Genomic DNA, 72089 nt, shown 5'->3' with positions numbered 1-72089 from the left:
CCCCCTCAGATCCCTGTTACACGACCTATTGATTTTACTTTTCAGGTTCCTCAGTTCGTACCTCCAGCGAGGCCTGGAGAGGGCTCTTCAGCCCATCCTTTTGGGCACGTACCGATGTCTATTCCCTTCATGCCCCAGATGTCATCTGTTCCACCCTCTACTTCACCATTTCTTGTGGCACCATTCGACCCCACCAGTGAGCCCTTGCTTTGGCCGACGCCATCAGCCATGCCACCTACTGACCCATACCATTCGTTTCATGTTGGACACACTATAGAGGACGTTTTGATGTCCTTCGTCCATCAGCATGAGTCGCACACGCAGCGTCTCCAGGAGCTCGAGAGAGCTCAGCTGCCACCATGTTCATGCCATGGTCAGATACACTCCCCTCTTCAGCCAGGATGATCATTACCCCCAGATTTTGCTACTCGTCTCTTTACACTAGAGCAGCAGGTTGCTTCTGTTATCCGCACTCAGCAGGCTATGGAGGAGGATTGGCTTCTGTTATGCCGCTTGCTTTACCCTCACTTTCCCCCTCCTCCCCCGCCATCCGCTTAGAGCTCATCAGTGCTATATAGGTAGACGTTGGTGAGACGACAGCGATTGTGATTGCGCAGCATTTTGGAGACCAGCTGATGATACTGACTTTTGTTGACACTTATTTGATGTACTTGATGTATTTGACACTGACATGATATAGTTTTTGGACAGGGGTGATGTAGCCCCTAATTGATTGATGATTGTATGACCCAGTGATGTACTGATACACTTACTACATTGTGGTCTCGATATATATGGCAATCGCAGTATTCTCACCATATCTGATTCACTTGATTGCTTATTTATATTTTTGTGACATGGGATGTTGGGACATGGGATGTTGTGTATATAATACTTGTGACATGGGATGTTGGGACATGGGATGTTGTGTATATAATACTTGTGACATGGGATGTTGGGACATGGGATGTTGTGTATATAATACTTGTGACATGGGATGTTGGGACATGGGATGTTGTGTGTATAATGATCGTAACATGGGATGTTGTGTGTGATATATCGATAACATGAGATGTTATGTGCTATTACTATTACTATATACGTATGCTTACTATGGCCTGACCGACGTATACATCTTTAGAAGATGCCGCCAAGACGTCAACCTCAGCCAATGCCTACAACTCAGGACGAACTACAGCAAGTCATTGCTGCTGCTATTGCTCAATATGCTGCCTCTCAAGGAGGAATGAGTGGAAGCAACTCTGGCAACACGGGCAACAACAACAATCCACCGCATGGGTGCACCTACAAACAGTTCTTGGACTACAAGCCCGTAAACTTCGATGGCACAGGTGGTGCTGTTGCTTTCGTCCGCTGGGCTGAGAAAACCGAATCCGTACTTCGCATGAGCAAATGCGCGCTAGATCAACAAGTCACTTACATCTCAGGGCTATTTTTGGATGGAGCCCTATCATGGTGGAATCTTCAAGTCCAAACACTGGGCGAAGCTGCTGCTTACGCACTGACATGGACCGAGCTGAAAGAACTCATGCGCAAAAAGTACTGTTCCCGCGCTGAAATTCAGAGATTGGAGACCGAGTTTTGGCATCTAAAAATGGAAGGTTCTAAGATAGCAGAGTATGTTCAGAGGTTCCACGACTTGTCGCATGTGGTACCATACATGGTTACGCCTGAGTTCAAGAGAATTGAACGCTTCATTTGGGGACTGGATCCTCAAATAATCAGCATGGTGACCTCCTCCAAACCTGCAACTATCACAGAAGCCATTGATTTGAGTGTGGCTCTCACCGAAGAGGCAATTCGGTTGAACAAGTTTGATGAAACTGAGCCCAAGAAGAAGGAGACTCATGTGGAGTCGTCAGGTGGGAATAAACGGAAGTTTTCAAATTTCAAGCAGGGCACCGGGATGGTGGTTAAGAAAGGGGAATCGAATGCGCCAGCTCAAGATACAGCTGGTGGGAGAAAGAAAAGTAAGGGATATATGGGTGCACAACCCAAGTGCAACTCATGCCAACAACATCACTCTGGTCGTTGTGGGTTAAAGGTTTGTGAAGCATGTGGGAAGGCTGGCCATCTGAAGGAGACTTGTTGGGCCACTGCTGGCCGGGGAGGCCAAGGAGGATATGGGAATAGGAACAACCGTGGTGATGCTGGGAACCGCCCACAAGGAAACCAGGGAGGTGATGGAAACCGTGCCAATCATGCTAACCAAGCGGGCGCCATGAATCGAAATCAGGGAAACAACCAAGCGGGAAACAATGGTGGGAACGGGCAGAGGCCCGGATGTTTTAACTGCGGTGATGTTGGGCATTACAAAAGGAATTGCCCAGAATTAAACCAAGCACGCGGAAGAGTTTTCAACATAGAAGCAAGGGAAGCGCGCCAGGATCCCAATGTTGTCACTGGTACGTTCCCTGTAAACCAACGCTATGCATCCGTTTTGTTTGATACTGGTGCCGATTACAGCTTCGTATCGCTAGAATTTAAGAATATGCTTGGTTTAGCCGCTAGTAAATTAGATATTCCATACTCGATCGAATTAGCGAATGGGAAGTTAGTAGAGGCTAACGAGGTGATTCGAGGTTGCGTAATCGAATTGGGAGAGCGTGAGTTCGCTCTGGATCTACTACCAGTCCAGTTGGGAAGCTTCGACGTGGTAGTAGGGATGGATTGGTTATCGAGTAACAAGGCCGAGATAGTTTGTCACGAGAAGATTATTCGTATCCCGACCGATGATGGTGAGACCATTGTTGTTCATGGGGAGAAGCGTGAGACGCCGTTAAGGATGATTAGCTGCCTGAAAGCGAGAAAGTGTTTGCAGAAAGGATGTGTTGCTTTTCTGGCACACATTGTAGATAAAAAGGCTGCTGAGCCGAAGATCGAAGACATCCCAGTCGTAAGGGAATATCCAGAAGTCTTTCCTGAAGACTTGCCTGGATTGGCGCCTCAGAGGCAAGTGGAGTTTCGCATTGACTTAGTTCCAGGCGCCGCGCCTGTGGCTAAGGCACCCTACAGACTTGCTCCGTCTGAGATGCAAGAACTGTCGACACAACTTCAAGAGTTGTTAGACAAGGGATTTATCCGACCAAGCTTCTCGCCTTGGGGAGCTCCAGTTTTGTTTGTGAAGAAGAAGGACGGTAGTTTCCGTATGTGCATTGACTATAGGGAGTTGAACAAGCTGACGATCAAGAATAGGTATCCCCTGCCAAGAATCGATGATCTGTTTGACCAACTACTAGGTTCAAGCTTCTATTCAAAGATCGATCTTCGATCTGGATACCATCAGTTACGGATACAGGAGGAGAGTATCCCAAAGACAGCCTTCAGAACTCGATATGGACACTACGAGTTTCTCGTTATGCCGTTTGGTTTGACAAACGCACCTGCAGTGTTCATGGATTTGATGAATCGAGTTTGCAAGCCGTACTTGGATAAGTTCGTGATTGTATTCATCGATGATATTTTGATTTATTCAAAGACGAAGGCTGAGCACGAGCAGCATCTTAGAGCCATTCTGGAGCTGCTAAAGAAAGAACAGTTGTACGCCAAATTCTCTAAGTGCGAGTTTTGGCTAAGGGAAGTGCAATTCCTTGGGCACATGGTGAACGGAGATGGAATCCACGTGGATCCCACCAAGATCGAGGCGATCAAAGATTGGGAAACGCCAAAGACGCCAACCGAGATTCGGCAATTCTTGGGTTTGGCTGGCTATTATCGAAGGTTCATCGAGAACTTTTCAAAGATCGCTCAACCATTGACGCTCCTCACGCAGAAGGATAAGAAGTTTGATTGGGGAATCAAACAGGATGAAGCATTTCAGATATTGAAAGATAAGCTTTGCAACGCGCCAATTTTAGCTCTACCAGAAGGTACTGATGATTTCGTGGTATACTGCGACGCTTCGCGTCAAGGATTGGGTTGTGTGTTGATGCAACGCCAAAAGGTTATTGCCTACGCGTCACGCCAACTGAAAGTGCACGAAAAGAATTATACCACGCACGATTTGGAGCTTGGCGCAGTGGTTTTCGCTTTGAAGATCTGGAGACACTACCTTTATGGTACGAAGTGTACGATCTTCACAGATCACAAGAGCCTCCAGCATATATTCAACCAGAAGGAGTTGAACATGAGGCAAAGACGATGGGTCGAGCTGTTGAATGACTACGACCGCGAGATTAAGTATCACCCAGGGAAGGCGAATGTGGTCGCCGATGCCCTAAGTCGTAAGGAGAGGATCAAACCCATAAGGGTTAGAGCTTTGGAGATGATCATTCAGACCGATCTTTCCTCGCGCGTTCGTGCAGCGCAACAAGAAGCTCTCAAGGAAAGAAACCTTGAAGAAGAGTATCTCCGTGGGATGGAGAAGTTATTGGTACCAAACAAGGAAGGAACTTTGTGTTTTGAGAACAGGATTTGGGTTCCTTTGTTTGGTGGTTTAAGGAAGGTTATTTGCGATGAAGCTCACAAATCGCGGTACTCTATCCACCCTGGAGCGGATAAGATGTACCAAGATCTTAAAGATTACTATTGGTGGCCTAGGATGAAAGGCGATGTTCACTACTAGAAAATAGACCTATTGCAACTTTTTAGAAGCAACCTTTTTCAAATGAGTTGCATTTGATTCTAAAGCAACTTCGTTGAATATAAAGGTTGCATTAAAAGATCTAATGCAACATTTTTTATAAAGAGTTGCAAATTTATAAATACTTTGCAACCTTTGTTTTTAAAAGTTGTGAATTTAACTAAAAATTGCAACCTTTTTCTTGAAAGGTTGCAAATTTTATTGAAATTTGCAACTTTTGTAAAAAAGGTTGCATTGTAAAGTTTTAAAAGATGTATTGTTAAAAGTTATATGAAACAATTTTTTTTAAAGATTGCATCCAAATGTGCGTGGTGTTGTGACATAACCACAATGACTTATTTGGCCACAAATTCACCCAACCAAAAAGTTTTAGATTTAGAAATTCAATAAAAACGGAAAAATAAAGTATAGGGAAGTCTTCATTTGCAATAGTGATTTTTTATATTAAATAATACTTTATTTTTATTAAATCACATTGTCATTGATTCTTGAAGAAAAAGAGTTGAGAGACTATAAAGTCTGATATGGTCACTATGGTCTTCATTTTGAAATATACAAATTATAATTAGATATACGAAATAAAACATATGAGAAAATAAAATATTTTATTTTCAAAATTGTTAAATAATAGTATTGTTAGCATTAGCTAAATAAAAAACTACGTACTAAAACTTTTAATAGTTATAACTAAAAATGTAAGAATGATCATTCTAACATAACGTTTTATGGTATATTATTATAAACTGAATAATCATTTTTATTTTAAATTCCCGCCTATGTTTGTTCCCCCAAAATTTTGATTTGCCTCTCATTCTCAATTTTAGAATTGGATGCCATCTCCCATCACCCACCCCAATCGGAATTCTCTCCCTCAACCTCTATCGATCGTTTCCTTCGCTCGATCCCAATCCCCCATACCCCAAACGGAAGGTCGTCTCCTCCCATCGATTTCTACCATTTTACCACTAATGAACCGCGGCTGAGTGACCGACGAACCACCACTACACCATCAGATAATCTATCATAACTGCTCGGTTCCTTGTTGCTCGACTCCTCATCGCTTCAATCATAACTTCATCCCTGAGCAAGTACTTTTTCTCTTCCATCAACCTTGCTTCAATCAAGTTTAGGGTTCTAATTAAAATGTTGATTTTCGTTGTAATTTTTGGGGCAAATGTGTGTTTTGGGGGGTTATATCATGTTACTAGATTTCAAATTGTTTTAACATAAGAAACACTTGTAATACAGCCATCGACCTCATGTTCCGATCTTTATCTAATGTAAGTGTGTAAAAGTAAAAGGTCTAAAGATGCCACCAACTGCTCGATGAAATGCTTTAACCAAATTGACTTCTATTTCACATACTTTTTTTACTAGATAATGCATCATTGTTAATCTAAATTTGTTGAAACTTTAGAAGTCATGAATCTCTGTTATTGGTGGTGATAAAATCCTTCCCCGCTTCCTTTGCCGCATCGACCCCGGACACCCTTATGTTTTCACCCTAGTAAGATTATTAATGGAATAGAAAAACTCGGAAATCGGAATGTCTTTCAGAGATTGTAGTTCATTCTTTTCACCCATGAACAAAATATTATCATGACTGATTTGATGCATTACATCATGTGTACATATTTGGTTTGCTATTTTGCTCTAATCTTGTTCCTATGTTTTTGTTGTTTTTGCTAGAATGTGAAACATCATTTTCTGGAACAGGCATTGGTACATTGCTAGACAAGTGAAAATCCAAAGCCACGTGGTTGCATTTTTTAAAGGAGATGATTGTTGTGTTTTAGTTATAATGTAAATGTCACAACTCCCAGACGTATGATGAACCCAAATAGGTAAATGAAATCCAAATACTTCAAATAAGTAACTGACATTTACATACCTAAAAATTTGATGCAGGTCAAAATGTCTAAGCAAAACATCTTTTGTTGTGCTCAACAGTTAATATTAAAGAGACCAGATCATATGTTAGTTGACTCATATAGATTATTTATTGAGCGCGACCGTGTTCAAGTTCCTGTTGTTGGTGACTCAGGTAATAACATGTTGTACGCTTCTTTGATATTCATGTTAAATACTCAAAATAAATGCCTTATGGCTCATATGTTAAGGTTCTTAAGTTGCTATGTTTGTTGAATAAGCTCCATACATTTTATCATTTTATTGGAGACGTTTGTTATTAGGGGGGTGGGGGTGGTCACTAGTGATAGAATTCCATCACTCACAAGCACCCAATCAAGTTCCGCCATGTCATCAACCATTTTTCCATCACTCACAACCTTTTTTAGTGGCATTGCCTATCACTCACAACACCCAAAAATAAACCCCCATGTTCCCTTACAACACCCATTTTCCACGGCGTGATAAAATCCACGCGTGGAATATTGCACGCGTTATAAACTTGAGTGGCGGTGGTGTTCTAAGGTCTACCACGCGTGATAAATGGCTATCACAGAAAAATAACGTGCCACCCCCACCGCTCTTAGCCAGTCTTGTTTTTGTTTGCGAAATGCCATTCGATAAGTCTTTAAGAAAATTTTACCTAGATATGGAGGCAGCTTGTTATACTTAGTGAAGCATATAATTGCAAAAGAATTCCCATGAAGCACAACGTTTTTCTTACATGAGCTTTATTTTTTATGTGCTAAACACTAAACTTAAATAATTCACTCAAAGATAACCCTTGATTTTTTTACCTTTCACATGTTACGTTTGTTGAAGTGATCTAGATTTATATTGTTTAATCTTTTATGTCACATAATAGGCTCATCTATTTCTTTTATTAGAGGTAGTTTTGACACTTTGGCCCATTTACTTATATGTTGATTTTAGGATCTTTACCTCTTTTAACCGGTTAAACTTATAAAATATGGAAAAATATACACATTTTTATTATTTATATTAGAGGTGCGTCTTATTGTGAATTGATATATTTACAAGTTTAATCAGCCCCTTATTCGGGTACGCCAACTAGAAGATTTCTGCTACACAATAGATGATACATACTTCAAAGACGAGGGGTGTGTGTTCTTGGTTTACAATAGTTGTTATTCCAGGGTGATTAGTGTTTGTTTGACTAATAAGTTTGACTTGTGCAGGTTTTGCAAATGGAATCTTCAATTCTGAATTTCTTGAAGTTTGAATTGACAACACCACCTGTTAGATGTTTCTTGAGAAGATTTGTGTGTGTTGTTCATGTGGTAAGGTATAAAAACAATTTTTTTTGCTTTTAATTGGGTCAATTTCTATGAGGTGTAAAAACAAATCCTTGGTTCCCCACAGATACATGATTCCGGAAGGGCATATGATATCATTTAAATTAAACATTGAACATGAGAAAAACCAGTTGCTAGAAATGAGCAATGAGATTGTAGAGGATCATGAAACTAAAACAAGCCGAGCTCGAAGCTATGCAAAATATATATATTGAGAGCCAACAACAAAACTTGGAAGCTATGATGCATTATGTTACATAAAGTGCTAGTTAGAGATCGAGAAGCGTAGAATGTTCCATTTCTCTTTAATCTACATCTTGTGTTGACTATATTGTTACTTGAGTTTGGATAACCATGTAAAGTACACCATTTTACTATTAATGATATGTGTTTTACTATTTTTTTTTTTGGTGTAATTACGATTGAATGCATATTAATTAATAGCAATTGAATTTATATTATAAAGTTGCATATGCGTGTAAAAAAGGTTGCATATGTTGTAATTAATATTCGTAAAAATGTTGCATTTAGTGTAAAAAAAGTTGCATTTGAGTATTAAAAAAAGTTGCATTAGAATGTAAAAAGGTTGCATACTAAAAAAGTTGCATTTGAATAGTAAATGCAACACTTTAAATAAAGGTTGCATTAGACCTTTAAAAGGTTACATTAGGTCTAATGCAACTGCTTCTAATGCAGCCCCCAATAAAAAGTTGCATTAGACCTAATGCAACCTTTTCAAGGCCTAATGCAACATTTTACCAGGGTTACCTTAGCTTTATTTTCTTGTAGTGGTTGCTGTTTATGTGAGCAAGTGCTTAACATGCGCCAAGGTTAAGGCGGAATACCAGAAGCCTTCGGGACTTCTGCAACAACCAGAGATTCCCAAGTGGAAGTGGGAACAAATCTCCATGGATTTTGTTACAAAATTGCCAAGAACGCCAAGAGGCCATGACACTATCTGGGTAATAGTGGACCGTTTAACAAAGTCAGCACACTTCCTACCTATCCGAGAGAAGGATAATACGAGTAAACTGGCCGAAATTTACATGAGAGAGATTGTTACACGCCATGGAGTACCTCTCTCGATTATCTCTGATAGAGACGGAAGGTTCGTATCGAGGATATGGCAATCCTTCCAGGAAGCTTTTGGCTCCAAGTTGAATCTGAGCACTGCGTTTCACCCACAGACCGACGGTCAAAGCGAGCGGACGATTCAGACGTTAGAAGACATGCTGAGAGCATGTGTGATGGAGTTGGGCGGTAGCTGGGATAAGCATTTACCCCTGGTTGAGTTTTCATACAACAACAGCTACCACACCAGTATTGGTGCCGCGCCATTCGAAGCTTTATATGGGCGCAAGTGCAGATCGCCGCTTTGTTGGGCTGACGCAGGTGATAGACAATTGGTTGGTCCTGAAATGGTACAGGAAACCATAGATAAGATCGCGCAAATCCGAGACCGTATCAGCGCGGCTCGTGACAGGCAGAAAGCCTACGCGGATCGAAGCAGGAAACCTCTAGAGTTTGAGGTTGGTGAGATGGTTTTGTTGAAGGTATCACCCTGGAAGGGTGTGGCACGCTTTGGGAAACGTGGAGAGTTGAACCCGAGGTATATTGGACCATTCAAGATCTTGGAGAGAATCGGGTTAGTAGCATACAAGTTGGACCTACCTGCCGAACTAAATGGTGTTCACGATACATTTCATGTATCCAATCTGAAAAGAAGTCCAACACAAGATAACGTTGCGATTACTACCGACGAAATTCATGTTGATGACACGCTCCACTTCGTTGAAGAACCTGTTGAGGTCACGGATTGGAAAGTTAACAAGACCCGCCGGAGCAGTGTCAAGCTCGTTAAAGTTCGTTGGAATGCTAGACATGGTCCTGAATTCACCTGGGAGCGTGAGGACCGAATGAAAGAGAAATACCCCCACTTATTTCCTGAGAACCCTGCTTCTACAAGCAGAACTTAAAATTTCGGGACGAAATTTTTCTAACGGGGGGAGAATGTGACAACCCTCACTAAACCAGGTATCCGTACGACTTAATTAACTATTAATTGTTGCTTAATTACTGTGCTTAACTGAGATTCCTGATGAACTGCTACTTGACTGTTGATACTTGTACATATCTGCATCATACTTTGATTTCCGTCACTACATTATTTACTTACTGAACTCTAGTGACAAACATGATGCACAAAAGCACAGTAGCATTTGAACGGATAACCTATTGAACATGCTGATATAGCCAGCATCAGGCAGACACTGCCTCTAAAGGCCTATATGAGCCAGAAATATTTTACTACACCCATAGTGTGTGTAGGGATACAAGGGTTGTATAACTGCGTCTCTAGGAATAAGATGTAATGATTGGATGTGCCTAAAACGTACTCTAAGCACGAAACACAGCACTTTTATTAACATACCAGCTTCTAGCTAACTAATAAAGTGCCAAAACATGAGGAAATATTCCTGACACTTTTGGAAATAAATTGTGTCACTAAAAATATTATTTACGACGCTTAAAAGAATACTTAAGCACTTTAACGGATTACTATCCAACCGAACAACCGGACTACACCCGGAACATGAAAATATTGCCAAAAATATTGTTAGTCTTTTTCTGAGCCAGTTAGGGTCCCTGATTACCCTAACACCCGCTTTATAACGCATCATACAACTAACGGAGTTAAACCCTAAAGTTAACCTACTTAACGTAACTAAGTCCTAACTACACCATTGGAATCGAACCATAGGACCCCCCCCCCCTTGGGCCGGTTCTATCTCCTTGTAACTAGGAGAGTACAATTGTGATTATTTTATTTGATTGTGTCTAGAATCAAGAGGACATAAAAACCAAAGGATTATGGCACATGATTTGTCTATAAATACATGGCTTAACACATAAGACTTCTCACACTTCACAACTCACCAACACTCTTTCTCTCTTGCTCTCCCCACTCTCGGCCGAAGACCCCCCACCCCCATCCATCATTTGTCGGCTCTTGTTCACCCATTCCAAGTATATACAAGCTTCACGGGTCACGTATCGGGAGTCTTGGAGCAAACGGAAGCGGAAGGACCTTTCTACTTAGCTTTTATCCACCTCATTTTCGCCTAGAATCTTCCCTAGCCCCGAGCTAGAGGTATAATGTTTAAAACTCACTCTCGATCATATCTAAAGTGGTTAATATGATTTATAACGGTTAAAATGCGGAAACCCATCTTTTGAATCTTTAAAGTTCACTAAAACTTGAATTTTGTTGGATAAAAGATCATAACTTGTGTAAAGGTTGTAGTGTTTGAATATGTTGATTACTTAGGCCCGATCTACGTTGTGGTGGCTCTGATCATCGTTTAACCCGACTTTGTTAAGATCATAGATCTTGACATAAGCTTGTTTCTATCGGTACAAGGGTTAAAAGGTGAAACTCTACCACACGAAAGACATGAACTTGTGTAAAAGTATTTTGACTTGTAAAATAGTATTTAAAACTAGCGGATCTACGGATCTGCAAGTGGTATATTCGTAGAACCAAGTGTCGAGAAAATCATGTTTTATAAAAGTCGGATGACACACTAACAAATATGATTTTTACAAACTACAAGTGTATAAACACTTGTGAAACGAAAGATCCGACAAAGTAACAATTTTTATAAAAGTTGTCGGGAAGTTGTAAAGAATGATTTATTCTAAAAACGGGGTTTTTACAAGATTAAACTATTTTACACATAGATCCACCAAATATAAGGAGATCTACACTATAGTTTTCGGAAAAACTACAAGTTCATGTAATAATGCGATTTACATACTAGTCGGCAAGTTTGGTGTGTTGAAATTAGTTTGATGTGTCGGAAATTGTTTGATTGAATCAAGAAATTGTTGAAGTGATTTTGTAAAAGAAAATGATACGCTTGAAAGCGTGGCCACCTCCAGTTACAGGGGAAACTCTGGCGAAATTTTTCTAAAATCTAACACTTAGAATTATTTACAAGTGTTAAACTATTTTTGAGATGTTTTCAAAATATATTTCGCCATGACTTTATTTAGTAAATAATCGGAGGTGGGATTTTCACAAAAACTAAACGTGATAAATATTTATTCGATAAATATATTTTTCACCACACTGTTTATGATTATTTTGTGAAAATATATAAATATTATTTTTATATTAAAAATAATATTTACAAACGTTGACGAACCCAAAATAATACAAACGCTTACACAACGAACATATAAGTTACAAAGGTAATTATTATTACCACTTAATCGTTAAAACGTAACTTACGCTTTATACGGAAATACTCATGAACGCGTATTTTGTCAACGTATTATTTTGGAAAGTATTAAGTAAAGAGAAAATATAATATTTTTGAGAAAAATATTTATATTTTGGAATGAGAAGTTAAAATATATTAAGTGGGACTTAATGATATAATACGAATACACATGTATTAAATCCCCCATCCTTGGGAAGGAAATTAATTACCAAGTATATACAAGGAACGGTTGTCTAACTGTTTCCCAAAACTTAAACTATAAAGCTAAGGCACGGCCATCCGTCTAATAGAATTAGCACATGTAGGTCGTTGCACAGCTGCCTGACATTCGGAGTACTTGGTATAGCGACGCACTGACTGTGAGTTCATGTCCCCCTTTTCTCTTAACTGTTTTCAGTTTTCTAATCTGCGGGGGTGAAATACATGTTACAGTGGTTATGATTACTTTATACATGGTATGGTTAGCGTAAGGAGGGTTACTTTTAGATCATGTGAATGGGTAGGCGGAAACTTGAGGTCATTAATCCTCAGGGTAGGACCGAGGGGCAGGAGCGGTAGATCTATTTGGGTGTAGCGAGCCCAGTCCCAGGTCCAGCATAACGGACCTTGGGATGACTTTGTTCCCGACGCATAAATTTGCTAGGTTTGAGCCTTCCTACTTGCATTTCACACATATCAATGGCCTTGCAAACCATTGGTGATCTCTTTTTCCTTATTTGCTACATACCAGGGTTTTTTGATAAATACAAAGGTTTATTTACTCACTTTCGCATGAACTCGCTCAACATTATTGTTGATTTTTCAACTTACATGTATTTCAGGGAATTAAAGATCTGGCACGGTATGGCATGTTTTCCGCTGCATTAGTCACCGAGGTCATCCAGGGTTTGGGGAATGTGACTCTTTCCTGGACAAGTCACAGTCCTCGAATCATGTTATGTTATGTTATGTTTAGGATTGTAATGTTTGTGGGACAAGTTTGTGGTTGATAGGGTGTTAACCCGTTAAGACAATGTTTTGATATTTTATTTTAATGGATGATCTTGCATATTTTTAATTCATATAGCTTGTTATGATTAAGCTATGGTATTAAGAAGTCACACCAAATTAACCACGCTTCCGCAAAGCCAGGGTGTGACAGTAGGTATATGATGTTCGAGAGACAACCGGTTTTATGAAGAGAAGAAGGAAACATGGGCATCAAGCGACAAAAATCAGGTGCATGTGTTTCCTTTTTACCTTGATTCGTAGTTTAGTAATAAGTGGAGTGTATTTTTTTATTTTATTTCCGGGGTGAAAATTTGGGGGAATTAGCCGTGTCACATCCCTTGTGCATCTAATACTCTAGTTTTCACACATTGAGGACAATATGTACTTCAAGTGTGGGGATGGGGGAGTAGTAAAAATTTTTGTTTTTGACCCGTTCATTTAAACACTACACATTGAGGACAATGTTTACCTCAAGTGTGGGGATGGGGGAAAATTTCAAAAAAAAATTTCAAAATATCTTGTCTAAACAAGCGATCTTAAAAGCACAAGTAACTAAGTCAACGAGGGATGTCACAAACCATTTGGTCTTTTGTCATGGTCAAGTTCAAGTTAATAGCATGACGGGTATTTAGTGGGTGGTTATTTGGGAATAATCCGCCTAAGAAACTAGTAGTTTATGCATGTCACATACCATACCCTTCTAGATATGTGAGAATTTGAGCCACTTTTATATCATAGATTACATGTTTGTGTTTCTTTGTTTGAGTGGACCATTAGTCGTATATTGTAGAACTTGCAACTTTTGATACGTTTGAGACTATAGACCGAATACAAGCACGAGAATGATTAAGGCATTAGGTAAACCTTTTCTCTTAAAACCAGTTATCTATCCTTACCCAAATAAATCCCCTAGTTGCCCAATTTGAGCCTAAACCTTTCGTTTGACCACCTATAGCCCATAACCGCTAAACCTTTTCTTTTAAGCCTGTGTGATGAAAATTCGATTATAGGAATTACATTTGTATAGCTGTTTTGATTGTTAAAAAAAATCAAAATTAGAAAATGTTATGAAAAAGAGTTGAAAAGGCATTGAGAAAAATACAAAAAGATGTGTTATTAGTCGTCGAATAAAAGGCGAAAGTTGTTGCCTTATAGTTGATAGTTGTATTTAGTTTTGTCTAGGTTCGTGGTTTGTAATAAAAATCGAATTTTCATCGCCTTAGCCACTTTAAAAATATCCTAATTCCTACCCTTACCCTAGCCCCGTTACAACCCTTACAAGACCTTATGACTTGTGCTTAGTGTTCGTGATCAATAGTGGAGAATGATTGAGTTGCAAGCTTATGCGGGTATATGTTCTAATCGGTTTGAGTGCATATTCTTTGAAGTGCTAATACATTATAAATATTAGCCAATTTATAAGCCGAGTGGAGAGAACATTGTGAGGGATGTGCATGAACTGTTGGTTTCACGGGCGGGTTAATCTTGGGTAACCATTTGTGCAAATAAAATCACGTTACCGTTAAATACGTTGAATACTGTAAAGAGTTTGAACCTTAGCATGACATTGGACCTTAACCTTCGTCTCGGGAATGGGGAGTGTATTCATTGTTCGACCCACATGAAAGTGAAAAACAGATTTGCTTGAGGACAAGCAAAAGACAAGTGTGGGGATGTGATACGTGGTTGAAAACCGGTGCTTGTAATTGTTTAATTTGATGTTTTTACACAAGTTTTAGTTTCGAATTGCCTACTCTTGATTAGATATGTGTTTTGTAGGTCTAACGGAGTTTCGGGAGCTTTTCAGGAGCTTTTCGAGTCACCGGAGCGAAAACAGAACCACCAGGATGCGAAACGGGTCAACCGGACTCAAGAAATGGACGAAACAGAAAAGCAGATATCCAGGCACCGTTGCCGACGCCCATATGGGCCGTCGCCGACGGTTGGTACAAGTTCCCGTCGCCAGAATCGTCCGTAGGCAGCGAGTTAACACGTCGGCTAACTTTTGAGTTCCACACACCGTCGGCGATGGACCCTTAGGCCGTCGGCGACGGTTCTTAAAAATGACCAACGCAAATTTGTTATGATTTGTTGTGGGGACGAGTTAAAGACATATCTCACCAACCAAAAACGGGAGTTACACTTCTTCTTGAGTTTGAAAACCATTCTTGGAGCCATTATCACCCATCGATCACCTACCATTCCATCTACCATCCTTCCAACAACCCGAATCAAGGAGATTTCACAATCATCTTCTTGAATCAAAACCCTAGCTCCATCAATTCCCCAATCCACCAATCCACGCATCCATTCACCATCATCATTCAATTAAAACCCTAACCTTCATCCGTCATTCCATCTTCACGCTTCACGATGATCCAAGTCAAGCTTTCAATATCCGGTGATGAAGTTTATTCGATCATGCTCGGCTAATTCCTCGGAGGTTTCACCCCAGTGTAGACTTTTGTAAGGTTTAGGGTTTATTATGTTTTGTTAATTGTTTTGTGACAACTTGAATTGCATTTGAATCTTAGACAATTGTCCTACGTTGGTATTGAATTTGCAAACTGTCGAGTGAATGATTAAATTTGACTTTGTGAAATGAATACACGTATTTACGCCTTGTCTTTTGATAGGATTTGCTAGTCCAAAGTAACGAAGTGTATCATGGTCCGTTGTTTACGACGTTGATAGCGATTGACACCTAAGCTTTGTGATTGCGACCCGTTAATGAACTATTTCAAGTAAAGCTAATTAAAATACATAGTAACCCTAAGTCTTGCATTAGTTGAAACCGGGTGTGAACCTTGTTTTCTTATTATTGTTCAAACAATCATTTTCAATTCTCGCATTTAGTAATCTCTAGTAGTTAATCTAATTAATCATTTAAGTAATTCTATTTCACATCTCCCAATCAAACAAAAACACAAAAATATATCTTAGCAATCTTCATAATTGTGACAACTTCATAATTCAATCAAATCCGTACACAAACCACATACTCTTCGTGGTTCGACCCCTCACTACCACTAGCTATTTGTTAAGGGTAATTAGGGTATATAAATATTATATTTGACCGGAGCGCGACACTCCGATCAGGGGGGAGGATGTAACACCTCGTAAAATCACAACCACTATAATAAAGACACGTGTCATGGAAGGTAAACGTGTTATAAACCCGGATCAAATTAAAATATGTATGGTAGGACTAAAAGTGTCAACATGTTAATTAATACCTCTGAGTGACCTAATTATTAATCCCAAACCTTAATATGTTTTATAAACATCTGATATATACTCAAGTCCGGTTATTCCTAGTGGTAATTAATTCAAATTGTAAAAGAATGGATCCTATGTGTCTTTACGACAAAACTTCATTCAAAAACCTTCATCCATAAAGTCCAAGAATATATGAGTGCATGGCAACACTTTCAAGAGCATGCAAGTCTGTTTACATGGTCCCCTCTACTGGAAAAAGACATAAGATTCGAAGTTGTGAAGAATGCATGGTCAAAACCTAAAACTTTACAAGATTTTGTCTTCTGACAAGGCTTACGGACTGCAAGGTGTATGCCTTACGGACCGTAAGGCAGCACAACTGGGCGATAAATTCTGAAAAGCGGATACGGACCGCAAAGCCAAAAGCTTACGGTCCGTAAGACCTGTAACTGGGCAGATTTTTGGACAGTTGCCTGTTACAGCAGGTTACACCGCCTTAGAAGGATGGTTTTCGAAATTCAGGAGCTTGGCCACTGGTTTTTCATGCATAGGGACACCTGGGATCATCATGGAACATTTGTAGACTTTGTTGTAATGATCTTATGCAATTTAAAGTCCTATATAATGAGTTCTTTGTTGCAACATTGAACTTACTCACTTGGAAATTATTCTAAGCACTCTCTCTGGAGTTCCTGGAGCTCAAGCTACTTCTATTAAGTTCCAAAATCGTGCTTAGGACCATTGTAAGTGTCCTTAACCTCCTAATTACAGTTTTAATTAGTTTAATGACCAAAAGTCAAACTTATTGTAATTAAGGTTTGACTTAGTGATTAATCACTAATGGTCCAGTCATTAGTCAAATTAAAAGTAGCTATAAGTTGGTAATTATGTCGGTAATAAACCCCTAAGAAGGCACCTACTGATTATCACCCTAACTTGGTCAAATGTCGGTTCAAACTTAAATATAAAAAGTCAAACAAAAAGCTATTTTTCAAATAAACATATAATTAACAATATAGGAGCCATGAAACCTGTTTTAACACTAAAATAACTTGGTAATTAATGTAAGAACATGTCTAAGCATGTTCAACCTGACAATTTCAAGTTTAGGCTCGGTTCGGAACCGAAAGTCGCAAAATTTGACTTTTGCTTTGACTTTCGATTCTGACCCAATGTAACATATTTTAGAAATGCCTTAGAGCTCTATTAGGACCAGATTATAGGTTAGTATAACCCTCTGAGGTTATACAACTTGGTTCCTTAGTTATCCGATTCATTTGCATGTTTCCGTTATATGCCTAAATGTTGACCATTTTGCCCTTTTTTACCTTAATACAAGATTTTCGAAAATGTGAAAGGACAAAACCTTTACTACTGATTTATAAACTTGTCCTAAAAATATGACATCAGTTTGAGGTCTAGATTAAGAGTTATGCTCAATATCGTAATTAGAAAGCTTTTTATTAATTAAACGGCATTACTAGCATAACGCCTATCTAAACCCAAATTTTGACACCAAAATTTTTACCCACTGATGTAATATAATATTTTGGGATTTTTGAAGATTTTTAATTATTTTTAAACTGAGCATAACATAGGATTCTAGCTTTGATTCGGTAATTGTCGGTTATACCCTTTTCATGCATAAAATGAGTTTTACATAATATTTTGAAACCAAACTTTTTACTACTGATTTTATATGATAAATAAATTATTTTGAACTTTATAAACTGATCAAAAACTCAGATTTCCTATTTTAACCCAAAAATCGCTTAAAACCCACTTTTACGCGTTTTAAGCGCATAGTATGAGTTAAAACTATTTTTGGCATATAAAACTTAATACCTACTGATATTTTAAGTAAAATTTTCTACTTTATCAGACCACCCGTAGTGGGACGGTATTTAAAAAAAATTCAAAAAAAAGCTCAAAAACGCCCCCCCCCCATTACGGTAGGCGTTATTTGGCATCATTTTTGAAAAAAAAAAATTGAACTTGGCGTTTTAAATAAAATGCTGAAAATTGCATAGGGACAAGAGATGACCGTTGCCAATGGTCAATTTGTTTAATATTTTTATTTTTTTAATTCCAAAATTTACCCACTATATAAATAATACCCACTTCTTCCTATTTTTTATAAAAAAAAATCACACTTTCTCTCCTACTTCTTCTATATTTTATACAAATATGCATCCATTCCGACCCCCCTTTGGTGTCCACGCAAGACCCATGAACCCGAACACAACCCAATCGCAACACCCGTATAACCTTCAAGACATGGACCCGAGCGTTTTAACGTACGCGGCTTACTTGAGTGGCGCCACTCCGTTCATGCCTCCTACCTTCGGCTATGGTCAAGCCGGCGGGTCGCAACCTTCACAACAACAAGCCGAACCCGATGTCGATGTCGATGTCGTGCCGGAGACGCAACCCGAACCGGTGCCAGAGAAATCGAAACGCGGCAGAAGGTCGCATAAGAAGAAGGGAAAGGACGAACCTCGATGTACAAAAACTTACCTTAAATGGACGAAGGAGGAAGAATTCACGTTGACTCGGGCGTGGCTCGACGTTTCGGAGGACCACGAAACTGGTAACTTTTATATTTTATTTTTTACTTTTATTTTTAACACACAACTTATATTTTTACTTTTATTTTTTCAATTTGTAGCAAACTTTCAAAAGGGCCCCGTTTTTTGGGATAGGGTTCTTGCACTCTTTTATAGCACGTGGGGTCAAGGCGAACATCAGGAAAAATATTCCATTTCTAGCAAATGGACCGACATTAACAACAAGTGTCATGCCTTCCAAGAAGTGTACCAATGTAACTACGATAATCGCCCGAGCGGTGAAGGTGACGTCGGGGTTTTAACGAAGACTTTGGACGAGTTCGAGAAAACGAAATGCCCTTTCCCGTACTATAAGTGTTGGGATCTACTACGAAAAAGTCCAAAGTGGGCGCTAGTAGGTACCATGACGTCTAGTAGTAGACGTCGAGCTAAACGGTCAAAAACATCATCCTCCGTTGACCCTGAAACACCGACATCGGATGCCCGCAATGTCGATCTAAATGAGGTGGTGGACGTTGACGAGGAACTTGAAGAAGAGTTGACCCGACCGCCCGGCAGAAGAAAGGATAAGCGAACCGGGAAAAAAAGGGTGGAGTCGTTTTCCGATCTCGAGTTGAGGGAAGACTTCGAGGAGATGAACCGTCGTCTCCAAGACATTCGCGACCTCGGCCACCAACGTTATGAGATTATGAAAAAACGAGTGGCCGAAAAAAAAAAGTTTAACGAGATGCAAGAGGCGAGGCAAATGAAAAAGGACATTGAGTTTTTGTCCAAACCGATCGACCACCTCCAAGGCAACGCGTTGATCCTTGCGCAAATGCATCGCCAAAAAATTCGAGAAAAATATGGACTCTAGATCATCTCCTTTTTTTAACTTTATTTTTTTTTTGAGTTAATTGCTCGGATGGTCCCTGTGGTTTCAACTTTTTTCACGTTTAGTCCCCACCTTTTGAAAGTAGCAGGTATGCTCCCTATGGTTTGTCATTTTGTTACTTGGATAGTCCCTGAGTAGATGTCAGTTAGTTTGAAAATAGCAGGTATGCTCCCTATGGTTTGTCATTTTGTTACTCGGATAGTCCCCAGAGTAAATGTTGGGGGACTATCCGAGTAACAAAATGAGAAACCATAGGGAGCATACATGCTATTTTCAAAATGTGGGGACTAAACGTGAAAAAACATGAAACCGCAGGGACCATCCGAGCAATAAGTTAAGAGTATTTACCTGAGCTAGCTCCTGTCTTAAAATAGCAAGAATAATAACTCAGCCGTATTCACTTAAGTAAGCGTAGGTACAATTTACCGGAAGGCTCTAGTCTGGAACGATGGTATAAATAACCAATTAGAATGCTAACGGGTCTTTAATTAAGCCTAAGCTTAGACCGGTTAGTCTTAAAGAATTGTTACGGTTTAATCGCGTGAAAGGCGAAAACCGTGAATGGAGTGTGATTTTGACCCAACAAGTTTGAAGACTTGTTTCATATGGGTATAACAATCATACTCTGGATTTTGGGGTTAAAACAATATAGTTTGACCCGTTTCGGCTAAATTATGTAAACTAGTTACATAAGCCGAACCGTGCGCGCAATAGGCGCAACGGGTAACCGTGAGAGTCCTACGTTTGTTTCCTAATTCAATATGCCTTAAAGAGGTTGTGGTATCAGTAGGATACCTTCTGTGATGCCCGAAACGAGTTTAAGTTGGTGATACGCCCCGTAGGGGTTTTTCGGTCATTTTAAAGATTTTTAAAGGGTTTTTCGAGTTCTACAGGAAATCTGAGTTTCCCGAACAGTTTATAAAATCCAAAATACTTTATTTATTATTTAAAATTAGTAGCAACTGGAATCGGGTCAAAAGACCTTATAGAACTCGATTTATGGCCGAAAAGGGCATATTCGGTATTTACCGAATCGTAGCCATAACCGCAGGTTATGAGCAAGGTAAAAATAATTAAAAATCTTTAAAAATCCCAAAATATTATTTTACATCAGTGAGTAAAAGGTTTGGTGTCGAAATCCGGGTTTAGATAGGCGTTATGCTAATTGCGCTATTTAATTACTAAAGTTTCGCAAATTGCGCTAACTGGCATAACTCTTATTCTGGACCGCGGATTGACATGAAATTTTAGGGACATGCTTAGAATTCAGTAACCAAGGTCATGATCCGTTCACATGTCCGAAAATCTCGTTTAAATTTATAAAGGGCGTTACGGTCAACTTTTAAGTAATTAACGGAAATGCGTAAAAGACTCGGACAATTAACGAACCGGTCACAGAGGCTTATACCATCATGTAACCTGGTCCTAAGAGTGTCCTAAGGCATATCTATACCTCACTAAAACGGGTCAGAACTGAAGTCAAAGCAAAAGTCAAACTTTTGCGACATTCGGCTCCGAACCGGGTCAATATAGCAAATGGTCGAATCAAACAAGTTTAGACAAGTTTATATACTTAATATCATGTTTTACGAACATCAAAACAAGTTACATATCAGCTACATTACAGATTATGCCAGAAATCGCAAAATGACTTTCTGTTGACTTTTTAAGTGCACGTTTGACTCGACATTCGACATAGTTAGAGCGGTGATCGGAGGGAACCCCTTTAGGGGTTTATTACCCACATAAATACCAACTCATAACTACTTTTGATCCGACAATTCACTGGACCATTTGTGAATTATCGCTATGACAACCGTTCATTACGACGGTTTGGTTTATAAGCTAAAACCATTGAAAAACGAGACCACAAAAGGTTAGGCAACTTACAGAAGTTTAATGCAAGACTTAGGAATATAGAAGGAAGCTTGAGAGCTCCAAGAATGATCAGAAGTAGTGTTGTGAGGTGTGTTCTAAGTTGGGAACTATGTATGCCTATTTATAGTAAAGTTTCACCACAACTTTTGACACACAAGTCCCCCAACTAACCACAACCTTCCAACATGTGTTCCAAATGCTTAGGGGTTGTTTAGGGGTCAATTGGAAAGATTTAAATGCATCTCATGGCGTTTAGAAGGCTGAACAGCCAATTTAAGCATGTTTCTGCATCTGGGCGCCTGACGCGGCCCGCATGGAGGAACCATACACATATTACGCGGGCCGCCTGAAGTTTAAAAATCAGGCGCGTTCAATCATAGGCTCGCGGCCCACCTCAACTTAACCCGAACCCTTACGCGGCCCGCGTTAGGTTTATTTTTCAAGATTTTTGAATCTTTTGTAATCATGACTAAATCTTTGTAATAAATAACAAAATCTTTAGTAATTATTAATGAAATCTTTAGTAATCATTAACTTGACCTTTCGGGTTTTGAAGGGGTAACTTTGCGATTTGGCCCTTGATTATTTACTGCTAAGGGCCTCGTGTTATTTACTTGCTTAGTTAAGTCCCTGGTTAGTTTATTTAATTATTCTGAAAGCCTTAACTTTCATTATTGACGCTTTTAACCCTTCTCATACGAATTCGATCGTATCTTTCTCGTTTTAAAGCGGAACTTCGCGGAATTTATACAGTATATTCTAGTGAGTGTATAATACTGTTACAAAGCCTCGGGAGCGTTAAAGGGTCACTCAGAGGTATAATTAAACATGTTGACACGGTTAACCCCTGTAGCTTGTAATCTCTCACTTTCTTCCGCGTTTCGCTTCCGTACGATCCATGATTTATTCGTTTGAAGGTACAAGCATCGTTTAGGGTTACTATACCGTATATTTACCCTTCGTTGACATTTATAACCCTCGAGTTTACATACTTTCAAGGTTTGTCAACTTTAGTCCTTTATTTAATATCTAATGCCACGTGTAAACTTATGACACGTGTTAACACATTATTGGACCCAAAATTTCGAGGTGTTACACTTCTGATCAAGCTTTCTTTTTGTTTTTGTTCGTAGAAAATCACACAATTCTATATAATTCGCAGGAATACAGTTTGGTGCATAACCTCCACCTCCGACAAAAACATAAAAATACCGCTTGACGAACCCGGGCACTTTTTAAGAAAACGCCTTAAAGCCAAAAACCAACAAAAAGCCTCGATCCAAAACCCCCCATGGCGGATCAACGCACTCTCATGGATTACTACCTACAGCCTACGGTACGTAATCTTGGAGCCGCTATTAACCCTCCTAACGTCGATGCTAACAACTTTGAGCTTCGAGCACACCTTATCCAAATGCTTCAAAATTCTGCCACTTTCCATGGCCTAGCTGATTAAGATCCCCATTCACATATTACCAACTTCTTGGAAATATATGACACCTTCCGGATCAATGGAGCCTCTAGCGATGCCGTTAGACTCCGTATGTTCCCTTTTTCCTTCAAAGGCCGAGCGAAAGCTTGGTTAAACACCCTCCCAAGTGGGTCCGTACACACTTGGGATGAACTTGCCCAAAAATATCTCTACAAATATTTCCCTCCCGCTAAAACCGCCAAACTCATGAGCGAGATCAACACCTACTCTCAAGAAGACGGGGAATCCTTATACGAGACATGGGAAAGGTTCAAGGAGCTATTAAGGAAGTGCCCGCATCACGGTCTTGAATGTTGGTAACAAGTGTCCACCTTCTACAACGGAATCTTGCCGCACACAAGGCAAATCCTTGATTCCGGCTCCGGGGACTCCTTGGGAATCGGCAGCCCGAGGAAATTTATAATCAAATTGAAGAACTCGCTCAAAACAGTTTTCAATGGCACACTCCTAGGGGCTCAAAATCTATAGCCTCGGACGCCCACAAAGTGGATGAAACCACTTCTTTGCAAGCCCAAATCGAAGCCTTAACTAATAAAATAAAGAAACTTGATTTGAACAAAACGGCTTTGGTTATGGCTTGCGAAGGATACGACGGCCCCCATGAAAACTAGAGTTGTATGAAAGATCTAGAAAATCAAACGGAAGTGGTAAATTACCTAAATAACCGGCCGCGAGCACTGGGAGTTCAAAGTAATACTTTCACTCCCGAGTGGTGTAATCATCCCAACTTTAGTTGGAGAGAATCGGGGGGGTAATAACCAACAAAATCAAAATCAACGATCTAACTTTCAACAACAAAATGGACAACAAGGTTTTCAATCACAACAAGGAGGAAGAGAAAGGCTTGAGGATATCATCACTCGCCTCTTCTCCGAATCCGATAAAAGATACTTGGAAAGGTTCTCACAAACCGAAACAGAAATTAGAAACCAACGGGCTAGTATTCAACATTTGGAAAAACAATTTAGTCAACTAGCCCAACATTTCGCCGAAAGACCACAAGAAGCCTTACCATTGTCACACCCCGATATTTTAACCACAAACCGGTGGGCTCGGTGGGGAGTATCGTGACGTAGTTGATATCATCATAGTCAAATATACACAGTTTATAGCACAGCGGAAGGCTTGGTAGAAATTACTATTACAAACCGAAAGTTCAAAGTACGATAAAAGAATATATATACGGTTGTAAAGAAAGGATCCACAGGCGGATCTAAATATAATACAAAAACATGTTCAACAGACTTAAGGTATTACGAACTTGCAAGATTCTCTAATTAACGCTCAGAAGCTCCCAGCCTAGTAGTACCTGTCACTTAGCCTTTTGAAAATACGTCAATTTACACTGGTAAATACAATTAACCGACTCTTTTGAAAAACATTTATGAAAATTGATTTAGATGCACAAGGCACAAATATTCTTTTATAACTTGGGATAATTATATGTAAATAATCTTGTATACAGATTTACATGTTTGTCATACATTTAGGGCCCAGTATAGAAGCTGAGACATGATTAACCGACACACCACTAATATAAACCCACAAGGAGTTATCCCCAACAATGTGGGTATATCTTTTTACATACGCAACTGTCAGGTGTATACCTACACCCCGTGCTTAAGTCGTGGCCATTTGCAATTAAATGAGCCAAGGATATCCAGGACACGGTTGCATTAACCCCCAACGTTTATGTTATCAAACAATACAGATTAAAACGAGTTATGTAATTTATTAATCACAATCCAATTAAATGATTCCATACCCAACCAAGCGGTAATGTTTTACTGTATCCCAAGCCTGTATAAGGGAAAATAAGTTAAAAGTATTTACCTGAGCTTTTAAATGCGAGATCTATCTACTCGGCCGTATAATCTAATTAAACTTGTGAAGGTAGCTTTTACCGGGGCTTCCTAATCTGGAACGAAGGTTTTGTTAACCTATTAGATTACTAACGGGTCTTATTTAAGTTGTGGACTTAGACCGGTTAGTTTAAAGTAGGATTTACGGTATAAAACGCTAGATTAAGCGATTACCGGAATGGAATGTAATTTAGACCCGACAAGTATGGAGACTTGTATTATATGGGTAAACTAAATACATTCTGGATTTTGAAGTTAAAATGATAAGGTTAAACCCGCTTCGGCTAATTTATGCAAACTAGTTACATAAACCGCACTGAATGCGTATAAGCATAAACGGGTAACCGGATGAGTCGTATACATGTTCCATAAGTTATTATGCTTAAAATATGTTATGACATCAGTAGGATATCAACAAATGTGCCCAAAAAGATTTTAAAACCGAATTAAGCCTCATAAGGGCATTTTGGTCATTTTATGATTTATAAAAGCGGTTTACATGCAAACGGAGGTTCTAGTCATAACCTTATGTAAAATTATTTAATTTATGTTGTATTAGCAGTAGGATATCATATATATGTGTGGTTTACCATTTATGGCCAAACTATGCCCCGAAAGGGCATTTTGGTCATTTCACACATAGTTTTAAGGGCTTATTTGGGATTCTAAGTTCATGACTGTAAAAATATTAGAAATGGTTTATGAAATCAGTAGGTAAAAAGTTTTGGGTGCTAAGTATGGTTTAAAACCATACCATGTACCTTAATGTCGTAAAAATCGATAAATGACGATTATTTCGGTGTTTAGGAAATTCTGAGGTTATGACCAGCTTTGAATGGTCAAAATAATTTCTTTATCATATTATATCAGTAACAAAAGGTTCTTGCAGGTTAATCTTATTTAAAACCCATTTTATGTGTGAAAATGGCATAATCGTCATTTATTAATATAATACGAAACTTATGCATAAACTCAGTAAGTAATCTGACTTGGAATCCCAATTAGTCCTAAATATGATATCATAACAGTGAGTAATGAATTTTTATGTCAAAATTATGTTTAAACTTTATTTCTATGCAAAAAGGGTATTTTAGTCCTATTAAAGCACGTTTTATGATTTATTATATCATATCAGTTTGTGACCAGAAAATAAATGTCAAAATATGTTAAATAACATTACTAATCAGAATGTAATTCATTTGCATGGTTGTTTATGTTAAAAATCTCATTTTTGACAAAAAGGGCATTTTAGTCAACATTAAGCATAATAACGGAATCAAGTAAATAAACTCGGATTACTAAGGGACCATGTAATATGACCTCAGAGGGTTATACTACAATATAACATGGTCACAAAAGAACCTTAATGCATAAAGAAATTAAGCTAGTTCGGGTCAGAACTGAAAGTCAAAGCAAAAGTCAAGCTTTTGCGACTTTCGATTGCGAACCGAGTCTAAACTTAGAATTGTCGGGTTGAACATGTTTAGACATGTTCTAATAATATTTAACAAGTTATTAAAGTGATAAAACATATTTTATAACCTCTACATTATCAGATTTGACTTTATATAAAAACTGACCCGTTTGACTTTTTATGTTAATTACTTTGACCTGACAATTAACTAAGTAAACGTGGTAATTAGGAGGTGCCCTTTTGAGGGTTTAACACCTACCTAATTACGATCACGTAGCCATATTCTCCTCAAACAATGGCTGGACTGTTTAGGTCTAAACCGAAAGTCAAAGCCGAATTGCGGCAACTTTGACTTTCGGCTTTTAAATTCATAAAACCGAACTAAGGAGGCTAGGGACACTTACAAAGGGTCCTAGCTCGAAACTTGAACTATGGAGAGCTTCATTTTGATCAGGAACCTCAGAGAACCAAGCTTAGAGAGAGAAGAGATGATAATTTTTGAAATGAGCAAGTTGCAAATGAGGGTAAGGGACCTATTTATAGTGCAAAAGGAGTTGCAACCAGGTGTCCAGGGGTGTTGTGAGAGCTTAACAAGTGTCCATAGACGTGTCCCAAAGCAGCTAAGAGCCCCTGGTGTCGAGTTATGTGTGTAGAAGGTGACAAACCTGCAGCTGTCTAAAACTGTTGCCCAGATACAGTCTTTACGGACTGTAAGCCTGAACCTTTACGTTCCGTAACCGCTTTTGAATTATATCGCCCAGATACAGTCCTTACGGACCGTAAGCCTGAACCTTTACGGTCCATAAGCGATTGATCAGAGGACAAATTTTTAAACTTTTTATATTTGACCCTTCAACTTTTATTTTCAATATTAATCATTCCCGAGAGCATGTTTTAACATTATAAAGTCCTGGGTTTGATAAAAGGTCACTCAGAGGCAAAAATTTGCATGTTGACACTTTTAACCCTTCAAAGTCAACTTATTACCCGTCTAGGGTTTAGGACACGTGTCTTCACATTATTGGGTATGATTTTGCAAGGTGTTACAACCAAGTAATACCAAAATAAACCCAAAAGCTCAAGTAAATGTAATCAATCTAAGAAGCCAGAAGGTAGGACCCGAGAGTGAGTCAACCCGACAACAAACCGACCCGATCCAAGCTAAAACACCCACCCACGATAACCAAGAAAATACTCAACCACAAAACACCGACACTGACACAACCAAACCACCTCCGGCACCTTACCCCGGTCGTTTACTTCGGCAAAAGACAGACAAACAATTTACTAAGTTCGTGAGCTTGCTTAAACAACTCCACATCAATATTCCTTTTGTAGAAGTCCTTACTCAAATGCTAAAATATTCCAAATTTATGAGAGACTTCCTCACTTACAAAAGAAAGATTGAAGTCATCCAACAAGTCACTCTTAGTGAAGAATGCTCGGCGGCACTCCTCAACAAGCTCCCCCAAAAGAAGATTGATCCCGGAAGTTTCACCATTCCTTGCTCTATTGGTGGATCACCGATAAGCAATGCACTAGCCGACTTGAGGGCTAGCATTAATTTAATGTCGGCCTCTATGTTCAACCGACTAGGATTGGGTAAACCACATCCTACAAAAATGAGCATTCAACTTGCGGACCGGTCGGTAAAATACCCTCAAGGTGTCATAGGAAATTTATTGATAAAGGTAGGAGAATTTGTTTTTCCTACCGACTTTGTTATTTTAGACATGGAAGAAGACACCGAAATTCCGCTCATACTAGGACGACCCTTCCTTTCCACTGCACGAGCTATGGTAGACATGAGCGAAGGACAACTAACATTGAAGGTTGGTGAAAAGGAGATCAAATTTGAAGTTGGGCAACGAGCGGAGGATGATCCGGTGAAATACCTCAACGCGATTGACTTAAGCTTAAACGATGCACTACAACGCTACAACTCGGGATGTGAGTCATCCCGCGCGGGTAACATTTGACCGACTTTGGGTCTAGCCAAGGACCCTTATAAACGTGGCGCACCATGGAGGCATTCCATGGACTATCCATTAGTTTAGTAGTTTAATCGTAGTTTAATATCTAGTTCAATGTTTTCTTTTGAGTATTTAGCTTTATAGGAGTAAGACACACTCAACAGAGGAAGATGGATGATGGACTGGAACCCATGCACATAAAACAGAAGACTCCCGACTCATTTTCTGCAGAACAGTGGCTACAGCACGGGGCCGTGCTCACCCAGCACGCCCCCGTGCCCGTCTTACTGTTATCAAACATTATCTGTCCAGAAGGTGGCACGGGTCGTGCACACCCAGCACGCCCCCGTGGCCACCCCACTGTAAGTCTTCTTATTTCTTTTGTTACTGGCACTTTGGACACGGGGGCGTGTCCCCAAAGCACGGGGCCGTGCTGCAAGTGCCAGTAACAAAATTTTTTTGTTATTTTCATACTTTTTACACATTTTTCCAAGATAAATCCTTTTTGGGACACATTGGTGACAATGTGTAATTTAAGTGTGGGGGGGGGGGCGATAATAAAAACCTTGAATGGTTTGTCCTAAATCAAGCCTTACACAAAACTCGCTTTGGAACTGCTAAACACCCCAAACTTTTTCAAAAAATTTTCTTTTCATTTTTTTTACTTATCTTAAGTTTAGTTGGGTAAACAAATTCTAAAAATTATGTTTTTACAAATTTACAACCGATAGCGTCGTGATAAAAAGAACCAATTTAGAACATTACGAAAATGGGCATGATAAATCTTTGTAAAATTTGATTATATATACATTTTTACACTATAACCCTTTTCCCACAAAAGTGAGTTTTGAGCCATTACCGTGCATAGAAATATACATCCTTACTAATTGCTCAATTTTCGTTTCTTGTGTGAATAGCCCGTTTGGTTCTCACGTATCTAGAACTTGACAACCCGATGCATTCCAAGTCTTTACCGACAAAAATTCAAGTAAGTAAATGATAGAGGCATTAGGACAAACCCTTTTTCAAAACAAAACCTTGATTTTCTTTGATTTATCCAAAAACAAACCCCCTAGTTAAACCCTTTGAACCTTTAAACTTTTTTTTTTTTCAAACAAAAAAACCCTACCCTTTTCATTTTTCACCTTTCATTTTTGTAAACATATCGGTTATGAAGTTATGATTTCGGCTCAGTTTCAACTTTGGCAACAAAAAAAAATCAGAAAAATTTGAAAAATATGCCAAAGTATTTTTTGCTAAGCCAAAAAGCAATAGAAAAACAAATGGTTTACGATTTTCACCCTTTTTCCGAATAAAACCTACCAAACCCGAACCACCACCTACCCTTCAAAGTCCTCTTGATACTTATAAGGATTTAATGCCAAAAGAAGGAGGTTTGATCGATTATCAAGCCTATGGTAGGAGTGAGTTCCAAATCGGGCACGAGTGTTTCATTTAATATTGGCCGAATGTTGAGTGAAAACTTGTGAGGTGTGTACATTTGTATATAACTAAATAGAATTTTATAAAGGCATATTATGCCCAAAGTAAATAACTTTTCGTAAATTGAGTTTTAAATAAATCATGCCGAATAGGATTGTAAATAAAATAAAATCAAAATAAACTTAAAACTTGGATACCCGACACTCTAAAGATAAGACCCAAAAACCTTCTCTTCTACCTATTCCGTTTGGGTGTATAAGTCACGTAATAGAGTTTTGCTTGAGGACAAGCAAAGATTCAAGTGTGGGGGTATTTGATGTGATTAAAATACAACATATAAATTATGCCAAATACGGCGTAAAAGCAACCCTTTTTAGTACTAATGTTGGAAAAAGCTCGTGTTTTCGTTTCTTTTAGATTTTTAGGGATAAAAGAGCTTAAATTTGCAAAAGGAGCAAAAAGACAGTAAAATCCAACATAAATGTAAAGAAAAAGGAATTACCGCAGCTCGTCAAGCCCCAATTCACATCCAAACCTCAAATAACAAGACCAGAAGGCTGACACGGGGCTGTGTTCACCTGACACGGGCCGTGTCCGAAGATTGATACTGGGCAGGAGAAAAAGACAACTGCAAAAGATAAAAATGGCAACCAACACGGGGTGTGGTCAACTCAAAGACTTTCAGAATATGCGATAGTACAACAAGTACTTTGGCAACGGGCCGTGCCGTTGACACACGGGGCCGTGTTAGTACAACATCTGACAAGCAGTTAATGAGGAAGAGAGAGAGAGATGGGCACGGGCCGTGCCAGCCGGGCACGGGCCATGCTAAAGCTTCTGAGGACAGCTATAAATTGGAGTGCTTGGTTCCACTTCAACTCATCCCTTGGCAAACCACTTCTCTCTCACTTGCCACCACTCCACCACCACTACAACACCATCATCCACCACCATTATCCATTTTTTCATCTTTAGAGTGTGTATGTAGTCTCGGGATCCGAGATTGATCGTAAGAATATTTGTTAAACAAAGGTCATGCTTGGCTAAATTCTTATATCACTTGGTGAAGACATATCTTTTATGTATTTCTTTTATGGTTTCCAAACTTGGGCTACTTTTTAATTGGGTTAGTATTAATGACTTTAATAATTAGTTTTTTTATATTGAAAGCGAATTTATTCACCCATTCTTCATATGTTCGTTTATTCAAACATTACAAAACATGTGTCAATATTTTCTTGGTCATATATCTTATGGTTGCTATACTAACCAAACCAATATCAACTGAATGCCCCATTGCAACGCATGGAAATTCCCCTAGTTTACATTAGAAATCACAAACCAAACAATCCTAAAATTAGCAAAAATCTTCAACAAGACCCCCAAAATAGCTAAATGGCTTTAAACATAAAACAAGCATAACTTTTAACCACAAGGAACTAAAAAGAGAAAACTCATATACTTCCACTTTATCTTCTCATCATTTCTCCACCGTCAACCGACTTTCAACTTTCGGCACCGGCGAACGATGGTACCGGACTCCGAACTCACCGATCGGCTACAACAAATCCTGACCACCGCCGATTTAACCACCACCACAACCGCCAGCATCCGTCGGCAACTAGAACACGAATTCGGAATCGATTTAACTGACAAAAAGGCGTTTATTCGCGAACAAATCGATGTCTATATTCAAAATCAGCAACCGAACGAGAACGAAGACGATAACGAAGAGGAAGAACCAGAGGAAGTTGAAGAAGATGAGGTTGAAGAAGACAGCAATGGCAAGAGCGGCAGTAGCAGAAAGTTAGGGTTTGATGTTTTTTATTATTATTTTAGTGATTTTGAATGCTGTGTTGATTTGATTGTGTTTAAATTTGAGGAATGTATGCTCTGTTTTTAGGTTTGTTCCCTTAGGGTTTCTATCTCTAACTGATGCATAGGGCTTTTTAAAAAGCCTGTGGCTCAAGGCTTGCTCGAAAAGAGTTCGGAAAAAGCTTGGTTCGAAGTCAGCTCAGTTTTTTAAACGAGCTGCTCGGCTCGGTTTATAAACTGTACTAGCTTTGACCTTTAAACAGTACAATCTACAATGCAGTTCATTTAGTTTAGGCTTTGGTTATTTGGGCACCCGCTTTAAATAGTACAATCGACAATGCAGTCCATTTACCTGCACGGCCTTGGGAAATGGTGACCCCGTACTCTATAGTCTATACACCACGTATAGCGCTACATGTGGCGTATAGAGCCCTCATTTAGTGCATTTGTAACCCTATAGGCCACGTATAGCGCTATACGTGGCGTACAGGGAGGGTCCAAATATCATCACCCTTAGTTTATTCTTTTGGTACTTTGACGTTAATTTATTGATTGTAGGAAACTTTAGAGAATTTTGTGTCTTTTGTTACTGTAGACAAGCTGTTAATTAGCATTAGGATAATGTAGGTCATTTAGTTTATTTTCTTGGTAACTTGTCATAGTTTGTTGATTGTTGGAAACCGAAACTATAGGAAATTTGTGTCTTATGTTACTGTATACAAGCGGTTGATTAGGATTAGGATGATGCAGTTCATTTAGTTTATTATCTTGGTACCTTGGCATTAATTTGTGAATGTTGGAAAGTATAAGAAATTTGTGTCTTATATTACTGTATAAAAGCTGTTAATTAGCATTAGGATTAGATTTATTTTTTTTCAAATGATATGAAGTTATGAATGTGTTTGTGTATTTAGGTCAAAAAAAGGGAACAAAGAGGTGAAGAAAAAAGGGGGTGGTTTTACCAAGTTATGTACTCTTTCTCCCCAACTTCAAAAGTTTACAGGGGTGCCTGAATTAGCTAGAACAGAGGTACTGGTAGCATTATGCAAGGTTTCTTGTTTTGGTTTCGAAAAGTGCGCACTTGAGGCACGAGGTTATCTGGAAAACACCTCAGGGATTTTTTTTTATGTTTTGTGATGATTGTCTGGATGGGATTTATATTTCTGGATGTATATTATATCTTGAAAGCTATTTAATCATAGGTTGTTAAACAACTTTGGAGTTACATTCGAGAGCACGATCTGCAAGATCCAGCCAATAGGAGGAACATACGCTGTGATGGACTGTTACAGGAACTTTTTGGTGTGGATACTATAGACATGTTCCAAATGAATAAGGCTCTTGCAAAGCATATATGGCCGTTAAATTCTGATGGCGGTACTACTTTTTTTTCCCTCTTATTCTGCATTCATATTTTTATTTATGCTTACCATGGAAACATCGTGATCATAGTTATCTTGTAGAAAAGCTATGCAGTCAATAGCGTGCTATAGCGCTTAGCGACATACGAACCCATAGCGGTCCCACTATTAGTGGTGCTAAATCCCACTATTGGACTGCTATTTTAAAACCCGTATAGTGGTCGTAGCACTGCTTTTAGCGGTTTTTCTTACTTCAGCCCAAAAGTAAGGTAAAGGCCACATTAATCAACTTTTTGTTTATAAATAAACCTAAAAGTGAAGGCTCAAACCCAAAATTAAACCTAAATCGAAGCCAAAAGTCTTCATTCGCTGGTTCTTCATCAGTTCATCATTCAACAAAATTAAACTTAAATCTCTAAATCGTTGGACTCCTTGGTTCATGTTTTGGATTTTGATATTACTACTAATATTTTGCATGATAATATGATATTATCATATTACTATAAATTTTGATATTATTATTAGTATTTTTCAATATATATATATATACACACACACACACACACAAAATATGCATGATACAAAAATTACCGCTATAACCTATATATCATATAGCGGACCTTGACCGCTATTTGATTTTCGACCACTATAACTGCATAGTAGAAATGTAAAACTATGTAACATACCTTTCTCTGAGTTACTCTGGATTTGACCAAAGTTTTTATTGCAGCTCCTGTAAGTGCAGAACCGAAGGAAAAAAAGCCAAAGAAGGAAAGAGAAGGTGTGTTATATTGGCATGCCAATACAGTTCTTATTTTTTATGCATTGGAATTAGTAATAAAACAAAAGGAAATTTAAATCACATACTTATACTTGGGCAGTCATATCATTTTATGTTATTTTTCATCTGGTTGTAACAAAATAACTAAATAAATGGTCAATAGGACAAGAGAATGAGGGAAAGAACAAGTAGATCAAGAGAACATTATCATCTCAACCATTATGGATGTACTTCATATGATTATTAGTGTAGAAGTATGTGATTGCAAAGTTCTTCTATTCGAGCATGTAACTGAAAAAAATATAAAAAAAAGTACATCCATGCAGTTAATATCGGTGATATATCGGTTATCAGTCCCCATGTAAAATATCGGTGTCAAATATCGGTAATTATCGGCGATATTTGACCCATATAGCCAATATATCACCATTTTTTCCGATTTTAGTACCCTTCTTCTTCGTTCTACCATTTGTTTTTCTTCTTATTGCTGCTATTAGTTTTTTAAGTCTTATTTGTTAATTGTTAGTGTTAGGTGTTGTGTTTTAAGTCTTATTTGTTAATTGTTAGTGTTAAGTGTTGTGTTTTAAGTCTTAATCAATTCACACTTGCTACAATTACTGAATTGTTAGTGTTAAATTGCTATATATATAAATTCTGCATGATATTAAAATTACCGATATCCTACCGCGATAACCTATATCTCGAATATCGGTCCTTGACCGATATCCGATATTCAACCGCATTAACTGAATAGAAGTACACAGAATTTCTTATCTTTTTTTCCAATCAACCATCTGTGAAGCAAACGCCTCATACTCCAACCAAACAAAAAACAAAAACCAGTATTGAATTTAAGTTTGTAGACTCACTTTGTCTGTCTTGCAGATTCAGATGAGCCAAAAAGAAAGGAGAAGCGACAGAAGGGTAGTGGCGGTGGTTCTGGTATTATGGCTCCGATTCCGCTTTCAGTAGCTCTAGTGAAATTTCTTGGAACAGGTGAAAATGCATTGGCACGTTCAGACGTTGTGAAGAGAATTTGGGACTACATTAAACAAAACAACCTTCAGGTTTGTATGTCTTACCTTTTAACTGGTCAATGCAAAATAAGCAATGTTATCTGCTCGCGTTTTTTATTTTACCCAACCAGAAGAGTAAAATGCCATTTTTGTCCCTGTGATTTGGCTACTTTTGCGACTTTCATCCAAAGGTTTGTTTTTCCGCATTTGGATCCAAAAGGTTAGAAATCTTGCCATTTTCATCCAACTTGTTAACTCCATCCATTTTTTAACGTTAAGTCAAGGGTGTTCTTAGGGGTGTTCAGGATTCGTTTCGAATTCGAAAAATTCGAAATTCGTTTAAATTCGATTCGATTATCAAGAATTCGTTTCGATTATAAGAATTCGAATTCGATTCAATTCGAGTCAAGTAAATCGAATACGAATTTATAATTTCAAATTCGATTCGATTCGAAATTCGAATAAAAATTATACATTTTTATTTATTATTTTTCTATATAATACATATATAACTTTTATTAAGCTACACTATTATTTTCAAATTTTTTCCAAGTATTAAAATTACCCATTACCAAACCCACTACATGACCCATAAGTAAAACCTAAGTAACAAATCTATCAATTGATTTCTAACCATAAGAATATTAACTTGTAATGTGGAGTGACTATTCCCGCCTTCTCGTTTTGAATTTTAGACTTGTGATACTTTATTTGAAACTTTTTAATGTGATATTGTGCTTTATGGTTGCTTTAAAATTTATGTTTCATTTTAATAGTTTTTACATGTTTTAAAGAATATGAATTAAATCGAATTTATTCGAATTCGATTCGAATTCGAAATTTTAATCGAATACGAATCGAATACGAATTGGGTTTTTTATTCGAATACGAATTCGGATCGAATACGAATTCAAGGAAAAATAAAAATTATTCGAACAATTCGATTCGAATAATTCGAAAATTCGATATTCGATTCGATGAACACCCCTAGGTGTTCTCATCTTTTTAGACATTTTTGTGATGATTAAAGGGTTTGGTTGGGGAGAAAGTCAACAGAGGTGGATCTTTATTTCTTATAGTGTTCTTTTATTTTAATAAAAAAATGTATTAAAAGACAGAAATGCCCCTCATTTAGCGGAGAAAAAATGGATGGGGTTAACGAGTCGGATAAAATGGAAAGATTTTAAACCTTTTGGATCCAGATGCGGAAAAACAAACCTTTGGACGAAAGTCGCAAAAGTGGCCAAACCTCAAGCACGAAAATGGCATTTTACTTTTGATATAATGGTTTCTTGTTTGGTAAATATGATTTTAGATCAAGTTCTTAAGAGGGATATATGAAATTTTCGTTTTTATAATTGTTGGTCTATTAGTTATGCTGTTTTGTTTTTGGTCTTGAAGGATCCCTCGGACAAAAGAAGAATTCTATGCGATGACAAGCTGAAAGAGCTCTTTGATGTGGACACATTTAATGGATTTACTGTTTCAAAGCTTTTATCAACTCATTTCATTAAGGCTGAAAGGTGAGTCCTGCACTCATGCTAGTTAAGAGCATGAAATTTTGCTTTAATTATTCATCTCTAACCAACTGGCCCTGTTGTAACCCTAGTGACATGTATGATGTATCTGTTGTTGCAATGAAAAATGTAGAAAACAAAAGGTGATTACTGAAAACCGAATGTACCTTGCAGTTTTTTGTAGTAATATGCACTTATGATCATCCTCGTTTGGTAGTTTATTTTGTTATGTATTCAAAAAGCTTTATCTAGTTGTGATATATTTAAAATTTAAAAGTTAAAACATCTAGCTAATGTACAGCTTTATTTGTGATTTTATTGTGTAAACAGTTGATAGTTTATTTTCTTACTAATTCTGTCCAGTGTTGAAAAAGTGTGCTAACAAGCTTAATTTTTTGTGGGTAAGATAAGACCTACACCACTAATAACAGTTTTTCATTGCGATTAGATGATTCTTTCTAAGTTGTAAGTGCTTCTCTCCGTACAAAAAAACAAAAGAACGGACACCTCATCCGTGCAATAGCAACATCCCTTTTTTCACCGGCATCCTTGTTTTGCCGGCCGGAATGTTCTCCAAATCCAGTGAAGGTAGCTTCCTCACTAACTCGGTACGACGTCAGAACGGGCAAAGGTCATTTCCTCCTTTTGCAGGAGCTGTTTTCCCTCCCTTTTCTACCGGGCAGATTCACTTCTCCGACCCCTCCTGCTTCAAAATTTTCCAAGATTTAAACTCGCACAAAGTTCCAGTAGGTATTGGGTCAGGCAAGCTTTGTTCAAAGCAGTCAAGATTCACGAGGTTGTGCTGTTCGGACCTTAGGTTTTTTCCGGCGACGATTTTTTCGTTGAAGGTTTTTTGTGGTGACGATCTTTGCGGCGGGAGTCCCACGACAAACCCAGGTGCACACGGTCCTTATCAACAATTATCTCTGTTCACGCCGTTAAAAACTTATCTCTATTTATATTAGTGGAAGGTTCAAATGAAAACCACTAGTTATCGGAAAACTCGAAAACTAACTAAAAAAGCTTAAAAAACATACCAATTTTTTTTTCATACAAATTTTCGCTATTTAAATTATATAAAAAAATTCAATTTTTTTTTTTTTTTTTTTTTTTTTTTTTTTTTGTAGTGCACATGTGTAATAATTTACATGTGTAGAATTATTATACATGTGCACTACAATTTTTTTAAAGTTTTTTTATATAAAAAAACTAGCGATTTTAATAAAAAAATTGAAAAAAAAAAATTTGTGTGTTTTTTAGGCTTTTTTAGTTAGTTTTTGAGTTTTCGCGATAAAAGTGGTTTTCATCTGAACCATCCCCATTTATATTATCCTTGTATTTTTATGTTATATATAACAAGGATTTGTTGATCCCTATTTTTATGTTATATATAACAAGGATTTGTTGATCCCTATATCATACATAAGACCATGCGTAGTCGTTGGGGTGAATAATACCCTACCCTTGGGCGTTTTGCGCCATGTGTTAACCCAGTCAGCAATGGGGCATTATGGGGAGTTTTCTAAAATGGGTGTAGTGGGGATGTGGGCATTGTGAGGCATTATAAAATTAAATAAAAAAAAACCATCAAAAAATCTTATTGGACAAACAAAAGGTAGATGAAGGGTGATTGGCCAAAGGAAAGGAAGCAAGGGCGTGGAAAAAAAACCACGACAAAAGCATTTTGGCCAAAAAAAAAACGCCCACGAGGGCCATGCTTGGGCGTGATTTGCATAAAAACGCCCACAATTGCACGACTACAGATTTGTTGGAAAAAAATTCATATATACTATAGTAAAAAAAAGGAAAAAAACTATTTAACATAGCTTTTATATATATTTTATTATTTTTTTTCTCACTTGCTTACTGTGTGCTTACACATACAACTATACGATTTTGTGAATATTGTGCTTTAACATAGCTTTTGTATATATTTATTATTGTTGTTATATTGTGTAGTGGGTTATATGTGTTTTGTGGTTCGTTGTATGTTGTTGCTCATTGTGTGTTGTTAGTTGTTCATTGTACGTCGCGTGTCATGATTTTTTTAACGACTTTATTCGGTGTTTGTGTGTGTTTTGTTGTTTGTGTGTGTTTTGTTGTTTGTGTGTGTATTGTCTTATTGGGCGACTAGTTGCAATCATAGACAAAAGGATTCATTACTTTTCGTGAGATCGTGTCCAAGGGCGAGGGGTGCAGGCAAGGGAAATGATAGGGAATATAGTTTGCGGGTGGCCTCTTGGAATGTAGGAACCCTTAGTAGTAAATTATTTGAGGTGGTAGATTCACTTAAAAGACGTAGAGTAGAGATAGTGTGCCTTCAAGAGACTAGGTGGAAGGGACATAGAGGGGGGGGGGGGGGTTGCAATGGGTACAAGTAGTTGTATTCGGGATCCGATGAGGCAAAGAATGGGGGTAGGATTTTTAATCGCTATGAATCTGTACAAAAAACGTAGTTGAGGTGATTCGGCACAACGATAGGATTATGGCTTTGAGGCTAGTATTAAGAGAGGAAGTGTTGGTGGTTTGTGCCTATGCACCACAAGTGGGACTAGGAGATCATGAGAAAAGAGTTTTTTTTTTTTTTTTTTTTTTTTTTTTTTTTTTTTTGGGATTGTATAGACTTCGTTATGAGGAACATACCTAGGGAGGATACAATTTTTATAGGGGGTGACTTTAATGGGCACACTAGTAAGGATAATAGTGGCTTTTAGTTGGTGCATGGGGGTTTTGGTTTTGGTGATAAGAACAACCCTGGTAGGGATCTTCTAGACTTTGCGGTGGCTCATGATCTAGGTATTATAAACTCATTTTTCAAGAAGAGAGATTCATAGTTGATTACTTTTAGCAGTGGGGGTCGTAGCACTCAGATTGACTATCTTTTGATAAGATGAGGGGAGCGACATTGGTGGAAAGATTGCAAGGTTATACTAGGGGAGACAACAGTGGCTCAACATCGTCTTTTGGTGGCAGATGCGTTCATGAGTAAAAAAGTGTCTAAGGGGGAGAAGGACATACGACCTAGGATTTGATAGGGAAATTTGAAGGGAGATAAGATAGTAGCATTCAGAGATAAGGTCATCTCGACTACCATTACTCATAAAGGGCATATTTCGACTCGAATGGTTGGGGATGCAAACCGGATGTGGGAGGTTATGGCGACCACCATTACACATGTGGCGAAGAGGACTCTAGGGGTCACAACAGGAAAGAGGAGTATGCATAAGGAATCATGGTGGTGGAGTAAGGATGTGCAAACCAAAATAAGGGACAAGCAAAGGAGTTTTAGAGATCTTTTAGGGTGTACGAATGAAGAGGAGAGATGACGAGGAAGGAGCGATACAAAAAGGCCAAGAGGGAGGCGAAAAAGGTAGTGGTAGAGGCAAAGAACAAAGCCTTTAAGCAGATGTACACACACTTGGAAACAAATGATGGGGAGCATGATATGTTTAAGATCGCCAAAACTAGGGAGCGTAGAAAACAAGATCTAGGGGTAGTGAAGTTTATAAAGGAGGAAGACAGTCGTGTTTTAGTTAAGGATCATGACATTAAATTGAGATGGAAAAACTATTTCCATAAACTTTTCAATGATGAGAGGGCTAACCAACAAGAAAGTGACAACACCATTGCGCAAAGGAGACAACCAAATAACAGCTACTGTCGGCATATAACATAGGGAGAGGTAAGGACTGCACTTAGGAAGATGGGAAGGGCTAAGACAATTGGTCCGGATAACATGCCCATTAAGGTGTGGAGGTGTTTAGGTGATGAAGGAGTTCAATGGCTAACTACTCTGTTTAATCTTATTTTCAAATCTGGAAGCATGCTAGATCAATGGAAGAGCAGTGTCATAGTGCCCTTATATAAGAACAAAGGAGACACTCAATATTGTGGGAATTACAGAGGGATTAAGTTACTAGGGCATACTATGAAATTATGGGAGAGGATAATTGAGAATAGACTTAGAAGAGAAACTCAGGTTTCGGTGAACCAATTTGGTTTCATGGCGGGGCGATCAACTACGGAAGCAATACACATTCTAAGGAGATTGCTGGAGAAGTATAAGGAGAAGAAGCGAGATCTACATATGGTGTTCATTGACCTTGAAAAGGCATATGACAGTGTACCACACAGGCTGATTTGAGATAGTTTGGAGAGTAGAGGGATTCCAGGGAAATATATAGACCTAATTAGGGATATGTATATTACAACTGAAACTAGCGTGCGCGCACCTATAGGGGATACTGATGTCTTCCCTGTGGAGGTAGAACTCCATCAAGGGTCTGCGTTGAGTCCGTTTCTTTTTGCATATGTCTTAGATGAGTTGTCTAAGTTGATCCAGGAGACAGCTCCGAGGTGCTTGCTTTTTGCCGATGATATTGTGTTAGTGGTGGAGGGTAAACAAAGCTTGAATGCAAGGTTAAAGGAGTGGCGAGTAGCTTTAGAGGGTAACTGGTTAAGGATTAGTCGCTCTAAGACTAAGTATCTTTACTGTGATTTCAATGGTGTAGGCGACCAGGACACTCAAATCTCCATTGAGGGGCAAGTGGTTTCGGAGGTAACTAAATTCAAGTATTTAAGATCTTTTGTACAAAATAATAGGGATATAGATAGTGACGTAGCTCATCGAGTTCAGGCCGGATGATGTAGGTAGAGAGCAGTTGCTAGGGTATTGTGCGACAAGAGGTTCCCAACAAAATTAAATGGAAAGTTCTATAGGGTTGCAGTTAGACCTGCTATGTTATATGGAATAAATTATTGGGCCATCAAGAAGACACAAGCACAGAAGCTGAAAGTGGCAGAGATGAGGATTTTAAGGTGGATGTGTGGGCATACTAGGTTGGATAGGATAAGAAATCAGGTTTTTAGGGAAAGATTGAGGGTGGCTAGTATTTTAGGTAAGGCTAGGGAGGGGAGGTTGAGATGGTTTGGGCATGTTCGGAGGAGACAAGTGACGGCTACAGTTAGATCAGTAGAAACTCACTGTGGAGGGGAAGAGTAGTAGAGGCAGGCCGGAAATGACTTGGGAAGAGCGAGTTAGAAAGGATTTGTTAGACTTACACCTCTCTGCGAAGATGGTCAAGGATAGGGGTTCGTGGAGACGCAAGATTAAGGTTAAGGACTTTTAGGAGGTTGACACAGTTTTGTATTAGTTTCTTGTTTTAGGAGCTTAGCTTCTTTAGTCCATTTTGATGGCCTAGGAATATTATAGATGACGTGTCTATTTGAAGTGCTATATGTTCCTATTATATGTTTTCATCTTTTTGGTAGCTTAGTAAGAATATGTTTAGTACTATTTATGTAGTTATATATGTCTTTTTCCTTTTTTATCCCGACTCTTTTGCCTAGATATGATTCTATGTGGTCATATGTCTTTTTCTGTTTTTATTCGACTTTTTTGCCTAGATATGATTGTGGAGTTGGGTGTCTCACTGGAAGCAGTCTCTCTACCCCCCGTGATAAAGGTAAGACTGGCCTACATCCCACCCTCGCTAAGCTATGAGTGAGATTATACTGGGTATGATTGATTGAGATGTTTATCTTGAGTTTAATTGGGGGTTGGGGGGAACGGATTCACATACAAGACATAACCAGGGACCACTCGAATAACATCACAAGATACAAGGCACGACATATAGATATAGAAGCAAAAAGAGCAGAATAACGTCAGAACTAGCTTTTGGCTTGTGCCACATTCATGAATCATGACGACAATGTGTAAGATCTGGCTATGTAGAAATAATAAACTCTTCAACAAAAGAGGCGTCATATATGAGGTGATGGAGGATATTACGTGAATCACGAATAGAACCAAATGGCAATGTATTTCTTGGGAGAATGGTGCATTGCGTGTAAATCAATGGCCAGAATTTGATTATGAAAATATACTAGTGTATTTTACGATTTGATGATGTAAATCAATGGTTAGGATTTGTTCACTCAGTTCACAAATACACCGGTGTTCACTCTAGAACCCCACGCTATATATATATCCGGTTGACAGCCGGCGGCTTTAGCCGGAGTAATAACGGCGACGGTGGCTATATACAGAGGATAGAACATGATCGATTTGAGGGAGAAACATGTTTCCATGTGCTTTCTTTGTGGCAGATGGATGGAATTTGGTTTAAAATTCTGGAGCTTTGATGATGGTTGCGGTTTAGAAAGAGAAAGGCAGAGGTGTTATTGTTTGTGTGGTGGGAGATGGTTGTGGTGGTGGTGGACTGGAGGCGTTGATGATGATGGGTGGTGGTGCGCCAGATGCTTTGCGGTGGTGGTAAGGGGAAATGTGGGTAGAGAGAGATGTGAATATGAGATAGTTTTATATAGTGGGTTAAAAAGATTGAACTAAAATGGTAATTTATAAACTTTTTTATGTTAATACCAAAAATACCGCTGGTTATAACCAGTTTTTTTGATGGAGTTAGGCAACGTGATCAAAATGGCAAAAAGTTGGAAAAGTTAGGGATCCAGAGGAAAAAAAATATTTGGACTAAAGTGTCAATTTTGGTCAAACCTCAGTGACTAAAATGACAATTCACTCTAAAAAATATATATAAATGTAAATTTATTTTCAGAGTAAACTGCCAAAATGGTCCCTGAGGTTTGGTCAGTTTTGTCACTTTATTCCAAAACTCAAACCTTTTGAATCTGGATCCCTGTGGTATCAATTTTATTGCCATTTTCATCCAAAAGTAAAATTTGGTCAGATTTTTCAGTTAACATCCAATTTTTTTGTTTTTTTCATCCATTTTAATGAAGAGCAAAATGGTCAGATTTTTTTAATTTGTTATAATAAAACGTTAAAAGACAATTTTGCCCTTCATTAAAAGGGAGGAAAAAGACAAAAACTGGATGTTAACTGAAAATTTTGACCAGATTTTAATTTTGGATGAAAATGACAACAAAATTGAAACCACATATATACCTAGATTCAAAGGTTGTGAGTTTTGAACTAAAGTGTCAAAAGTGACCGAAGGGTCATTTTGTTAGTTTACTCTTATTTTTCATATGTCGTATTCGTTACTCGTTACGGAAGGTTGTCTCTCTCTTCATTTACAAATAGTCAACAAGGAAAGATGGCAGTGAATCTTTATATTCTCCCATTCCCAAAAAATGAAAAGAAACAGTAGCAGCAGCATAGACACTTCAACTTGTAAGGATAAAGTTATGATTAGTGATAGTGACGCATCATGACCAGACAATAATTCCTTTAACTACTTTGCAATAAAGACCCGTTTTGGCTTTTCCTACTCATAAAATTACAAAATCCAAAAAATTAAATTATAAAATATGCTTCTTGATTGTAAAAAAAAATGTAGCATAATTATCTAAATTTAACTCTAAGGGCAAAACAAATAATAAAAAGGGGTGCCTAAAGATCAACATGAGGAGCAACATTCCTATCTTCTTCGCCAGTTGTTCTCTGTGCAACAGTAATTGGTGCGCAGAGAACCGCTGACTGCTGAGTTGTTTCTTGTTGGAGTAGAAATTGTTGACGCTCTTGGAGTTGGGTTTTTTGATCTTGCCCTTGTTGTGGGATGTGACACATGTCATTGACATAAGTACTACCTAACGACGACGACGATGGTGACATGGTGGCCGGAGTGGTCATAGGATTAAACCCGCTACCAGTCACATGCCTTACAATATCAACCGATTGTTGTTGTTGCTGTTGTTGTTGTTCATAGTTTCTCAACATTTCTTGTTGTTCTATAGAATTAACAAAGGTCACCATTTCTTGTTGTTGTTGATACACATTCGTAGGAGCCGCGATGCCCATAGCGGGCTGCATGTTGTACGGTACAGACGATGATGGCATACTATGAATTTGGGGAATAAACCCTTGATTCAAAACAGGCAACACATTAGGTCCAATGTAACTTGCCAATTCTATTTTCGCCTCGTGTAAATCTTTCTGAACTTGCTTTAATCTATGCTGAAGAACCGAGATCAATCCAACACATCCGTAAACAGGATCACATAGCCTCGCATCAGCCTCATACGCCAATGAATTAACCGCGTCTTCTCGTTGAGTAGTATTAAGTTCGTTAAGGATTTTGGACACATTACTAGCACCAAATACTTTATGCACATTGGCAAATTTCTGAGGCTGGTCCGGTGGGAAGTAGGGTGCAAACACGCATTCTTGTGTGCATTTTCGTCGTAAAAACTTGCACGCCGCACATGGCGAATTTGTTGAAGACATTGTTCTAAGTTGTTCTTCACCTTAAGACCTGCAAGCATTTCAATCTCATACATGAGATTTTAATACAACTAAATGCATTTAATAAATATATATTTTTTTAATTCATTTTGACAATTAGTACACAGGAATTCAATAAAGCATTAACTTGTGTATCGAAACTAGGGACCGAGTACTGGTATCGTACCTTTGGTATTTTAGGGTTTTTTTGTTTCGGTATTACTTTTTTGTGTATCGAAACACAAGGGATAGACATTTTTTTAGCGTTAATGACTACCAACATTGTACCGATATCGAGTGAACAAAATTGATACCACTAGTGGTATTAATTTTTAGGTTTTCTGTATCGGTACTAGTATATTTTTGCCCTAGCCGTACCGAACTAGGAGCATACCGCTATAATTAGCACGGTATTCCGTTTATATTTTTACTCGATTTCCATATTCATACTTTTCAGAGCGATGTTCGGTACTGGTACCGATCTCATTGATACAAACAAATTAATAATTCAAGTCTAATAACTGGTTTTGTTTATTCAAATCTGACAAAAATTAACAAATATTTTATATTTCTACGATGATGGTCAAGTAGCAAATACAAACTTGTAAAGCAATTAACAAGAAAAAAAATTACATCTGTCTATTGAAAAAAAAAAACCTAAATCAGCAAATAATCATCTGTATATTGAAAAAAATCAAAAACTTAAATAAAAATGAAATTGCGAAAATTCAATCTAATAATTAATTTCATACCTACGTTTCAAATTCTGTCAATAACCGCCTGCAGAACAAATGAGAATGAATTAACGAAATAAATCATGATCAGCAACATGAATATATATGATTTCACAATCTATAATATATTCATGTACTAAGATATTTAGGAATGAATCCGTGAAAAAATTTTCTGATTAAAACTATGATATCTTCAGGATCAGAAGCAAATGATAAAAAAAAAAGTGAGATAGAGTGTTTCTTACAGAAGGATTACAAAAAAGGATGAAAACAGAGCCAAAGATACACAAAGGATGGTTATTGAGGAAGAGATAAAACAATTACGAGAATGTTGACGACGTCATGTTCGTGTCTGTGTTATTTGTATATGAATATATGGATCATATTGTTATGCATTAATGAGTGTGTGCAAAAGAGAGAGAGAGAGAGAGAGAGAGAGAGAGAGAGAGAGAATAAGGAGCATTGTTAGCCGTTTGATTTGAAGAGGATTGTATTTTGACCGTGCGATGGAAACACGGAGTTTGTTAGAGAGAGAGAGAGAGAGAGAGATGAGGTTAATGATTTAGGGGGTGTTTGGGATTGCGTTTTCAACCTGATTATTTGATTATTGTGTTTTGAAATCGCAAAAAATCTATTTTGAGTGTTTGGTAAAAAATTAATAAAAAGTGATTTTTTACGTTTTGTAGAGTTCAAAACGTGATAATCCATAAGTAGGTCACCCCTTGCTGCAGGAAAACGTGATAATCCAAAAACTGATTTTTTACGTTTTCACTTATTTATTTTTTTGAAATATATATACTTGCCAAACACTCAAATAGTTGATTATCTGATTATTGCGATATCAAACAACATAATCAAATCCAAACAATGTTGATTATCTGATTATTGTGATATCAAACAACATAATCAAATCCAAACACTATCTTTCTGCAGCACGTTTTGTTACAGCTAATTATCTGATTCTGATTATTCAAAACGCATAATCTATTTTCAAAACTCAACCCCAAACACCCCCTTAATGCAATCTGAGTTAACTCTTTGTCCCTTGCCTTGTTTTCCGTTTTAAACAATTTATAACTTACATGATTAATTTTATGGATTATTTATATCATCTTATTTTTTTATCACCGTTAGGGGATACGGAGTGGGTCGGAAAGTGTTTTGCCGTGCGGGAACACCGCTGCCTACCCTTCTTTGCCGCTCGGTGTTAATGTCGATAGGTGAGGGGTTGCCGATGCGGGGAGAGGGAGGAGAGGGGAGACAGTGGGGGTGTGTGGTGGGGTTCATGCCATCTCAACTAATCACACATTTTTTTTCTTTTTTCTTTTTAAATAGTTTACTAATTCATGAAGTGTCTAACCATTGCCAACACTTTTGAGCATAGTTTATCACTTTGACATGACACACTCCCATTAGTTGATTTTAAAGTTTACCACTTTCAAGTGTCTAACCACTCTCTACACCCTTAATATAATTTTATCATAAAGAGTCATGTGATAACCACGTTACTAGAGAGGCGTGACAAAAAAATTATGGAATGGGTTTGAAAGTGACAATTTAAAAAATAAATAAACATCAACCAATTAAAACTAACCCAAACAACACTCACCAATCAAGAGCCACCACGTCACCCCCTTTTCCCCCACACGGAAAAAAATCTAGGCACCCTCTCCTCCACACTATGACACAAGGCGATGTGCCGGCGTAGTGGAGGCTCCACACCGTGGGGACTAAAAGTTATCAAGTCTTTAAAATTATCTCTCATTTTTTAAAACATCCTACCCAGTATATCTATCGGAATAAGCAAGGGGTTTGGCAACTTCTGAATGTGTAAGTGTTGAACCAATAAGAGGTCTAAACCATTAAGTGTTGAACCAGTAAGAGCCAGTATAATCCTTAACCATTTAGAGACAAATGTATGGAAAATTCATATAAGAAGTCTTAACCATTCAGACTCAGTATATTGCTTAACCATTCAGAGTCAAATGTATTAATCATTCAGACATCTACTCGTGTAACAAACAAGCTGGTCATTAAGTGCTGAACCATTACAAACGCATGTATGAATCATTCAGACATCTACTCGTGTAACAAACAATCTGATCATTAAGTGTTGAACTATTACAAATGCATTAAGACCAGAAACAAACAGCCTCTAAATATACTAATTCAATGTACTTTTCAATATACTTTCATGGATAAGGTTAACCTCTAAAGAATAGGTTATTTAAGTCTTTTAGATAAGGAATCTTTCTATTAATTCGGGGAGTTCCGACTGCTATCCATGTTAATTAATTAGAGAATCACGAAGTTGAAAGTTTTGTAACCCACTAGGCTGTTTTAAAGATCGAACTCATGGATACACCCAAAGGCCCAGTTATTCGTTTGGAGGGCCCAAGAAGGTCGTATTGTACAAAGCATGCAGTGTTTAATAGGAACGAAAAACCTTTATAGGAACGATGTTGCCAATGCAAAAATGTGTAGAAGATAAAAAGTTAGTGTTTTTTGTGGATAACGCTTAGATCCAAATTCAAAAATCTGACGTGGACGGTTTGGAGCTCTTTTGATTTTGATAATGTAATTGCCTTAGGCTTCTAGTTGTTGGCCTATATATGTTTGTAAGTTGGAAGCCTTTAGCTTCTGGTAAAGGTTTGTTTTCTAATAAAGCTCCATTTTCCGGTAAAAAGGAGCTTTTTAGGTTAAAACCTTAATTATATTTTTGTTCTTAAAATTTAAGGATTTCCTAATTTTACCAGAGTCAGGATGTGAATTCTAAGGTAGTGTTTGTTTCACATAATGTAATAGAATTTTGATGGAATTGAAATATTGAATTATTATTGTGTATTGTTCGGCAGACAAGAAAAACGGAGTAATAAAATAAGCGGTGAGTGGTAGTGGTGGTAGTAATTGTGGGTGGTTATAGGTGGCGGTGGTGGGTGTCGGCAGCGGTTATGGGTGGTGGTAGTGGCGGTGCAGCGGTGACGACGAGTGGTGGCGGCGGCAAGGTGGCCGTTGGTGGTGGGTGGTAGCAGAGGTGGCAGCGGCGGTTGGTGGTGACGGTGATGGTGGCGTCGACGATAGTGGTGGGCAGCAGCGACAAGTGGCGTTGGCGGTTGGTGGCGGCTGTGGGTGATAACGGTGGCAAGTGGGTGGCGATAGCGACGGTGGCTGTCGGGGTGAGGTGGTGGCGGGTGGCGGCGATGGCGTCGGTGGTGGGTGGTGGTGGTGGTGGGTTGTGGCGAAGGTGGTGGGTTGTGGTGTTGTTGATTAATGGTGCAAGAGGGGATGGAATGAAAAAAAAAACATTGGGGGGGGGGGGGGGTGGAAGGAATGGTTTTGAGGAAATGGAATGCCTTTTGGAATGGGTAATTCAATTTCATTGACCAACCAAACACACTTTTCTTCATTCCCTTGTAATCATCCATTTCATTCCACCTCTCATTCCTGCATACCAAACACTACCTTATTTTGTTGGTTTTGACAAGAAAATGAATTGGAATTAAACAACATAAGGAAGGGAATCTACATTTCAATTCCATCTAAATTTCATTGCATTTTGCAAAACAAACACACTTAAATTACAAACCAAATTTCCATTTCTGCCCGAATTACCATTCCAAATCCATTACAATCCATTTAGGAATTTATATCTATCAAAACAAGCTGTGGTTGATAATATAGGCCATTGTTTATACAGGTCGAGAGTTAAGTCAGCTTGGTTTGTCCTTTTTCTAACAATGTTTTTGATAAAATTTGGTGCTTGTTTTAATAGTGAAGGAGTTGTTAACATTTTCTCTAGAAGGTGATTTGTTACGGTCTTTGACTATTCGACTAAATTCCTATAAATTTAATAATCTACTAGATTATATACTGATTAAAACCACTGTTTAATCAATGATATCAGTTCGTTAGCAAAAGGCAATATGCTCGAATCCAGCTTGATCATGCTACCATAGCTCAAGCAAGCATTGCTCACCATTAATGTTACAGCTGGGTAAACTGGGCCGGGTGGGTGAGTTGGGTAACATGCATAAATAGTTGGTCTTTTAATCCGGTGCCTGTTTCACTCTCTTTTGTTCCTCTTTTTACAAGAACTATTTCAGCCGGAACTCCTTATTAAATTTTTGAGACTTGAAATCACAATAATCAGTTTGAATTGTAGCATGCAGTTGGTTTTGCTACTTTGTATATGGAGATATATACTATATAGCACAGACCAACATGGATGTATGTGTAAGATTAAATATATTATGTATTAATATTTAATCTATAGCCATTATAATCAATTACATAATATAGATCAAAATATATAATGACCTATTAAGATAATTAGTTGGTAATTGTTGATGGACCATATTACCCTTATTAACTAATTGAGTTTCCTCCTGGGTGCTTATATAAGGAGACTTATGTGGAAGTTAAGGGGTTAGACAGTTACACAATTAGACACACCCCATAAGCATAACATCATCACGTTCGATCTCCATCTCCTACGGCCGATACCCTTTTCGGTTTTCTTAGTCACCATCATCAGTCAGCACCCTAAGGAGGAACCAGATCACACTGACAACTATGTCGAATTCGATGTCATCTTCTCTGACTGGATTCTCCACTGCACTGTCTGCTATAACAGGTATGTTTTCATGTTTTCCATTATGTTTAAAACAGAACTGAACCAACATGTGGTATCAGAGCATATGTTGATTAGTCAGTTCTGTTTTCGCATCCATTAATTCTGCGATTGAAATCATGAAAATAGTTGGTCTTTTAATCCGGTGCCTGTTTCACTCTCTTTTGTTCCTCTTTTTACAAGAACTATTTCAGCCGGAACTCCTTATTAAATTTTTGAGACTTGAAATCACAATAATCAGTTTGAATTGTAGCATGCAGTTGGTTTTGCTACTTTGTATATGGAGATATATACTATATAGCACAGACCAACATGGATGTATGTGTAAGATTAAATATATTATGTATTAATATTTAATCTATAGCCATTATAATCAATTACATAATATAGATCAAAATATATAATGACCTATTAAGATAATTAGTTGGTAATTGTTGATGGACCATATTACCCTTATTAACTAATTGAGTTTCCTCCTGGGTGCTTATATAAGGAGACTTATGTGGAGGTTAAGGGGTTAGACAGTTACACAATTAGACACACCCCATAAGCATAACATCATCACGTTCGATCTCCATCTCCTACGGCCGATACCCTTTTCGGTTTTCTTAGTCACCATCATCAGTCAGCACCCTAAGGAGGAACCAGATCACACTGACAACTATGTCGAATTCGATGTCATCTTCTCTGACTGGATTCTCCACTGCATTGTCTGCTGTAACAGGTATGTTTTCATGTTTTCCATTATGTTTAAAACAGAACTGAACCAACATGTGGTATCAGAGCATATGTTGATTAGTCAGTTCTGTTTTCGCATCCATTAATTCTGGGATTGAAATCATGAAAACGGAATTTTGATAACTTAATAAATCTAACAGCCAGTTTCGAGTCATAAAGGAAGACTCGAGATCACTGTTTTCGGAAAAAGGATTAATTATATGTTCACTCGATTTCAACTGGGTTATGTTTTGGCCGAAATCTGTCTAGAAACCATTAAAATTCAGGTTTTGGGTTCCAGAATTAGGTATTAATTTTTTAGGGTTCATCACATGTTCTTAGAAAATTCGAAGATTCCTTTATGTTTTGGAATATGATTCGGATTATTAAGTGTTTTTTCCTGTTTTGATCTGATTTTGTCCTCTAAAGATTTTCGAAAACTGTTATTAGATAAACAGTTATAATTTTCGAAATATTTTGATAAAATTAGATCATCTTAAAACAGGAAACACTATCACAAAATCCCTTAGAATTCGAATTTTCAGTTATGCTTTCACATTCACAGCTGTTAACAGGAAGCTTCGAGATCATCAGATTACGACTCGAGACCATCAGTCTCGACTCGAGACCATAAGGTCTCGACTCGAGACCATAAGGTCTCGACTCGAGACCATAAGGTCTCGACTCGAGACCATAAGGTCTCGACTCGAGACCATAAGGTCTCGACTCGAAATCATCAGGTCCTTAAACCTTCACAACTCGAGACCAACAGATCTCGACTCGAGACCATAAGGTCTCGACTCGAAATCATAAGGGCTCAAAAGTTTACAACTCGAGACCATAAGGTCATAACTCGAGACCATAAGGTTGCGACTCGAGACCGTGGTTGCGACTCGAGACCTCATCATGACTCGAGATCTCATAAGATATAGTAGTCGAGACCATGGTTCCGACTCGTGACAACAAGGTTGCGACTCGAGACCTCATAACTGACTCGAGATCTCATAACTCAGTCGAGACCTGACTCGAAACCTCATTATTTTAGGCTGTTTAATGTGAACTAAGATTTAGCTCAGTTCGATCCGCGCTAACGGGTGGTTTGCTATTAAATGATTGGTTTTGTAATTATTTAGTTAATTAATCAGAATCAGATAATGTTTTGCAAAACCAAGATGGCTTAACTTGAATGAGCTTCTGATGTATCAATTTCTGGCCAAAGCTGATTTGATACATCTACTTATCATCCAAGTATTACGAAAGCCAAGTTAAGTGTGCATCATAAACATGAATGTATTTATATCTGGCCAAAGCTGATTTAATTCCTTCATAGATGACATACTTAACAAGTGCATAACTAAAGTGACTGTCTTAATTTCTGGCCAAAGCTGATTTGTTACAACCACTTTGCACCTATACTTAAATGATTACACTTCTGGCCAAAGCTATTTTGTCTTCGTTTAAGTAGAATTTTAACTAAGTCTATTATTTTGATGTTAGTAATAGACAATATCACAGCTTCATAATTTAAAATGGTCATTATTTATGCCTGCCTTAGTTTAACGTGCCCTTAGATCACATTAGGACTTCTTCCTTAGTATCATAACTTGCTCATCTTATTTCCACTATCAGCGCCCAATTGCGGGATTCCACCTTTGACCGGTGATAGCTATGCTGCATGGAAGGATGCTCTCATGCTTACACTTGGATTGCTGGATTTTGATTATGCTCTAAGAGAGAATAAGCCAGCGGACCTTACCACTCAAAGTACTGCTGCTGAGCAGTTAACTCATGAAAATTGGACTAGGTGTAACCGCATGTCTCTCATGTTTATGAAGCAGTCCATAAGCAATGCAATAAGGGGAGCTATTCCTGATTCTGAAGATGCTAAAACCTACTTGGAACATGTGGAGGCGCAGTTCAAAGGGACGTCTAAAGCACACGCTAGTACCCTTATCCTCAAGCTGGTGACAACTAAGTATGATGGGAGGAGCGGCATTCGCGAGCACATCATGATGATGAAGGACATGGCCAATAAGCTGAAGGGGCTGGAGATGGAAATCAGTGATGGTTTCCTCATTCATTTTATCATCACTTCGCTTCCTTCGTCCTTTCTCAGAAGGAAAAAAGGACGATGAGTGAGCTGGTCGCCATGTGCGTACAGGAGGAAGAGCGCATGAGGATGGATCGCACTACTGATGTTGCCAACTTCACTACCTCCAACTCTAAGAAAAGGAAGAACAATCATCAGAGGAAGGATGCTTCTAAAGTCCAAAGGCCCAATCTTAATACAAGTGCACCTTCCAGCTCTAAGAACTCCTTAGGCAGTATCCGCTGCAAGTTCTGTAAAAAGACAGGACATATGCAGAAGGAATGCCCTGACTTTAAGGAGTGGCTGGCTAAGAAAGGTAACGATTATTTTATGATACTTGAGTCCTATAATTTAAGTGTTCCCACTAATTCTTGGTGGTTTGATTCTGGTTCTATGGTTCATGTTACCAATTCAACTCAGGGATTCCTTTCAATCCGGAAGCTGGAAAGAAACCAAAGAACGCTTAAGGTTGGGGATGATCGAGAGTTAGAAGTGAAGGCCATTGGAACATTACAATTAGTTATGAAAACTGGTTTATGTATTAAACTTTATGATACCTTATATGTTCCTGAGGTAACTCGGAACCTTGTATCAGGACCAAAGTTAGACATGGACGGTTTTATTGTTTCCCATGGTCATCGCAAACTCTCTATCCTCTATGATTCTGTTCTTTATGGTACTGGTGTTCTGGATGGTGGTCTCTATAGATTAGAACTAGATGATGGCTTTTCCAAATCTTTGTTGTCATATAACATTAATGAATCACTCACAAAGATGGAAGAGAAACGAGACTTAGAAACTTCATCCATGTTGTGGCATCAACGTTTAGGCCACATCCCAAGAGAACGATTAAATCGTCTCGTAAAGGATGAAGTCTTACCTCCTCTTGATTTCTCTGATTTTGGAACATGTGTCAAATGTCTTAAAGGTAAAATGACATTAGCGAATAAGAAAGGTGCCACTAGGAGCTCTAATTTATTAGAACTCATTCATACTGACATTAGTGGTCCCTACCAAATCGCTGGCATAACAGGACATACTTCATTTATCACTTTCATTGACGATTACATGTACTTGTATCTTATTAAGGAGAAATCTGAATCTCTAACAACTTTTAAAGATTATAAGGCTGAAGTTGAAAAGCAATTAGATCGTCAGATTAAAGTTGTGAGATCAGATAGAGGCGGTGAATATTATGGAAGACATACTGATGTGGGTCAAGCTCCTGGTCCATTTTATGAGTTTTGTAAGGGCCAGGGGATTGTGAACCAATACACCATGCCTGGTACACCTCAGCAGAACGGAGTCGCTGAAAGAAGAAACCGTACCCTTATGAACATGGTGCGCAGTATGTTAGCCAACACTAATTTACCATTATTCCTCTGGACTGAAGCGTTAAAAGCAGCTGTTCATATACTCAATAGAGTTCCTTCTAAGTCTGTCCCTAAAACTCCTTATGAACTCTGGACAGGAAGGAAACCAAGTCTTAAATATATGAAAGTATGGGGCTGCATTGCTGAAGCAAAACTTTATAATCCTTTCCTAAGGAAAGTTGACCCTGAAACAGTTACCTGCTTCTTTATCGGGTATCCTGATAATTCTAAGGGTTATCGTTTCTATTGTCCTTCCCATGTCACCCGTATTGTTGAAACCAAGCGTGCTGCGTTCCTGGAGGATTTCAAGGTCAGTGGGAGCAGTACCAACCCTTACGAAGCATTACAAGAAGTACAAGACGCGGGGGGAGAGACTCGTCGCTTACCAATACTCTGATTACTCCTCTTGTACCCAATGCAACTACTGCACCTGAAGCTACTGCACCAACTCCAAATTCACCTCCACAATCAGAACCCATTATACCTCATAACGAAGGCACATCAAACGCTCAAAACCGAGACAACGCTGAACCCGATAATCCACTCAGGAGGTCATCTAGGCTAAGAAGGCCTACTAATTGGGATGATTATGTTACCTACCTGACTGAAATGGATCCCGAAAAACTCAATGATCCTATCTCTTACAATGAAGCCATTAGCAGTGATCAGTCTTCTGAATGGGATAAAGCAATGATTGATGAGCTTGAATCCATGAAGAAAAATGACGTTTGGGATTTGGTAGAATTACCCAACGGAGTCAAACTCGTAGGATGCAAATGGGTGTTCAAAACAAAACTGGATCCGAATGGGAACGTTGAACGCTACAAAGCAAGATTGGTTGCAAAGGGCTACACTCAGAAAGAGGGAATTGATTATCAAGAGACGTTTTCACCTGTCTCTCGTAAAGATTCATTAAGGATCGTCATGGCCCTAGTAGCTCATTTCGATTTAGAGCTGCATCAGATGGACGTTAAAACTGCTTTCCTTAACAGAGACTTGGACGAAGATGTTTACATGAAACAACCTGAAGGCTTTAAACCTGAAGGTCAGGAGCATCTAGTCTGTAAGTTGAAGAAATCCATTTATGGGTTAAAACAAGCATCAAGTCAGTGGTACCTCAAGTTTGATGAAGTCATGAAGAAGCAAGGTTTTATGAAGAATCAAGTGGATCAATGCACCTACCTCAAGATGAGTGGGAACAACTTTACTATACTTGTCCTTTACGTAGATGATATTCTATTGGCAAGTAATAGTTTAGACATGTTGCATGAGTCGAAGCGGTTACTCTCGTATAACTTCGACATGAAGGATCTTGGAGATGCTTCTTACGTCATTGGCATCGAAATTCACCGAGATAGACACAAAGGGATCTTAGGATTGTCCCAAAGGGCTTACATAGATCGTGTCCTTACACGTTACAACATGCAACAGTGCAAACCCTCCGTCGCTCCAGTAGTTAAAGGAGATGTTTTCGGTTCATTTCAGTGTCCGACAACAGAGGTTGAGAAGGAGCAAATGAGCCAGATACCTTACGCGTCAGTAGTCGGGAGCTTGATGTATGCTCAAGTCTGTACTCACCCAGATATCGCTTATATTGCTGGAATGCTAGGCCGTTATCAGACGAATCCTGGCCTAGATCACTGGAAAGCAGCTAAGAAGGTACTTCGATATCTGAAAGGGACGAAAGACTATAAACTGACTTATAGAATAAGTGATCATTTAGAAATAGTGGGCTACTCTGACTTTGCCAAATGCAAAGATGACAAGAAATCCACTTCGGGCTATATCTTTATGTTAGCAGGCGGCCCTATCTCATGGAAGAGTCATAAACAACAGTTGACCACAACTTCCACAATGATGGCAGAGTACATTGTTGTTTATAACGCAACCTGTCATGGAATGTTGCTTAGAAATCTGATAACTGGACTCAAAATTGTTAATTCCATTTCTAGACCATTGAAGCTTTACTGTGATAATTCAGCTGCCGTTAGTTTCTCGAACAGTAACAGTTCGACTGGAGCTGGTTTATATCTCGATACAAAATATCTGTTCGTACGTGAACGAGTTGAGGAAAATAATCTTTCTATCGAGTATATTAGTACTAAAGATATGCTTGCGGATCCGATGACTAAAGGTCTCCCTCCTAAGGTTTACGAAGAACATGTTCGGAATATGGGATTTAGTAAAGACCTTATTTAAGCATATTGTACTAGCTTATGTTTATGATTAATGAAATTTCCTCAGTTTGATTTTGTATGTCTCTTAGAATATGTTCAACCGGTATAATGGCATATAGACAAATAAAGTTACAAATCAAACAAAGGGCTTATGCGTATTTTGATCATGACGATTAGGTTTTAAATTAAGGCTTTAATATGATTAATGGGGGTCCTGAGTCGTATAATGATTCAACGACTGTATTTCTCTACTATAGTACTTGTTTAAGGCTAAAATGAGTGTTAACTCCTGATCAGGCTTATCTAATACTCATAGTAAATGATTACTCGGCTAAGTGGGAGAATGTAAGATTAAATATATTATGTATTAATATTTTATCTATAGCCATTATAATCATTTACACAATATAGATCAAAATATATAATGACCTATTAAGATAATTAGTTGGTAATTGTTGATGGACCATATTACCCTTATTAACTAATTGGGTTTCCTCCTGGGTGCTTATATAAGGAGACTTATGTGGAGGTTAATGGGTTAGACAGTTACACAATTAGACACACCCCATAAGCATAACATCATCACGTTCAATCTCCCTCTCCTACGGCCGATACCCTTTTCGGTTTTCTTAGTCACCATCATCAGTCAGCACCCTAAGGAAGAACCAGATCATACTGACAACTATGTCGAATTCGATGTCATCTTCTCTGACTGGATTCTCCACTGCACTGTCTGCTGTAACAGGTATGTTTTCATGTTTTCCATTATGTTTAAAACAGAACTGAACCAACAGTATGGTCACCTGCAGTTGTCGAACCATATGAGTTTTGCTATCACCATATATAACAATTTTCTTTCCTTAAAAACATTCTTGTTGATTTAGAAGTTAAAGAGTAAATAAAAGGGGAGGTTTTTTTATATTCGCACATATTTTCTCTCCTTAAAAAAATTTCCGTGTGATGGATCTGTATTGTATTTTTGTACTATGCTCCCTTGTCTATCTTAGCGGCTTGCTAGGAAGGGACTGTTTTGGTTGGTTATAATTTTATGATCCATTGAAAAAACAAACTAAATGACATCCCTTTGAGAGATGTTAATATTTCTCTCCTTGCTAAATGGCGGTGGAGGTACAATTTGGAGGAAAAGAGTCCATGGAGGAAGTTGATAGATGTGATTCATCATACTCCTAGAAAGTGGCCTCTGATTCCGTTTAACAAACAAATCTCGGGGTCATGGGCTACTATCGCGAGACTGTAAGATTTTCAACTTTCTAATAGTCTCTCGATAGGAAAAGCGATTAAAGGTAAGGTTGGTATGGGGGATAAGGTCGTATTCTGGTTGGATAATTGGTTGGATGAGAGTTGTCTAAAAAAACAACTATACTATTTTATTTGGTTTGGAGTTTGAGAATAACATCTTTGTGAAAGACCGGGTGAATAGAGGTCAAGGGTCCATGATTTTTAACTGGAAATGGAAACTCCAAAACTTGGAAGGTGAGGCTGCTGTCAAGCTTCAGAAGGCTAGAGAGGTATGCTTTTAAAGGGATGACTGATATGTGGGTCTGGGGCGAAGAAGAGTCAGATTTCTCTATTGCTGCTGTCAAAAAGTTGCTGAATAAAAGAAGTGGGTCACCTGCTCCGAACATTCTTGATTGGAATTCTTGGCTTCCGCTCAAAATTATTGTATTCGGGTGGAGGGCGATTCAAAACCGCCTTCCAACCTCTGACAATGTCGTTAGAAGAAGCATGTATTAGCGGACTATATTGTAAATAAGCATATTGTATTATAGGAAACTAGCATATTCCCCTTTATTCTAGGAGCTCTTCTCGTCCATGTATCTCTATATATTATTCTATTGTAAATGCAAGAGGCAATCAAGTGAATACCATATTACTTTATGGTATCAGAGCATATCAAATTCTAAAAAGCTAAAAATCCCTTGTGCCGCCATCTTTCTCCTTTGTTTTTTTTTACAGCCATGGCTGGAAAAAATGGCAGCGATTCCTCATCACAATCGGTCATGACTGATACTAAGCACCTTCACCCCGTTTATTCGGTTACAAACATTCAAAATAAAATCCGAACCCTTGACGGAAAGAAAGTTACCTACTCCGCTTGGGTCAAACTCTTCAAGCTTCATGCAAAAGGATACGAAGTTCTCAAGCACATTAATGGAACCGGACCTCCAGATGAATCGGATGAGAGTTACGACTCTTGGGCTAAGGTAGACTACATTGTTCTACAATGGATTTATGGTACGCTATCGGACGACCTCTTGGTAAGAATTCTCGATGACGAAACCACCGCTCAAAAGGCGTGGAATCGGTTACAATCTATATTTCATAACAATAAGAATTCTCGTGCTTCTTCTTTGTTATCGGCTTTTACTACTACAACCTTAGCATCATGTTCATCTTTGAATTATTACTTTCAAAAGTTAAAAGACATTGTAGAGCAACTTAATGATGTAGATCAACCGATTACGGAGTCGCGCTTAGTTTTACAGATGGTTCAAGGTCTCCCGGCCGAGTACGACTCCACGGCGTCTCTTATTCATCAAACCAACACTTTGTGGGATGATGCCCGCGATATGATCGAAAGACAACAACACCGCCTAGCCGCTCGCCAACAAACAGCCCTCACCATGTCGTCTCACGGTCAACAACCACCATCAAACCAAAACCCCCCAACCGCACCAAACTCTAACCTGCCACCCACCTACAACCCAGCACACACATATGACTCTTACCATCGCCAACCAACCCGTGGTCGCGGTCGTGGCCGAAACTCCTATCGTGGAGGTCGTGGTCACGGTCGCACTAATACCTACCAAAATTACACCTACACCAACCAAACTCCCAACAGTCCCTATCCCTCCTACTCACCCAACACAAATCAACCATCCTATCCTTGGTGGCCTACTCCACCGGCCTGCCCTCACCCGGCCCAAGCACCTTGGACTCCCTCCTGGACCAGGCCCAATCGTCAAACAAATCCCAACCCACAAACAGCCCCGCCCAACACTCAACCTCAATACCCGGGTTATGGCCTTATGGCCCAACAGCTGAAAACAGGCACCAAGAGCTTGGTTCAGTCGATTCTCCAGCTTCATTCTTTCTCATGGCTTCAAGGGCAGCTTATGTGATACTTCTCTATTTATTTATCGTCAAGGCGATAACATTGCTTACTTATTATTGTATGTTGATGATATTATTCTCACTGCTTCGTCCACAGCTTTACTTCAGTCCATTAGCTGTCTCCTTTCGAGGGAATTTGCCATGACTAATTTGGGATCTTTACATCATTTCCTGGGTATTACAGTTCAACGGGATTCTACAAGATTGTTCATGTCCCAATCTCAGTATGCTCGAGATATATTACATCGGGCAAACATGTCTTTGTGCAAGCCGTGTGCCACACCGGTGGATACGTCCTCCAAACTAAGCGCAACTGACAGTGAACCTTTACCAGATGGGACATTATACCGTAGTCTTACAGGAGCACTGCAATATTTGACTTTCACTCGTTCTGACATCACCTATGCTGTTCAGCAGATTTGTTTATTCATGCATGCTCCTCATGAACCACATTTTTCCTTTATGAAACGTATTTTGAGATACATTCAGGGCACTTTAAATATGGGTCTTCGCTTAACTCCTAGTCCACAGGTTTCCCTTACTGCTTATTCTGATGCAGACTGGGGTGGATGTCCCGACTCCAGGCGTTCCACTTCTAGATACTGTGTCTATTTGGGAAATAATCTTCTATCATGGTCCTCGAAACGCCAACCCACGGTATCTCGATTCAGTGCTGAGGCTGAATACCGAGGTGTTGCCAATGCCGTTGCTGAAACCACTTGGCTACGCAATTTACTACTTGAGTTACATGTTCCTGTGCGTAATGCCACCATTGTTTATTGTGATAATGTCTCTGCAATTTATCTGTCTGAGAACTCAGTTCAGCATCAAAGGACCAAACATGTTGAACTAGATATACATTTTGTTCGAGAGAAAGTACGCCTGGGTCAAGTTCGTGTGCTGCATGTGCTCTCATCCTTTCAGTATGTAGATATTTTCACCAAAGGCCTGTCACGACAGCTGTTCGAGAGTTTTCGCTCCAGTTTGACTGTGTGTTCAAAATCACGCTCACACTGAGGGGGAGTATTAGCGGACTATATTGTAAATAAGCATAACTTATTCCCCTTTATTCTAGGAGCTCTTCTCGTCCATGTATCTCTATATATTATTCTATTGTAAATGCATGAGGCAATCAAGTGAGTACCATATTACTTTAACATGATTTCATGCTCGCTGAAGTGTTGTTTCTGTGAGGAAGTGGAGGAGACCTTCGAACACATCTTCACTTCGTGTTATGTAGCGTCTATTACATGGCACCATATCAGTCTCTGGTGCAATTCTTCTCGGATTTTTGTGTTTGCCATAAAAGATGTCTTTGATTTGCATAAAACACTTCACGGGTTCGACCCAAAAAAGAACATATTTCAAGCTATTGTGTTGGTTTCTTGCTGGAGTCTATGGCGGGCTAGAAACAACAAGATATTCTCAAACAAACCCATTAATATCAGTAGCATTATAGAGGAAATCAAATCGCTAGCTTTTCTTTGGATTAAATATCGTTCAAGGTCGGTTAGTATAGATTGGGATAGATGGAAAATATTTGATTTGTAATTGTTTCCGTTTCCTTGTTTGTTGTTTGGCCTTGCTAGCTGCTTGCTAGGCGGTGTCGTTGAATGATATTGTTGTTCAAAAAAAAATGACATCCCTAAGAATATGGTAGCCAAAAAAAGCTTGAAAGCTTGTATAGGGGTACGAGGTATTTTTGAGCTTATGTTAATTATATATTTGTTTAGCCTTGCTAGTTGCTTGCTTTTTTATTTTTTTGAACGGCCAACAAACTCAATCCCGAGCACTCTCGGGGCACCCACTGGACAAACGGAGTAACCCGAGTCCACCACCAATTCCGAGGAAAACCCGGTAACCCACCCGCCCGTAGACACGATGATGAAATGACGGGTAAAACCCGTTTGGCTCAAGGATCCAACCCAGGTTTCCCTGGCTCTCTTATCATTGCCCACCAGTGCCTCACTCTGCACCAAGTGAGAGTCGAACCTGCATCTCTCAAGAGAAATGCAAGTCCTCCACCACTTGATCTAGAGATCATTGGCTGCTAGTTGCTTGCTAGGCGGCGTTGTTGAATGATATCGTTGTTCAAAAAAACTGACATCCCTAAGAATATGGTAGCCCAGAAAGCTTGTATAGGAGGTACTAGGTATTTTTGAGTTTATGTTAAGGCTGGGTCTATTCGCACACGGCTGTTGTCTTTTTGCACATCCAAAGCGCCTCGCTATGGCTAAAGCGGGGCGCTTTGGCTTTGGTCAACAGACAAGGACTGACTGTCAGTCCTTGTCTGTTGACCAAAGCCAAAGCGCCCCGCTTTGGCCATAGCGAGGCGCTTTGGATGTGCAAAAAGACAACAGCCTTGGTTGGGGTTTATTTGGGTTGATGTGGGTTAGTTTGGTAGGGATTTTTGGTTGAATTAGTATGGTAGGGATTTTTGGAGTAAAAAATTTTTAGGTGAGATTTGCCGTTGTGAATGGGAATTTGTTTTTGAATGATTGAATGTTGCCTTTTTTGAATTAAAACGTTGTTTATTTTATTAAATTAACGTTGTTTTATAATTACGTCATTACGTCATTATTTTTATAGAAGGTGTATAACATAAGTTCAACGAGCGTTAAATAAAACGAACACGTTAAATAAAATATACAGAAAGCCATAAGAATTAAACGTAAACAATCCAGAACCAACGTGATGTAAATAGAAGATTAACTGCAATATATATATATATATATATATATATATATATATATATATATATATATATATATATATATATATATATATATATATATATATATATCAGTTTGTACATACAATACACAACAAAAAGGTACAACTAAGTACATAATACATAACAAAACACTAAACAAACAAACTAATGTACTAATCCTCGTGCGGTGGGGACGGTGGGAGGGGAAGTGGAGGCAACGCAGCGAGCTCTCGTAGATCGACGAGCGTCTGGACGATCCAGTCAATGCGTGCGCCCTGACGTCTGAGGCGCCGGTCGAAGTCCCGAGCCACCTCACGCGCTGCCGGAGGCAGATCAGCGTAAACGTGCTGCGGGTACTGTGGCGGCTCAGGAGCTGGCTGAACTGGTGGTACCGGGACCTCCTCGACCCGCTCCTCCTGCGCCGGATCATCCTGAGCCTGAGCCTGAGCCTGAGCCTGAGCCTGAGCCTGAGCCTGAGCCTGAGCCTGAGCCTCAGGCTGACCCTCAGGCTGATCCTCAGGCTCATCGATGCCTAGAGCCTGTAGCTGAGCCCGCCGAGCGGCCCGCTGAACATCAGGAGGGGCTAACACCCCAGGCTTCACCTCAATAACAACCGGGATGACCTCCGGCAACACCTCTGGCTGCCAAATCAGCCCGTCAGCACCCCTGAACCGCAGACCGACATCAAAGGTACGGGTGATCTGCATAGCGGCTACTGACGCGCGGCCCAACCTGGATGACGGGACCGGATCGGACAGCAGCGGATCAAGCTCGGGCACGAGCCCTAGCGATCGTGCAATGGCGGTGATAAACGAGCCAGTGTGAAGAAACCCGCGGAGCTGCCGATGGTATGCAGTAGAAAAGTACTCTGCCAGGCTGGCTGCTAGATCGCAGGGCTGGCGGCGTAGTAGGCAGTAAAGAAAGAAAAGGTCACTAAGGTTGACCTTCTCCTTGCTGGAACCCCGCGGCACGATAGTCGACGCAATCACCTGGTGCAGGTATCGGTACAAGGGATCTCTAATCGTGGTGGCCTTTTGCCAGGATTTCCCAAAGGGAGCCCTGGAAATGGCCCTCCAGAAACTGATAAGCGTCTGCCTGTCCATCATCGTAACAGCCTGCGTATATAAATCAGTATCAAGCTCAGGCTCAGTGTACAAACCTGTGTGGACAGCAAACTCCCACACACTCATCTCAAACTGCTGACCGGCCAGACGGAATGTAACCTCGTGTACTGGAAATAAAGGGTCCTCCACGTAATCCGCCGGATGCGGCGCGTATGTAAACGTAGAGCAAAACTCGACCGTAAGCTCAGGGTACGAGTCCTCCATCGCTAACTCAAATAGGCGCGACCAAGGAGTATCTAGCCCAACTATCTCACGCGCCCGCTCGATCTCTCCCACGGTAGATAGCAGCTCCCAGTCTATGCCTACGTGCTCCCCAATCGGTATGGTGCGCAACCTAGCGCATCTCCCCCTCGCCAGTGACCCCACCGGAAACTGAAAATACGGACATGCCGGCTCCTCCTCGTCCCCCACCAATCCCTCACCCTCCATATGCTCAATCTCCTCATCGGATAAATCCATCCCTGCACGTTGATCAATTAAACAAATATTAATAAACAAATAATAATTAAACAAATAATAATTATTAAACAAATATTAATAAACAAATAATATTAAACAAACAATAATTAAACAAATATTAATAAACAAATAATAATTAAACAAATAATAATTAAACAAATAATAATAAACTAATAATAATTAAACAAATATTAATAAACAAATAATAATAATTAAACAAATAATAATTAAACAAACAATAATTAAACAAATATTAATAAACTAATAATAATTAAACAAATAATAATTAAACAAACAATAATTAAACAAATATTAATAAACTAATAATAATTAAACAAATAATAATTAAACAAATAATAATAAACTAATAATAATTAAACAAATAATAATAATTAAACAAATAATAATAATTAAACAAATAATAATTAAACAAACAATAATTAAACAAATATTAATAAACTAATAATAATTAAACAAATAATAATAATTAAACAAATATTAATAAACAATTAATATTAAACAAATAATAATTATTAAACAAATTATTTAATAAACAATTAACAAAAAAAAAATAAACATGAACCAAAGCGCCCCGCTTTGGCCTCGGCGCGGCGCTTTGGTTCTTCGTTCTGAAGAACAGAACCCAAACAGCAGGCCAAGATCGAACCTTTGTGAAAGAAAAGATTAAGGGGTTTAGATCGAACCTTTTTGCGGTTGAAAGCTAAAAAAATCTTCGAAAATGGCTCGAGTGTGTGAGAATCGCACCTTGTGTGTGTTTTTGTTGTTTGGGTGAAGTGGGGGGGATTGCCCCGCTTCAGTGTATAACGAGGGTCCAAAGCGCCCCGCTATGGCCATAGCGCGGCGCTTTGGGTCCAAAACGCCGCGTTATGAGCATAGCGGGGCGTTTTGGGCTTTTTTAAAATTTTTTAAAATTGTATTTAATTCACAAACGCGTCGATAAATAGTCTAAATTTTCCGTTTTTTCCATTATACATCATTTTTTAATATATATGGACTATACGGCAAGTTCCGGATCAAATCGGTTACGTGTGATGTCTTATTCCGTTATCTCGTATCATTTAGGTTTGAAATCACAAGTACTCCTGTGAGAAGTGTTATGTGTATCTGCCGCCTACCGTACATGAACATGACGTATTTTTTCATTAATTGCAGTATTATGATGTATATTGTCATTTCGGGTCGTACAAGTGCGTATTGAATCTGATTGGGTCGTGTCGGTGACATTCGGTTTTTAACGTGATGTAACGCGTATATTGAACAGACACAAACGTGATTATTATTAAACACATTTAAGATACATCGTGAACATATGGGGTTGCATTAAGGTCAGGGGCACGATACGTAAGCATTTCGTACGTGTTGATCTGATCCCTGTATAATGTATGCCAGGCTGCTGCGCGCTCTGTTCTGTTCGCTGTCCAGAGTAGGTTTGGGGGAGGCATTGGATAACAACCTCCAAGCTCTACATGTATGAAATGCCCATGGTCGACGAACACAACCGCAACTACCAGGTGAGGTTCCTCAGCTTCGTTTGGGCCGCCCAGCAGAGGGAAAATTGTATCGCTCCCACGAATGTCGAAGGTGTGAACAATCACACCGTATCGTTGGGCAATAAGAAACCCTGTCTCAGGCATCGACATGTAATTTTCGATACCTGCTCGTCCCACCCCCTTGAAATCGATCCGTTTAACCAGCGCATCATAATGTCCTATGTTTTCTGGATCGAAAACCTGCCTCCAAAGCGATTCATTCATACGTAACTCCTTTAGAAGTTGTTCCCGGATCTTCAAATATGAATTTTGTTTCACTCCTAACCCAACAGCCACCGATCTAAATCCACAATGACCATCTGGTTTCACGTCCTTTATTCTAACGATGTATGGATGGATCACGTTGGGAATCTGAGATGCGTAGTTGCGGATCGCTATATCCGTCTTAGGACCAAGCTTGATATTCGGGAAATCAGGGTGTAGGTTGAGCGGTTTGGTATTCTTTTCTCTTCTAGAATCTTCGGCTGATATATACGAGCTGTGACGGGGAAGATCGTCTGAGGCATCGACCCAAGTTTCTTCTGACGGAATGTAAGAGCTTTGTCTAGCGGTTTCAACCTTTCTTTCTTCCTGCGTTTTCAATGTTGGTCGACCACGAGTTTTCTTCAGAACAGCAGGAGGTTTTTTGTTACTGGTCCCTGGATTGAGGATTTGCTGAAACTTTTCAAAGAAGCTCCTTTTCACTTGAGGGGGTGTTGGATCGATCTGTTTTTTCAATTTTTCAAATTCCGCGTCTACATCGATATCCTCTATGTTATTCCTTGCAGGCTTGAAGTCAAGCTTCTTCCAAAACACGTCTATGTGTGTGATCCGGATTTGCTGACCTGTGGATGAAAACAAATTAGGTGGCAAAATCATAACGAGAAAGGTCAAAAATATTAATTACCTTTATTTTCCAACTATTCCAAACGACAGGCACATGGCAAACCACAGCTGGTAAAAAGTTGGCAACCACAGCTTGCACCGTAGGCTCTCAACCCGTCTTCCTTACGTTTTAGTTCCATACTCAAAAGCTCAATCGCATATATTGAAACCTTTCTGAGAATATATGCAAGCATGGGCTGATTCTTGTGGTGCGTCATCACTTTTCGGAGGCTTGTTTCAAAGCTACTTCTAATCTCGGCGTATTGTTTATCAACAACATGATCAACATACAGTACAAGTTTATCCAGTGTGTTGCGATGACTTGGAAAGTGACTTTTTAATGTTGCATGCATGCTCTCAACCCTGTTGGTCGTAGTCTGGTGAAAGTTGATAGTTTGGTTAATCCAGCAAGATACAAACTTTTCACGGTACGGATCCAACCAGGATTTCTTCAAATAATCAAAAACCTCTAAAATTAAAAAACGTAAATAGTCAGTTTTTGTTATTATATAAAATTTGAACATAATTATGTAAGAAATACTCACGTTCACGGTCAGCTTCTTTCAGCTGTGCTTCAAGGTTTTCCAAGTTATACCTGTATATTTCCTCGGTCGTAGACTCGCACAATGTCCAAAATGTACGTACGAATTCTTTCCACTCCTTGTCAGAGAATTTCTTCTTGCTGTTCTTATTAATATTTTGTTGAATATGGAACCGACAAAGATACTTATGCGCTTTTGGAAAAACTTGTTCACACGCGTTCATTAGCGCAAAATCCCTGTCTGTTAAAATCACGCGCGGTTCCATACATCCTGCCAGCATAGACTTGATCCTCTGCAACACCCATAGGTAGTTCTCTGACTTCTCAGCGGAAATTACCGCACAAGCAGCCGTAAACGATTTGTTTGTCGACGTCATGCCTACGACCTGAACAAATGGTAGGTTGTACATGTTCGTTTTGTATGTGGCGTCAATCAATAGCATATGCGGGAAGGCACACCACATAGTGAATGATTTTTCGTGAACAAAGAAGACGTCTTCAACTTCGTTCGATATCTCATTCGTGCGCATGTAATAAGTGTAATTTTTTTCGATAAGAATGTTTTCAAGTTTTTGCATCGGAGACTTACCGACATTTTTTTCGGCGTTGATCTTCTGAACAACGTTGTGTATATCTTTCGGAATAAGCTTTCTAGCCGGATTGTTTTTTGTCAGCGTTCGCCAGATACTTTGGTTGCGAATATCTTGCTCTGCCAGCTCCTTAACCAGTTTTTTATCCTCCGAAGAAAGCCTTCTCGCATACGCGTGACCCTCGAAGTTTTCAATAGGAGTGTGGTTATGCTTCGCCTTCGTCACCTCGATCCTCCAAACACTTCCGGATGATTCCGAAAACCCGATCATCTCGAACGGGCAGCCTATTTTCTTGCTACCCGTTTTCCTCTGTGTAGCTACACTCTTATGCTCCCCACCAAAAGTACATTGAAACCAAATCTTGTAATTCTCTCCTCTTTTATTCGACCTCTTAGTCACAATGAGGTAACCATTGTCTTTTGCCGTGTCTTGTACCCAACGCACCAACTCTTTACGTTACGAAAAGGTCTGCGTTGTATCAAACGAAAATGTAACCGAGTAACAACCTTCCTCGTCAACAGACACATCCTCCGGCTCACCATCGTCACCGAGGTTCGAATAGACTTGATGTTCAAAGCTCTGTTCACAACCGTAACTCTGGTTTGGATAACACTCCTGCTGTACAAAGCTTTGCTCGCCACCGTAACCGAAATTCGAATAACCTTGTTGACAACCGTAACTGTCGTTTGGATAACACTCCTGCTGTACAAAGCTATAGTCGCCACCGTAACCGAAATTCGAATAACCTTGTTGTGCGTAAGGGTCCTCCACAGGGGTATTCAAATCCAGCTGCACCGTGTTATCACGATAACGAATGCCAGATACAACCTCTGTCTCCCTCAAGTTGGACGACACCGGTTTCTCAAACGAGTCAGAAATAGCGGTCCCCTCGTAAGAATCAGGAACAACTGACTCGTCAGAATATTGACCGAAAAGATAGTTACTGAACCACGACATCGTTTTTTCAAAAAATTTAACTAATAGAGCAAAGAAGATCGACAGAAAACAATTCGAGTGATGAATCTCGAGTCTGGCCAGTGATTTAAAGGCAGATTTTGGGGTCGAAGCGCCGCGCTATGGCCAAAGCGCGGCGCTTAGGGTTCACGAGGCGACTGAAACCTCGTATCACCTTTATGTCTGTCAGTCTGTCACTCAGTCAGTCATTCGAAACCTCGTATCAACTTTTGTCGCCCTAAGCGCCGCGCTATGGCCAAAGCGGAGCGCTTAGGGGTGTGAAAATTATTTTGGCTGTGTGTGATTAGCATGATCCTATGTTAATTATATTTTTTTTAAATCCAGTAAAGATATTTCCGTATCCCTTTTGTTAACTAGACCTTTTTGATCCGGTAAATGAAAAAAAAAAACGACTTTTGTAATTTGTCGTCTCGTCGCATCGTGCGACCCCCTCCTGATCCTTATAAATGTTGATTAAACAAAAGCTATATGAGTGAGTGGAGAGCCATCACAAAGCCATGATAACTAGCCGCCGCTATATTGGAACCGCGTCAAAGTGGATTCTGGCTTGGAGTCTTGGACGAAGTCCTTAGCCGGTCAACATCTACATCCCTTCCTTTGACTTCTTCTGGATTTTATAATTGGCTTTTTTGTCCAATACAAAATAATACAGTCTTCTTCCACCGACTTTCACCATCTAACTAATGTTTGCTTGCATATTGGGAATGACCGATCGCTTACTGGTTGATTCACTGGTCATCACCGATTGATTAGGACTCAAAATTGGATGGTGATTAATTCGAAAAATATTTAGATATAAATATTTACAAAACTATTATGTTGTTTACATTTAGTTATGAATCATTGATAAATAGCTAAGAGGAGAAGGGGGACCAGGTGGAGTCATGTTCACTTTTAGTTATGACAGGAGGGTTTATAAGACTGTGGGGTGTGGGGGGTTTGGGTTGGGGGGCGGAGATGTGTTGGTTCAGTTCTGTTTGTGCATGAAGGAAAACAATACAAATCATACCTGTCACAGCAGATAGTGCAGAGGAGAATCCAGTAATAGAGTTCGACATGCCTGTCATCTTGATCTGGTTCCTCCTTAGGGTGCTGACTGATGATGGGGACTTAGAGAACCGAAAAGGGGTATCGGTTATGGAGAGGAGGTTTCGTGATGATGTTATGGCTTATGGGGTCTGTGAATTGTGAAAACTGAGTAACCCTTAAACCTCCACATAACTCTCCTTATATAAGCACCCAGGAGGAAACCTAATTAGTTACTAAGGGTAATATGGTCCATCAACAATTACCAACTAATTAAATAATAGGTTCTAATATATTTTGATCTCTATAATGTAAATGATTAAGATGGCTATAGATTAAATATTAATACTTAATATATTTAATCTTACATTCTCCCACTTAGCCGAGTAATCATTTACTATGAGTATTAGATAAGCCTGATCAGGAGTTAACACTCATTTTAGCCTTAAACAAGTACTATAGCAGAGAAATACAGCCGTTGAATCATTATGCGACTCAGGACCCCCATTAATCATACTATAGCCTTAATTTAAAACCTAATCATCATGATCAAAATACACGTAAGCCCTTTGTTTGATTTGTAACTTTTATTTGTCTATATGCCATCATACCGGTTGAACATATTCTAACAGACATACAAAATCAAACTTGAGGAAAGTTAACTAATACTTAGTCATTCATAGTACGATATGCGGTTGCGCATGGCCATTAATTAATACCCGTCTATGAGCTCTCTTAATAAGACTTATGGGTAATAGCCCTTCAGTTATAGGATCCTTAAGCATATCATGAATGTATTCGATACAAAACTTAGTTTCCTCAATTCGTTCATAAACGAATAATTAATTGCGTATCGAAACTTAATGCAGCACCTCTTGAACTGTTACTGTTCAAGGAGTTATGGTGGCTGACTTTATCACACTAATTCTTCAAAACATTATATGGAATTAATAAACTTATGAGTCCACTGATTAAATTTCCAACAACATTTAGTGACCATGTTATGTCATTATAACTTAGGTTGTTAATATCAGTGCATTATGACTCCTCCATGAAATAGGTTTTGTCTGCTGACATAAAGATATACCCGAAACTGCATTTTATAATCTTTGAATATCTCAAAGTTAGAGTAATAAACCGGTTTTAATTCTCACTTCTTCTTTAAATTGTAGTCTCTCGTTTCTTTTAAAGATATTGTAATACTCCATTAGATGCTACACATTAATCTAGACATATCTAGTGTGTTGCAATATGAGTAATATCTAAACGAGTATAGACTTAAACTTACATAAGGCTTCTAATTAATGAAGCATAAATAAATAATCTCATTTATCCTATTATCCTCTAAAGGAGAGCAATATTGATTGTTACATATGTAAGGACCCATTTAATGTTAAACTTATGGAACGAAACTAATATCCCATTGGGTCTATCTCAGTATGTTATGATATCAATCACGTAAGAGATATCTCTGAGTTTTATTATATCAAAGTTTGTGTTAACAATGCTTTGACTTATGTAACATATGCTTGTCAAAGAATGTCATCTATATAGACAAGTTTATTTTAGTTGCTCCCACTCATCTTGAGGTAGGTACATTAATCCACTTGATTCTTGATGAAAATAATTACGTTAGCTTTTCATCACATTATGATGTTTGCATTAACCCATACATGGATATTATTGGCTTACAAACAAAGTGTTCTTTAACCTTCAGTTTGAAACTTTAGGTTGTTATCTAATGAACATGTAAATGTGTCAGCCATTTATTAGGGAAAATCGTTTTAATGTTCATCTAATGTAGCTTAAAACTATTATAAGCTACTAGAACAGTGATGATCCTCAAAGAAATCTTTTGTTAGATATGCAATAAAGATTCTTTAATAATTTATCTCTTCCTGAGTACAACCTTTGACAATCAATCATGCTTTTGAGTGTCTTAACGCTTATATTAGGATTTGGTTTAGTCATGAACACTCTTAGGTAACTTAATCAAATCCCAAACGTTATAAGAACACACAAAGTCAGTTTCACTATAAAACTGTTATATTCCATTCAAATGATTGATTTACACTAATGGCTTAATTTGAAGAGATAGGATCAGTAAACATTTCCAAAATCCATTTCAACTTCAATTAGGGAGGTTATGTAATCATCAAAGTTAGTAGGCTTTTAAACCTAGATGACCTCCTGAGTTGATTATTGGGTTCATTAGAAGTTTCAATTTTATGGATTAGCTCTTGGTTAGGTTGCTATCATTTTCATTCTAAGTTTGTAAGAGTTGGTGCAGTATAGTGTACAAGAGGTGTAATCGGAGTTAAATTCGGAGTGAATTTAATGACACTCTTCCCCCCGCCTCTTGTATTCCTTGCAAGTCATAATAAGGACTTTGACTGCTCCCACTAACCTTAGAAATCTTTAGGAACTCAGCATGCTTAGGGTCAATACTTAACGACCAACAAATTCTAATAGAGAAAACATGAGTCGTTGTAGTTTCTCTTGTTGAGGATTATGTTAGTTTAGGTAAGAAATCTAAGTGCGCCCACAATTAAGCAACAATGAAACTTTTGTAAGAGTAGCATTAGATTTAAGGAGATAAGGTTTGATTGAACAGTGTCGTGATGGAACGATGTCTTGTACAAGAGGTGTGAATTTAATGACACTCTTCCCCACCTCTTGCAACTATTGCAAGTTATTATTAAGACACTTAATGCTCCCACTGATCTTTAATATCTCTAGAATGCTACAAGAGAAGTTTCAATGAGCTACGTGACGTGGGAACCTATCACATATATGTTAGACTTTATTTGATTTCTTTAATGTCCAGATATCATAAGAAACTTTAAG

The 72089-nt window shown here is 38.7% G+C and overlaps 3 protein-coding genes, 1 long non-coding RNA gene and 1 other non-coding gene across 11 annotated transcripts; 3 read left to right on the top strand and 2 right to left on the bottom strand.

Annotated features, from left to right (window-relative positions):
* The first annotated feature begins 5364 nt into the window (after positions 1–5364).
* On the top strand, positions 5365–8234 carry LOC110911118. Of its 3 annotated transcripts, none has more exons than XR_002576811.2 (5): positions 5365–5691; positions 6293–6428; positions 6512–6647; positions 7711–7817; positions 7895–8234. It is a non-coding gene; the product is annotated as an uncharacterized LOC110911118 (long non-coding RNA). The 3 variants fall into 3 exon arrangements; XR_002576809.2 differs by having other exon boundaries at positions 6293–6447; positions 6554–6647; XR_002576810.2 differs by having other exon boundaries at positions 6293–6447.
* Positions 8235–23313: 15079 nt separating this feature from the next.
* Positions 23314–23420, bottom strand: LOC118487918. Its single transcript, XR_004882851.1, has one exon. It is a non-coding gene; the product is annotated as a small nucleolar RNA R71 (small nucleolar RNA).
* Positions 23421–31232: 7812 nt separating this feature from the next.
* LOC110911117 (upstream activation factor subunit spp27) lies at positions 31233–36531 on the top strand. 4 transcript variants are annotated; one of them, XM_022155698.2, is made up of 6 exons: positions 31233–31637; positions 32555–32669; positions 32843–33017; positions 33732–33782; positions 34665–34849; positions 36200–36531. In XM_022155698.2, the coding sequence occupies exons 1-6, from the start codon at positions 31354–31356 to the stop codon at positions 36323–36325; spliced, it is 936 nt and encodes a 311-aa protein (XP_022011390.1). In that variant the 5' UTR covers positions 31233–31353; the 3' UTR covers positions 36326–36531. The 4 variants fall into 4 exon arrangements, with proteins under 4 accessions (XP_022011390.1, XP_022011391.1, XP_022011392.1 ...); XM_022155699.2 differs by having other exon boundaries at positions 34668–34849; positions 36200–36518; XM_022155700.2 differs by having other exon boundaries at positions 31234–31631.
* Positions 36532–40513: 3982 nt separating this feature from the next.
* Positions 40514–40960, top strand: LOC110913472. The gene has a single exon (XM_022158300.1). It carries the CDS (start codon positions 40514–40516, stop codon positions 40958–40960), a length of 447 nt encoding a protein of 148 aa, XP_022013992.1.
* A 2510-nt stretch (positions 40961–43470) lies between these two features.
* On the bottom strand, positions 43471–45778 carry LOC110909509 (LOB domain-containing protein 36). Of its 2 annotated transcripts, none has more exons than XM_022154425.2 (3): positions 45501–45778; positions 45278–45301; positions 43471–44552 (listed from the first exon to the last, which is right to left on the bottom strand). In XM_022154425.2, the coding sequence occupies exon 3, from the start codon at positions 44522–44524 to the stop codon at positions 43691–43693; it is 834 nt and encodes a 277-aa protein (XP_022010117.1). In that variant the 5' UTR covers positions 44525–44552; positions 45278–45301; positions 45501–45778; the 3' UTR covers positions 43471–43690. The 2 variants fall into 2 exon arrangements, with proteins under 2 accessions (XP_022010117.1, XP_022010116.1); XM_022154424.2 differs by having other exon boundaries at positions 45274–45301; positions 45501–45777.
* Positions 45779–72089: the final 26311 nt, after the last annotated feature.

The sequence above is a fragment of the Helianthus annuus genome, chromosome 15 (assembly GCF_002127325.2).
Source record: "Helianthus annuus cultivar XRQ/B chromosome 15, HanXRQr2.0-SUNRISE, whole genome shotgun sequence".
In the NCBI taxonomy this organism is placed as follows: domain Eukaryota; kingdom Viridiplantae; phylum Streptophyta; class Magnoliopsida; order Asterales; family Asteraceae; genus Helianthus; species Helianthus annuus.
The sequence above is the reverse complement of the archived record's forward strand: the minus strand, read 5'-3'. Positions and strand labels throughout refer to the sequence as shown.

What these genes read in the sequence shown, in the direction of transcription:
- LOC110911117 (XM_022155698.2), top strand. Translation starts at nt 31,354, where the DNA reads ATGGTACCGGACTCCGAACTCACCGATCGGCTACAACAAATCCTGACC. An exon ending in GCCGTTAAATTCTGATGGCG is followed by an intron (nt 33,018 to 33,731) that starts GTACTACTTTTT and finishes TTTTTATTGCAG; the next exon opens with CTCCTGTAAGTGCAGAACCG. An exon ending in GCCAAAGAAGGAAAGAGAAG is followed by an intron (nt 33,783 to 34,664) that starts GTGTGTTATATT and finishes TTGTCTGTCTTG; the next exon opens with CAGATTCAGATGAGCCAAAA.
- LOC110913472 (XM_022158300.1), top strand. Translation starts at nt 40,514, where the DNA reads ATGTATATTACAACTGAAACTAGCGTGCGCGCACCTATAGGGGATACT.
- LOC110909509 (XM_022154425.2), bottom strand. Translation starts at nt 44,524, where the DNA reads ATGTCTTCAACAAATTCGCCATGTGCGGCGTGCAAGTTTTTACGACGA.